At 46.4% G+C, this 72,089-nt stretch overlaps 3 protein-coding genes across 3 annotated transcripts; 2 read left to right on the top strand and 1 right to left on the bottom strand.

Moving 5' to 3' along the window:
* Nucleotides 1-1,598: 1,598 nt before the first annotated feature.
* On the top strand, nucleotides 1,599-3,253 carry LOC142775404 (uncharacterized). Its single transcript, XM_075876804.1, has 2 exons — nucleotides 1,599-2,842; nucleotides 3,020-3,253. Exons 1-2 carry the CDS (start codon nucleotides 1,652-1,654, stop codon nucleotides 3,251-3,253), a joined length of 1,425 nt encoding a protein of 474 aa, XP_075732919.1. The 5' UTR covers nucleotides 1,599-1,651.
* Nucleotides 3,254-13,999: 10,746 nt separating this feature from the next.
* Nucleotides 14,000-15,573, top strand: LOC119173376 (uncharacterized). The gene has a single exon (XM_037424218.2). It carries the CDS (start codon nucleotides 14,000-14,002, stop codon nucleotides 15,347-15,349), a length of 1,350 nt encoding a protein of 449 aa, XP_037280115.2. The 3' UTR covers nucleotides 15,350-15,573.
* Nucleotides 15,574-21,308: 5,735 nt separating this feature from the next.
* LOC142775403 (uncharacterized) lies at nucleotides 21,309-42,705 on the bottom strand. The gene is made up of 4 exons (XM_075876803.1): nucleotides 42,635-42,705; nucleotides 24,164-26,497; nucleotides 21,675-23,923; nucleotides 21,309-21,322 (listed from the first exon to the last, which is right to left on the bottom strand). The coding sequence occupies exons 1-4, from the start codon at nucleotides 42,703-42,705 to the stop codon at nucleotides 21,309-21,311; spliced, it is 4,668 nt and encodes a 1,555-aa protein (XP_075732918.1).
* Between the last annotated feature and the right edge of the window lie 29,384 nt (nucleotides 42,706-72,089).

The following is a 72,089-nucleotide window of genomic DNA, read 5'->3' as shown; positions in this document are numbered from 1 at the left end:
TGTCTGTCTGTCTGTCTGTCTGTCTGTCTGTCTGTCTGTCTGTCCATCGTAACGATACCCCAAACGGCACCAAACAATACCCTAAATGGCCAACCTCATCCGCAGCGCCCACCAATATTGCTCAAGTTTCAGCGTTCATACTTGCGCGATTGTCAATTAAAAAAACAATTATTGCACATATCTGAGGCACCATAACAACACAACAGCATTCGATATGTGTGTCTTAAGGGTCTTTACACAAGAGAAGGCATACCTAAGTAATTTGAAGTACAACAGCATTTATCGCGGTGCGCTGGCAATGCAACGACGATCTATGATTAAAAAGGCAAGTGTTTCCGACGCTTTGCTATGACGACACGGTGGCACGGTGGTGGCACCTGCCCATCCCTTTGCGTTCTACACCTTATCACCTCCGAGGCAAGTGCGCACACCTTCCTTTGTTCTGGAATATAACTGCCAGATAGCGTTCGTGTCTGACGCGCCTTGATGCGCTTGTTGGCCTTCGCTGCACGGATCGAGACTCTCTAACGCCGCACCTCCAGAGTACACTTCACCGCTTTTCTCGCGCAGAACATCAAATGAACGTTTTGTTCACTCTCTACAGACGCAAGACTACCGTCTTTCGACGACATTTGCAGTGAAACATGCAGATACGGGGCGAATTTTTTTCTTGTTTATATTTTGGGATGAGGGGGCTACGTCTAGCGCTGCACGAGTGGTGAGGCGGCGTGAGTCGGCGTCTCACCGGCGTCTCGAAATTGTGTAGGCACGCTGATGTAGAAGCTATTATAGTTAACTCTTGAAAGATATAATAATAAACAATTTCATTTTACTACCGACGCCACAGAGGTGCCAGCGCTAATGTACGTCCTTACCCGAAATCTGAGATATCACGCATCCACACACTTTATTTTAGTAGTGTCCGTTGCCATGACACTGTGAAATGAGAAGGGCTCCGCGGTTTGGTAACTCGTGTATTTTGTATGGTTCCCCAAAAAGCTGTAGTGAAAAATCACCCCGCGCGTGCCCTCACGTGAAGGTGCTCTTTCTCTATAACACATGCGTGTTAGGCACTTTTAGTTTACCATCCGCAGCTCTTCTGTGCACGCAAGCCATTTCAATGGCAAGCTGTGTCCACACGGATGTAGTGGACGCTCAACTAAAAGTGTCGACTACTGACGCAGTGAAACGCACACACAGCAATAGCAGTGGTAGCGTCGGCGCCATGAGGGAAAGATGCAGCAGCACTACTTGGATTTTACCCTCCCGTGGGTGCCACTAGGATGTTGGTTCAAATTAACCATAAGAACCTTATACGATGCCCACTTGAGCACCCTCATACCGCGTACTTCACGGTTGCTGAGCATGGCGCCACCCAGCAACTTGAATAACCAAAGCATAACTAGACAAACAACACAGCCCTAACAATAGTAGTAATAGTAGTAAAACAAGTAGTAAACAATAGTAATAAAAGCAACAACATGATGTCTGATGCATTATGGAGGTTTTCCCCGCTAGTGGTGGGCACATGTCACGGCTGAGGATCATCACCATCATTTATTGACAGTGGGCGAGCCTCAAACGCAGCAAGGAATCACTGTAGTTCAACGGCGAAAACGTAGTCCTTCTGCCGTTTTGTCTGCTACAGTTGATGCCTACAATGAAGCCTGCACTAGAAGAAGCCCGCCACCCACTCGACAGCAATGAGCGACCACTGTCCACTCCCGAGCAACCAGAAAAACCATTGCCTCACGGCATTCTCAAGTCTCCGACGGGATCAGCCGAACCCTTGAAGCAGCCATCCACGAAGACGCTGAGGTTTAAAATGGACAAGTCTACGGAGCCTGCGTCTCCACCATCTCCGACTGTACCCACATATGCCGCGCCTTCCACCACATCGGCTCCACCAGCGTTCGTGTCACGGACGACTGCAGTGCCAGCTAAGGCGGTGTCATCGAGGCAGGCGTTCAATCCGTTCAAGTATCAAGCGAAGAAAGAATTTATGAAGGACATTCTGGAGATATCGCCGTCTCAGTCTGAAAACAGCGACGAGACCTCTAGTGATGGCCCAAGTTCTTCGAGTAGCTCTTCCTCGTCACACAGCGGCGAAGAGTGGGACGTTCCCGAGAAGCATCCGGCAAAAAACAGCGCTACCATGACCATGGCTGATGCCGCGACAGCTACTCCGGTGGGGGTGACTTACGGACGGCTAGGCGACAATATTATCAAGCTGCCTTCATGGATCTCGGAGGACATGATGCGCTACTTCACGAGCTTCAACCACAAGGAAGGTACCAAGGCCCAGCACATGGCGTCTGCTGCTGCTGCTGTAGCAGACCAAGCAGCACAGGAGAGCGTGGACGCCGAGGTTGACGACGATGACACGTCGCCTTCGCCACCGATCAAAGGCTCCTGGCGAACGCCGCTCGCCCAATGCGCGTTGGTAACGCTGCTTGGAGGGCTTGCGATCATGTTCGTCGTAGCGGCCGTGACGCAGGCAAGCCGAAAGGGTGTCAGCCAAAACGCCGAGATGCTAGACTCGGACGTCATCGAAACCACTGTGAGTCCCGAAGGAAGCCAAGATTACGCACCTGTGAAGCAGGTGCCGTTGAATGACATCGACGAGCCTTCGCTTAGGGTGGGTGCCACAGTCAGGGCTAGTGGCGATTCAGAAGCAGGCGCACAATTTCTGCGCAGGGATAGTCAGAAGGAGGGCCATGCGATCGCCTCGATGAGCGAGACACCCATTGTTTTTTACACACCTGGCCAAACGCAACAGGAGATTATCGGCAAAGTGCGACTGCTCAAGGCTGACACCGTGCGACGTTTGCGAAAGGCAAAGGTGAGACAACCAGATGAATTCACGTTTGCGGTTCGCATACATAACAAGCACTTTATAGCCCCATGATATTCTTTTGATTACTTCACATTAGGATTCAAGATTTCGTTTCGATGCTTAATGAAAAAAAAGAGAGAAGGAAACTGAACCAAATGACAGCTAATTTTGATGTACTTGCAGGATACACGCGTCTGCGAACCTCCATCGTTCACTTGCTGTAATGCCTCAAGACCAGAATTTTACTACGACCATTCATCGAGGGATTGTGAGTCGGTATCACGTGATGTCCAGCTGTGTAACCATGGTCCGAACAGATTTCTCTCGAAGCACAGTTGTGATCGTAAATGTGTGAAGACCAACCGGCCACAAGACCGCTGCTCCCAAGTGGTCACCTTTGTTAAATGCAGAAGGTGAGGTGAAGAGCTTGCCCGATTGTTCATATCGCGTAATGCAACTATGTCGCGAAAGTTTGGATATTGGCCAATCAGCATATATACGTGCTTCACGGAACTGTATACAACGGCTTAAAAAACGGGTGGCATATGAAAACAAAAAAAGATTGCATCTCAATATATCTAAGATGCTGCTGTTTAAATGTTTCGTAATGATGAGAGATTGCTGTATTTGAACAACATAAGCAAAAACAGAATTTGTTCATCATATAGGTACAGCAATTTTCGGTTAGAAAAATGTTTTGAAGCTACACTTTAGGAGGTCACAACTTAACATTCCCCTGGCAGAGGCCCAATTGAAGCAAAAATTTAGATTAGATTTGTGAGGTTTAACGTCCCAAAACCACCATATGATTATGAGAGATGCCGTAGTGGAGGGCTCCGGAAATTTAGACCACCTGGGGTTCTTTAACGTGCACCCAAATCTGAGTACACGGGCCTACAAAAATTTGTGTCACACGATTTGTAAGTGTTCACATGTTTATTAGATGCGAAGCAGCTTTTTCTCGGGTCTGTGTCCATGCTTCTCTCACCCGTCGGCACTCCCACTTTGCAAGCGTCCTCCCTTCTTTCTCTCTTTCTCCTTTTATATGCTCCACCTCTGTCACTGGTCCCGCAATTAGGGAGGCAATCGCCGGGCTGATCCCAAGGGTGGATGTGTCAGCTCTCTGAAACGCACCACGAAAGCACCGACAATTAAGAATCGCTTCCTTTCAGTGTACCAACGAACGCCGGCTGTGGACCAAAAAACAAGGCAGAGCCGAGAGTTGATAACAAAAAATAAAAATATTGGCCCCGTATCTGCATGTTACACCGCAAATTTTGTCGAAAGACGATAGCCTTGCACCCGGAGAGAGTGAACAAAACGTTTATTTAATGTTCTGCGCAAGAAAATCGGTGAATGATATTCTGGAGGCGCTGCGTTAGAGTGCCTCGAGCGTGCAGCTGAGGTGAACGAGCGCATAAAGTCCCGTCACACGTGAGACATGAGTGTTATCTGGCAGTTATCCTGGAAAACGGGGCGTGCGCCGGTGCGCGCTTGTCTCTGAGGTGATAAAGTGTAGAACGCAAGGTGACGGGTAGGTGCCACCACGTGTCGTCTTAGCAAAGCGTTGGAAACACTTGCCGTTTCGTGGAAGCGTTGCATGGCCAGCGCAGTTTTATAAAGGCTTCGATCCTTAAAATTACTCATGTATGCCTTTTCTAGTATAAAATACACATAAATAATATAGACGTGTTGTTACGGGGCCTCAGATATGCGCAATAATTGCTTTTTAATTAACCATCGCAGTATGAACAATAACCTGGGGCAATATTGGTGGGCACTGCGGATGGGGTCAGCCGTTTGGAGTATTATTTGGTCACTTTGGTGCCGTTTAGAGTAACGTTTAGGGTAAACAGACAAATGTACAGGCAGACAGACAAATTTTTGCGTCGAAGGTTTCCAAGAAAGACTATTGTCTTAAAAAATATATACTGAGATAAGGCAGAACCAACAACAGACAAACATGACCACTCTGCAATAATCCAATATAACACGTCACCAATCACAAGAAACTCAAAACAACGGGCTACACAGTACAACAAAATACACTCTAGACAATGGGCTCAAACAACACGCGCTACAATGCAGTCTTATGCATTGCATTGTAATCTATCCGAGATACTTATACACTAAAATGTTCGTCGAACATAACCAGTCCAAACTTCTTTATTGATTGATTTGTGAGTTTTAACGTCCCAAAACCACCATATGAATATGAGAGACGCCGTAGTGGAGGGCTCCGGAAATTTCGACCACCTGGGGTTCTTCAACGTGCACCCACATCTGAGCACACGGACCTACAACATTTCCGCCTCCATCGAAAATGCAGCCGCCGCAGCCGGGATTCAATCCCGTGACCGGCCGGTCAGCAGCCGAGTACCTTAGCCACTAGACCACCGCGGCGGAGAGTCCAAACTTCTTGGAACAAAGCTTGAATGCTTCTCTTCAAGGGAGCCCTGCCGCGGTGGTCTAGTGGCTAAGGTACTCGGCTGCTGACCCGCAGGTCGCTGGTTCGTATCCCGGTTGCGGCAGCTGCATTTCTTATGGAGGCGGAAATGTTGTAGGCCCGTGTGCTCAGATTTGGGTGTACGTTAAAAACCTCAGGTGGTCGAAATTTCCGGAGCCCTCCACTACGGCATCTCTCATAACCATATTGTGGTTTTGGGACGTTAAACCCCACATATTAATCAAGAAATAGTTTGATATCCAATACGTTCACTTCACATGTCTTTTATTTCAAATATACTGAAAAAAAAAACGTGATACCATAGCGCTAAACTTTTAGGGCGCAAAAAAAAGTGGGAAAGTCGGCTTACTCTTTCCATTCCACTTTCGACCTACATTATCATGTCCTTAAATAAGTGCCAACTCGTACTAGCGAAACTAAGTGTGGAACGTAATGACGATAGAAAGGGAACTTGGACACAAATGAATCAGATTAAATCAAATAATGTTGGTTGTTTTGGTCACTATTGTTGACACAGCACTTCAATAAATGGGCTTCAGTTTGATTCAGGCCGATACAGCATTTGGCTCATTTTTGATTAGAAACTGCCTTTTCAAGTTCACGTTACAATCAGCAATTGTCTTATTCTAATTGTAAGTGTTCTAGAAATAAAAAAATGAGGCACACTTTACACTCGTAAAATTAAACTAAGTTCCGGTTTTAGCATATGTCGTTTTTTAAAAGACAACAACAACAACAACAACAAATTACTCGGCATATTTCGGAGCGGGTATTGGCCAATCTTTCTTAGAGTGTAGGACCTCACGCAGCCCAACATTTGCAAATTTACCCGCTGATCTTATGCATACGCAGGTACAAGGACGCAAGCTCACATATGCAAACATACTGCGTACAAAGACGTGGATATGTACGTACAGCTGCGAGAGAATGTTCAATGGGAATATTCAACAGTGACAGGGTCGTATCGCATACCTCTTGCGTTACACTATCGAAAGAAAGCGTGCGAAAAAGCGTGACGTTTTCATCCGTGTTGGGGGCGGGGAGAGATGAGCGCGATCGGCAGGGGTAATTTGGTACAGCGTCCGACTCCAATACGGGAGGCAACGGGTTCGATTTCCAGTATCGCCGGGCGCCAGGCGGCTATTTTACTCGTGGGAGAGGCACCCCCAACTGGCTCATGGAAGTGCAAGTACTACTCCCGACCAGGTAGCCTTTTTTAGGTGCGAATGGACTTCATAAGCGACCCTGAATCCGCCGTCTGCGGTGCACCTCCTCCTCTCCCCTAGCAACGGCACGAGGAGCGGAGAGGGGCGTGTGTAGCAACGGCGCAGCGACGTCACACACCACGTGATTGCACGCGCTCCACCCTCCGCTCCGTCGCTGCGTGCGCCCGCGCAGCCACGACTTGCTCGGGATCGGCAAGTTGTCAGAGGTATGGATCCATCGCAGGCATCAACCTCGACTGCGATTACTCCAACAACGTGTACAACGCAATCGAATGCGAGCATTGCACGCGTCGTTGAAGATGTCCCGCCGGTTGAAGACGAGGCCATGCGCGAAGGACCCGTGATGCCGAGCGCAAGCGGGCGAAGCGGGCCGCGGACATCATTATAGTGTGAATTTACTCTCACATATACGCGTAAACTCAACAAGGTTTCCCGAGTGGGTCTAATTGTTCCTGGGAATCGCAATGTGATCACACGGGGCAGTTTACGTTAACTCCCTGGCGAATGCCAACGGATTTTAACTTTGCTCCCCCTCATAGCATCACCCCGTGCATTTGCACTTAACCATGTTCACCCTCGGGGAAATGCTCGGGAGTTTTTTTCGATCTTTTTTACCACCGCCCTCCCTTCCCTCTCACTCCATGATGGTGCCGCGTGCCCTCCACATCATCATCATCATCATCATCATCATCAGGCTGACTACGTCCACTGAAGGACAAAGGCCTCTACCATGTTCCGCCAGTTAACCCGGTCCTGTGCTTGCTGCTGCCAATTTACACCCGCAAACTTCTTAATCTCAGCTGCCCACCTATCCCGCTTGCCTTCTCTGGGAATCCAGTTAGTTACCCTTAACGACCAGTGGTTATCCTGTCTACGCGCTACATGCCCGGCCCATGTCCATTTCTTCTTCTTGATTTCAGCTATGATATCCTTAACCCCCATTTGTTCCCTAATCCACTCTGCTCATTTCTTGTCTCTTAAGGTTACACCTACCATTTTTCTTTCCACTGCTCGCTGCGTCGCCCTCAATTTAAGCTGAACCCTCTTGGTAAGTCTCCAGGTTTCTGCTCCGTAGCTAAGTACCGGCAAGATACAGCTGTTATATACCTTCCTCTTGAGGAATAGTGGCAATCTACCTGTCATAATTTGAGAGTGCTTGCCAAATGTGCTCCACCCCATTCTTATTCTTCTAGTTACTTTAATCTCGTGGTTCGGCTCCACGGTTATAACCTGCCCTAAGTAAACATAGTCTTCTACAACTTGCGCTCCGTATATGTGTAGCGAAAATTAGTCATTGCTAACTCTAAATCATCTTTTCCCCCCTTTTTGATGGAGGCGATAATGCTGTAGGCCCGTGTGTTCAGATTTAGGTACACGTTAAAGAACACCAGGTGGTGAAAATTTCCGGAGCCCTCCACTACGGCGTCTCTCATAATCATATGGTGGTTTCGGGACGTCGAACCTCTCATATCATCATCTTTCTTTTCCCCACATACAGTGATGTTCTGTGCAGTGAGACCATTGCTACAGGGTGCGAATGTAAGAAACGGCGCGTTCGTGCCCTTTCAAGTAATTGGTGCTACCAAAAGCGGAGTGTGGTGACAGGGATGTTCGCGTCATGTAAATTACTCCGCTGGCATGTCCTGGATTTACACGCGCCTAACGTTGCAGCTCTCGTTATCTCAAAGATGCGAGACGCAAGTCCACACGTTTTCTCAACTCTCTTTCATCACTGTCAAATCCAGTGTTCACGGTCATCGAATGAGGCGTGTTCGTCTGTGGCCTGCAGAACTGTTTGTCTGTAATCTAGAAGGCGCATATGTCTTTCTTTTTTTCGTCTTCACATGTTCAGCAATCGTGTGTGATGTTTATTAAATTTGTGGGGCCCATAATGCTGTAAACTTTTGCATAGCTGTTACGTGAATTGCGACTACTGTGTATAGATTTTCTTGTGGAACTGTCTATTTATTTTCAAAGCAGTATACTGTTTAGGCTTGTAAAAACTCCGTTGTCGTCCCGCATTAACTGGTTGAGGGAAGAGGAGCGACGTTAAGAGAGGGGAAGCCCAGCCTGTCTACGTCAAGGCACGCAAAGCCATGAAGGGAGCAAAGTAAAGAGGAGTGAGGGGTATGGAGAGGAGAGGCTAAATCACAGCATAGCCTGGTGGGAAAGAGAAGTGAAGTGAGAGGTGGTGTGTGGGCAGGGAAAAGTGACAAGGGGGGAGAAGGTAAATAATAGCATAGCCTTGTATACTATGGTATAGGATAGCAAGGGTATGGAGAAGGTAGTGAGCGCGAGGAGGAATAAAACAAGGAGGGTAGAGGGTTAAGCATGGCATAACCGGATATTGTACGACATTACAAGGAGGTGGGAAAGGGAAGGGGTAAGCAATGATACGAGGGTGGGGGAGAGAGGGAAGCATAGCATAGTCTTGTATAGTATAGCATAGGATAGCAAGGATATGGAGAAGGAAGTGAGCGTGAGGAGGAATAAAAACAAGGAGGGGAGAGGGTTAAGCATGACATAAACACATATGGTACGGCATTTCAAAGAGGTGGAAAAGAGAAGGGGGTAAGTAGTGACAAAAGGTTGGGGGAGAGAGCGAAGCATAGAATAGCTTTGTATGGTAAAATATAGCGAGGGGTGGGAAAGGAAAGTGATCTTAAGAAGGGGATGGGGTCAAGTACGTGATATCCATGCATAGCGTAGTACAGCAAGGAGTGGGAAAGGGGAGCGAGGGAAAGGAAGGTACGGTAACCAGCTTCACTATTTTCTCAGTCTTTACAACGCTTAGTGCGTAGCTTCCCCGTTTCTATTATCACATTGACGACTCTCCAGATAACAGAAATATTCAGCAAACAGAATTCTATTCCTATAGCTTGACTTTTCTCTGTTGTGCAAAACATAGAAACAGGCAGACTGACAGCACCGTGTACACAGATAGAAGACGCTGAAATCCGTGTTACATTTCTTTATCGCCTGCAGGCCAGACTTCAAGGATGTCCCTCGCTGGTATTTCGATGGAAAACGATGTCGACGGTGGCACCGCTCTCGAGACGACCGCTGTCCGTCGGGCCAGACGTTCAGCACGGCTCTAGGTTGCAAGAGAAAATGCGCTGCAGGCAACGCTTCCGAGTGCCACATTTCAAAATTAACCTACTGCGGAGCTCCTCAGCGGATGAGCCCGTACTTCGCGTACCGTACAAGCCAGTCGGAACCGTTTCATTGCATCAGCGTTTCTTCGCTGAGGATGAGCCGCGATGGACTACGCGTGTGCCTCAATGGACCCAACCGGTTCCGTACCATAGAAGCCTGCAGAGAAGCCTGTACTCGTGGCGGAGAATGACGACTTTTTCTTCGGTTTTCTCATTTGTTTTGAATGGGTGCAAAAAAAAAAAAAACTCGCTCCTTGTGGGGACCCCAGCCTCATGAGTGTTGCGGCGACGGCAAGACGGCATGCCTGTGAGCATCAGCCTAGTGCCTTTAATTTCGACGAATATTCATTTACCATGCATGCCGAAGTTTGTAGCCGAGATTTACCGGTGAGCGCACTGCGTTTGATTGTTCAATAACATAAACGTCGGAGCAGATTAGAGCACTAAACACGTATTGCTTAGTAGTATTGTACGCAGCAGGCGATGTGTATGAGAAATTTATACGCTCGCAGTCTACGCGAATGATGAATGAGTGACGCTGAAATTGAGCACGTATTAAATCGTGGTTGCGAGGAGGGAAACTCGAGTCGCAGGCTAACTTAAACTTTAAAGTATTGCTCTTCAAAACTCAGATATGCTAATAAAGTGCCTCGTAGTAGATAACACCGCAGTATTTTTGACCACCTGGAGTTTTTTTTTAACATGCTCGCAAATCTTGGTATAAAAGTTTTCTTACCTTTATCATTTCAAAAGAAAAAAAGCAAAGGAAAAAATGACCCCCGTATCTGCATGTTTCACTGCAAATGTCGTCGAAATACGATAGTCTTGCATCTGGAGAGAGTGATCAAAACGTTTGTTCGATGTTCTGCACGAGAAAAACGGTAAATTGTGTTCTGGGGCGCTGCGTTAGAGAGTCTCGATCTGTGCAGCGAAGGCGAACGAGTGCATTGAGGCACGTTAGAAGCAAGCGCTATCTGGCAGTTATCTTCGAAAACGAAGGAAGGTGTGCGCGGCCGTCTTGGAGGCGATAAGGTGTTGAACGCAAAGTGACGGGCAGGTGCCACCACCGTGTCGTCTTAGCAAAGCGTTGAAAACACCTTTTTGAGCATAGCGTTGCATTGTCGGCGCAGCGTGATAAACGCAACGGTCCTTAGAAGTACTTATGTATACCTTCCCTAGTATAAAGACCCACATACAGAATTTCGACGTTTTGCTATAGTGACTCAGATATGTGCAGTAATTGCTTTTTAATTGACAATCACACAAGTGTGAACGCTTAAGCTTGAGCAATATAGGTGGGTGCTGCGGATAGGGTTGGCCCTTTGGGGTATCGTTTGGAGCCGTTTGAGGTGTCGTTATGGTGGACAAACAGGCGATTGTACAGACAGACAGACAAACAAACAAACAAACAGACAGGCAGACAGACACACACAGACACACAGGCAGACAGGCAGACAGACCATTTTTTTTTGCGTTGAAGTACTCCAAGAAAGACTATCATCTTTGAAAAACCGGCCGTAGTTCCCGGGAATGGGACGCGCAGCTTCGTGCACTTGAGCACAGCGTTCGGCACGAAGGTACAGGTTGAATATCCGGTACACGCAGCAGCACAATACAGCCGCAATAGCAGCTCGTCGTAAGCGCGTGTTTTCCTTGGCTCATATGTGAAAGCTGTTCGTGTCAATACACAGCTGTTGTTTGGTCGTTGGGTTTTGGTGTATTAACGCAATATCGTTAACGAGCCCATTTCCCGGAAATTATGGTGTCAGCGTAGGCGTCGTTCATTCCGAGAGAAAAATCGTCACCTTCGTGTTGCTGATAAATTGAGACAGATGTAAATAAAATAATAATGAGAAAGCCTCCAGGCCTGCGCGCAATGCTTAGAAGTCACAGCAAAAGCTGGAAGAGCGGCCTCTCTGGCTGTGTTCCAATACTCACTGTAGACGGCTAAATAGACAGGTAAATGGACGGCGGCCATCTTAAGTCCCATTCCAATTTTCATGTAGCCGGCAAAATAGACAGCTCCGGGAAGACCGCTTCGTAGACAAATACGATGCAGGCTACTTTGCTGTCTAAACAAGATGGCGGCTCAGCGAATCGCTCAGATAGATCAAATATCGCCGGAATGGTCGTCTGAACACATACAGAAGCTTTCCCGGACGCTGATTGTGAGTAACGTGTATTTGTGTTTTATTTCAACACGAAATAGGCCAGAAATTACAACTGTTACGTTTGTTTATTTTAGCTTTTTTTTCTCGACGCGAAGTGGTGCATTGTCGCGTAAAAGCCGTTTAAATGTGTTCCATTTCTCGGACTGCATGGGCTCGATGCTGTCTTCTAAGCAGTCTTCGTAGACTGTCTACGTGCTGTCTAAGAATTGGAACACAGCCTATTCAAGCATTTTGCCCGATTCGGCTCGGGGTGTCTTATACGAACCCCTTTGCTTGCCGCAGCGGATGAGCAGACAGTGCTGCGTGTGATCATTCTGGTGCTGACGAAACCATCGAACATATTTTGTGTCAGTGGCCTCAGTACAGCTCTCAGACGCAGTGCCTGTCGGCAGTGTTTGCCTGTCTCGACGACGAGCCGCTTTCCGAAAAACCAACTTTGTGAGTTTCTGCGAGCGATTCGCCTCGTAAAACGATTGTGAGATTACAGTGTGTATTTCGCTTCGTTGGCTCCTTCGCTCTTATTCCTCTGTTCCTTGCTTTGCTGTCTCCCCTCACCCTGTCCCGGGGTAAGGGTACTTTCTTTCCGGTTAGCCTCCCGGCCTTTCTTTATACCATCTCTCTCTAGATACTCTTGGGAAAACCACTACAAGCACACTTGCATGGTACCCCACACGACATAAATAACCATAATTTTTGTGGTGTGGGGTAGCGTCCCCTATGCCATTCTTGGTCATTCTTCGGCTGAGCTCAGTGGTAAAGTAGCGAGCTGCCATGCAATGGGCCCGGCCTTGATGCCCATTCTGTGTTAGGTATTTTTACTCACTTTCTTATTTTGAGTGATAGTGGTTACGGACACCAGCAGCGACGGACAAGTATATGGCGCCAGAATCTACCCTTGTGATCCCGTAATGATTTTCACTGTAAAACCCAGGTTCGAGCTAGGCTGAAATCCAAGATGTCTGCGTGGTAAGCAGGTGTGCTACCACAGAGCCATTCCATTGCTTAAAACTGTTTGAAAAAAGAAAACTATATTAATGTCACCTAGTGAAAGGGATGTCCTTAACGCGCGTAACATATACAAAGGCGTAGAATCACGCTAGGTGCTAAATTATGTGAATTGCGCGACAAGTGGGTGCTTTAAATGCCTACCCATTAGAAAGCGTTCGGACATACTTAGGCCTAATCATCAATACCGGCAAATTTTTGAACAAGGCGAGCAGCTGCGTATAGGTTCGCGTGTTGCCTCACGCTCGCGTAGCGGGCCTTTCGCCGACTCGCAAAAGGAAAAATCATGGCAAAGTGGGCACTCGGCAAATTTAATTACAGTAAACACCATAAGATGCATGCACAGCTATACGTTTGTTTTCTTACGACATTGTTGAAATATCTATCGAGAGCCGAAAGCAGGCTAGCGATTCAGAAGTGTCAGGGGCTCGCTTATGCTATCGCGTTGTGCTTTCATGGGTGAAGCTCACGCATCCTCATGTCCAGCTTTTCTGGACATATAGTTAAAAAAAAGCGGCTTATAGTTCGCGTGAACGACACCACGTGGCGTATCGACCTTAAAGAATTCAAAAGTTCCGCCATGACGTGTGCAGTGACCATACATTGAATAAAATATAACAAAAAATTGGCCCCGTATCTCCGTTTATTCTGCAAATATTGTCAAAAGACGATAGTCTTGCGTGTGGGGAGAGTGAAAAAAAAACATTTATTTGATGTTCTGCTTAAGGAAATCGGTGAATGGTATTCTGGAAGCGCTGCGTTAGAGTGCCTCGAGTGTGCAGTGGAGGCGAACGAGCGCATCAAGTCACGTCACACGTGAGACATGACCGCCATCTTGCAGCTTTTTCAAAAACAAAGCGCGTGGCTCTGAGACGGGTGTGCGCGCCCGCCTCAGAGGTGATAAGGTGTAGAACGCAAGGCGACGAGTAGGTACCACCACCGTCTCGTTTTAGCAAAGCGTTAGAAACACTCGCCTTTCCGTGCAAGCGTTGGGTGGTCAGCGCAGCGTGGCAAGTGCTACGGTCCTTAAAATTACTTCATCATCATCATCATCATCATCAGCCTGACTACGTCCACTGCAGGACAAAGGCCTCTCCCGGAGAAAGACGAAGACGACGTTCTGAACGGACGCGTTTTTCATGTTCTCCGCTTCGAAGGATTTATCGTCCATGGGCCGAGGTGCTGCTCAGGCTTCAGCCAGCGGCAATGACTACCGTGTTGTACTTCCTCGCCTTCCCACCAATAAGCTTGTTGTGGACTCTGTTTTTCTACATGCGGACTTAGCTGGTCGCCCCTACCAGGTTCAAGATTTTAGAGATGCTCTTCGGGACATCATTGACTTGAAGGAAATAAGCTCCATAGGTCAATTTCAAATGTCTCATGTTTGGATGGTCACATGCAAGTCAACGCTGACGAAAACAAAGTTGGTCACAAGAGGCGAATTTTTCGTCAAAAGTCGTCGATGCCTCGTTATAGACCCGGAGTCCACGGAAGTGAAGCTGAAGCTTATGTGGCTTCCTGAGCGCTTGGAGGACGCCTATGTGTGCGAGGCACTGCAAGCTTTTGGGAAGGTCAAGACAATATCACAAGAAAGCTGGAAAGTAGCGGACATGGAACAAATGCGGACGCTAAATAGGGATGTTGTTTTGTCCCTTGCTGATGCAGTTCGCATTGCGGATATTCCTCATATTCTTGTTGTCTGCGGAGTGCAAAGCCTCGTCCTGATACCTGGCCGCCCAGCACTTCGCCTTCGGTGCAGTAAGGTTGGACACATCCGTCGAAACTGCAGGACCCCTCGCTGTGACAACTGTCGACGCTTCGGTCATTCGGCCGAAGATTGTGTTATGACATACGCCAACAAGCTGCGACAGCACACAAAACAGCCAGATGATAACCTACAAGAGCATATTATGGATGCCACCGAGGTTCTGGACGCAACGGGAGACACTCCGTCAATGTCATATGCTGCAGGCTCTACCACAAGGAATCCAGAAGAGGAAAGAAAGTCACTCGCTGTTGGCACAGTTGAAACTTCTGCGTGCAAAGAGCCAAGTGAATCATGCAAGCAGCATACCCAAAACGACTCCACACAACCCATAGCACAAGTGGAAGTTCCTATGAAGAGTGCTGTTGCGCTGACCCATAAAGACGCCGAAGAACCACCAGTACAAGATAGAGACTCTGGGCTGGATGCCGCAGAAAGTTCAACACCTGCTTGCGCTGCAGCTCCGCAGCAGCTTTTTCATCATGGTGCAGCGTTGGAAGATGATACGCAGATCTCTACGGATACAGCAATACTGAAACGTCGCGCATCCTCCAGCTCGGATTCAAGCAAAGGGAGTGACCCAGCGTCAGTGACTAGGGAGTCACGCCGTCGCCGAAAGTCCATGCCAAAGGGGAAATGTCGCCGATCCCGATCTAGGAGGCCTGCTGGGGGCTCACGGGAAGCCTCAGCACCAACTCTTGGGACTGATCAAGAGGGACAATAAGCGAATTAGAAGGTAGTCACCATGGCGCAGTCTGAGCGACTCATATTTGCCACCTTGAACGTACGGGGCCTTAGGTCTTCGCAGAAACAAGCACAGCTCCGTAGACTTCTCAATCGGAAGTGTCTCGACTTTGTCGCCATCCAAGAGACAAAGATCGAGAGCGAGGAAGAGACCGAGAAGGCCCTGCGACCTTTTCTGTCTCAGTTTAATGTGTGTGTCTCACATGCTAAAGATTTATCTGCAGGCTGTTGGTTGTTTCTGAGAAAAAGCTTACCCTGTTCAGCATTCTGCACTAGTGTTGATGAAGAGGGCAGGTATATATGCTGTGATTTTTTGTTGCAAGGAGTGCCATGGAGAATTATCAATCTATATGCGTTTAATGATGTTCCGAAACGACTTGAGTTATTTGAAAAAGTGCGTAATTTAATTGACGTCGACAGATGCACGGTACTTATGGGAGATTTCAACTGCGTATGTGAAGCTATTGATCGTTATAATTCGTCTGGAAAAAGAGACAGGAGTGGTGAGCTTTTATCCGGTATTGTAGATAATGCAGGACTAATTGACATCGGGGTCTCGAATCGGGCAACAGCATATACAAGAGTACAAGGCAGCTCTCATGCTCGCCTTGACCGGATTTACGTGTCCTCATCACTCCTATCTCGTAGAATTTCCTGCAGCACCGAAGCTGTATCATTCTCAGACCATTGTATTGTCATAGCGCAAATTGGTGAAAATCGTCACAAACAATTCCGTCCCCAGTGGGCCCTTTGGAAAATGAATGCGAAGCTCCTCTGTGATCAGGGATTCATGAATCGCGTCCAGATGGCATTGAGGCAATCTTTTTCGATTGGTTTTCATATCTTCGCTGCTTGGGAGCTTTTTAAACAAGAAGTTCGTGCTATAGCTTTAGAAATTGGGGCTGTTAAGTCTTTCTATAGAAAGAATGATGAAAAGATACTTTTTAAAAGTCTTTGCAATCTTTATGAGATGGAATGCGAAATGCCGGGAAAGTACATCAAAGATATTGAGAATATTAAGGGCCAACTACAGAGATATGATGCTGCACGCTACCAAGGGGCACGTATTAGATCTCGGAACCAGCGCACTTTAAATTCTGAGCAACCGACGTGCCAAGCTTTACTTGATGAGCAACGCCACGCGATTTCTAAAGTTATTCCAGACTTGTACTTTAACGATGTGCTCATAAAAGATAACGGAGACATTACTTTGGCGTTCGAAACGTACTATAACAGCTTATTTAGCTCTTCCTCTGATGATCTTGACGCTCACCTCAAGGCTAGTTTTGTTTCTCTTGTGAACCCCTTGAAGGACGATGATTGTGCAGTCATTAATGGGCCCATTACTATACAGGAAATTGAGCAAGCAATCAACAACTTGCCTTTATTGAAAACACCGGGGCCTGATGGCATCTCAGGCGAATTTTACAAAGCTTTCAAGAAAACGCTTGCCCCTATATTGCTGAATATTTTTCAGATGAGTTATGACATGGATACACTCCCACAATCTTTTTGCAAAAGTCGCACTGTGTTAATACCGAAAACAACTGACAAGAAAAAACTTCGCTTCGTCGAGGGCTACAGACCAATATCGCTGTCAAATGTGGACTACAAAATTTTCGCAAAAGTATTAGCAAATAGGTTGCAATTTGCTATGTTGATCCTCATTGAGTCTCATCAGACATGTGGGATTAGAGGTCGATCCATACAAACCAATATACATGTCGCTCGAACAGTGCTTCAATACTGTCATGGTTCTCAAAAACATCTTGCAATGCTACAGGTAGACCTTGCAAAAGCTTTTGATCGTGTCCGTCATTCCTTCCTTTTTTCTCTTCTCGAACAAGCTAATGTTGGCAAAGTTTTTCTTAAAGGCGTTAAATTATGCTATAATGAATGCTCAACTCGTCTGATAGTTAATGGTCAACTCTCTAAGCCAGTTTCTATTCGCTCTTCTGTAAAACAGGGATGCCCGATGTCACCTCTTTTATTTGCACTTTATCTAGAACCACTGTGCTCAAGCATAATACAGTCGAGTTGCATTCGTGGCTTTAGAATATTAGGCAGTGAGGTTAAAGTATTGGCTTATGCAGACGACGTCGCATTCTTTTGCACAGATAAACCAAATGTCGAAAATGTGGTATATACTATTGAAAAGTTCGGCGTAGTATCAGGAGCTCGTTTAAATGCCTCTAAAAGTTTAGGACTGTGGTTTGGCTTGTGGGGTAGCACACCGAACCACTTTGCAGGGATTAATTGGACAAGAACTCCTCCAACATACCTCAGTGTACCATTGGATGCATATAGATTCAGTGCGCATTACTGGAAGGAACGCGTCCCTAAGCTGGAACGACAGGCCCAGACATTTGTGCCCTATCGACTTTCGATATTTGGGAGAGCTGAAGCTTGCAATACTTTCATAGCAACAAAACTTTACTATGTATTGCAACTTATTCATTGCGCAAGATTCAATATACAACGCTTTCATCGAATTTTCGCTACTTTCATATGGTCTTCGACTTTTGAGCCCATGCGTCGTGATAATATATTCAAGCCAGTTAGTGAGGGTGGGTTAGGACTAAAACACCTTTATCTATGGCAAATAGTGTCCCGATTCTTCTTTTTTCGAGACAATTCCCATCTTGTAATCCTTTCCTTCTTGCAGGTTACACTCGTTGATTGCTTACCAGATTTAATTGTTTCATCCAACTTTTCCGAACGCCCATGCTTGTGGGGATTCATGCAGGAGGTTTACCTCGCAGTTCAATTCCTTAAAGCTCGCTTCTCTGTAGAATACCTGTACACAGTATCGCGCAGGGCGCTGTATAAGGACCTACTGAGTACACTCTTCCCACCTCCATTGTACCGTTCACTCTACGCCAATCTTCCAGGTCACGATGTGTTGAAGCGAGTGCGCAAAATGTACATTCCACTGAATTCAAAAACATTCTTCTATAAACTCCACTCTGAAACATTGGCGGTAAACACATGGTTAGAAAGAAAAGGTATTTTCATTCCGTCTGTTAACTGCCGTCTATGTGATGTGCCGGAAACGATTGAACATTGCTTTGTTAGCTGCAATGATACCATACTGTTTTGGGATGTCCTTCAGCGAGCACTGAAAAAACGTTTTGTCATTAATTCTCACACAATACGTTATCTTCTGCCAGCAGCGCTTGATGAAGTACCATATGATATGTTTTTCCTCATGGGTATGCACAGCTTCTGGAAGACACGAATGCAAGACCGCAATGTAGAGCCCACCACCTCTTCAAGCGCGCACTTCATTCAAATGGCTATCCACCTGAAAAACATTTACGACGAGCTAGACTTTAGACCGGACTGGTACTCCGTTTTAGAGAACTGTTTGACCTCACCCCTTTTTTGTTTGTATAACACGATGTGAAGAACTCTCCATGTGAGGAACTCACGCTGTGTTAGCCATTTAGTGTTTATGAGTAACGCTTGAGCGCTTACTTTGGCGATTCGATTGTACTTTTGTTCGCTTGATTTTGTCTTTATTGCGCAAGTACTTCATTAAATACCATGAAAAAAAAGACAAACGCCTCTCCCATGTTCCGCCAGTTAACCCGGTTCTGTGCTTGCTGCTGCCAATTTATACCAGCAAACTTCTTAATCTCATCTGCCCACCTAACCTTCTGTCTCCCCCTAACCCGCTTGCCTTCTCTTGAAATCCAGTTAGTTACCCTTAACGACCAGTGGTTATCCTGTCTACTTGCTACATGCCCGGCCCATGTCAATTTCTTCTTCTTGATTTGAGCTATGATATCCTTAACCCCCGTTTGTTCCCTAATCAACTTTGCTCTCTTCTTGCCTCTTAAGGTTACACCTACCATTTTTCTTTCCATTGCTCGCTGCGTCGTCCTCAATTTAAGCTGAACCCTCTTTCTACGCCTCCAGGTTTCTGCTCCGTAGCTAAGTACCGGCAAAATACAGCTGTTATATACCTTCCTCTTGAGGGATAGTGGCAATCTACCTGTCATAATTTGAGAATGCTTGCCAAATGTGCTCCACCCCATTCTTATTCTTCTACTTACTTCAATCTCGTGGTTCGGCTCAGCGGTTATTACCTGCCCTAAGTAGACATAGTCTTTTACAACTTCAAGTGCACTATTACCTGTCTCGAAGCGCTCCTCCTTTCCGAGGTTGTTGTACATTACTTTCGTTTTCTGCAGATTAATTTTAAGACCCACCTTTCTGCTCTCCCTGTCTAACTCCGTAATCATGAGTTGCAATTCGTACCCTGAGTTACTCAGCAATGCAATGTCATCGGCGAAGCGCAGGTTACTAAGGTACTCTCCATTAACTCTTATCCCTAACTGTTCCCATTCTAGGCTTCTGAAAACCTCGTGTAAACACGCGGTAAATAGCATTGGGGAGATTGTGTGCCCCTGCCTTACACCCTTCTTGATTGGTATTCTGTTGCTTTCTTTATGAAGCACTATGGTAGCAGTTGATCCCCTGTATATTTCTTCCAGGATGTTTATATATACTTCATCGACGCCCTGATTCCGCAGTGTCTGCATGACGGCTGATATTTCTACTGAATCAAACGCCTTTTCGTAATCTATGAAGGCTATGTATAGTGGTTGGTTATATTCTGAGCATTTCTCTATTACCTGATTGATAGTATGAATGTGGTCGATTGTTGAGTAGCCTGTTCGAAAACCTGCTTGTTCCTTTGGTTGATTGAATTCTAATGTTTTCTTTACTCTGTTAGCAATTACCTTTGTAAATCGCTTGTATACTACAGAGAGCAAGCTAATCGGCCTGTAATTCTTCAAGTCCTTGTCATCTCCTTTCTTATGTATTAGGACGATGTTAGCGTTCTTCCAAGACTATGGTACCCTTCCCGTCAGAAGACACCTCGTAAACAGGGTGGCTAGTTTTTCTAACACAATTTGTCCTCCATCTTTCAGCAGATCTGATGTTACCTGATCCTCACCAGCAGCTTTGCCTCTTTGCATGCTCTACAAAGCTTTTCTGACTTCTTCTATCATTACTGGTGGGGTGTCATCTGGGTTACTGCTAGTTCTTATAGTAATAAAGTCGTAGTTGTCCCGGCTACTGTACAGACCTCTGTAAAACTCCTCCGCTATTTTAACTATCCTATCTATATTGGTAGTTATTTTGCCTTCTTTGTTCCTTAGTGCATACATCCGATTTTTGCCTATCCCAAGTTTTCTCTTCACTGCTTTGACGCGTCCTCCGTTTTTCAGAGCGTGTTCAATTCTTATGTATGCCTTTTCTAGTAAAAGACGGACATGCAGAATATATAAGTGTTGTTATGGTGCCTCAGATATGCGCAATAATTGCTTTTTAATTGACAATCGCACACGTACGAACGATGATCCTTGAGCAACATTGGTTGTCGTTGCGGATGGGGTCGGCCGTTTGGGGTATCAGCTGGTGCTGTTACGCGTACCCAATTCGCGGTAACGGTGAACAAACAGACAAATTTACAGTCAGACAGACCAAAGTTTTTGCGTCGAAGGTCTCCAAGAAAGACTATCATCGTTAAAAACACAAAAACTCCCAAGCATTTTCCCGAGGGTGAACAAGGTTAAGTGCAAATGCACGGGGTGATGCTATGAGGGGTATTTATTAATTCGCACTATTATATTTAATAATCACACTATGGTGCCTTTATGGTGTAATGGTTTCTGGGAATCGCAATTTTATCACACGGGGGAGTTTACGTTAACTCACTGGCGAATGCCAACGGATTTTAACTCTTTACTCCCCCTCATAGCATCACCCCGTGCATTCGCACTTAACCATGTTCACCCTTGGGGAAATGCTTGGGAGTTTTATTACTGATGATGATGATAAAAGTGTAATTAATGAATTTAAGTGTTGTTTGTCATGAAGCATTTGTACACAGATACATTATATACGAAGTATTATTTATTTACACTTCACGATTTTCGTACTATGCATAAAATGCACGCATCGCGAGCGCGTCACACACACACACACAAACTACACTACAGATTAGCACCTATTCGTGTTATCGTTGTAGCTCACGGTTAGTACCAGCGCTTTGTGATCCGAGAAATGTAGGGTGAGCGGATCCGGCAAGACGGAGCGGACCGCACAGTTCCTACTGAACGCCAAGTCTATGAAGCCACCGTTGATCGTGGTCGGAAACTCGAGAGACAGACACGTCATCGAGTAATTGTTCAGCATGTGGTCAACCAACCAGCCATTGTCCTTTCTAACGTCCACGTTAAAGTCACCCACCACCACAATCGGAACCGAGGGACGCGCGCGCACAGACTCACTCTCCAACGCCGCATCCATCTGCTCCAAGACGTCATCTCTCGAGAGGTTCGGGGCCAGGTAGACGGTCACAACCAGGACAGCATCGCCGGAGTAGGCACTGGTGTAGACGGAGGCGTACGGTGAGTCGTCTCTGAGCGGCGAAGTACACACGGCATGCGAGAGGACGTTGGCGTAGACGTGTCCAACCAAGCACACGCCGCAGTACTCGCCCCGGCTTCCACTCCGGGCGAAGGAGCACGGGTCGTCAGTGGGACACGTTCGCGGCGATGTATCAGGAGCGAGGTCGGCACGCTGTAAGACCAGGAGCTGGGTCCGGTCCTGCTGTCGCCTGAGCTCTTCAGTGAAGGGCCGGTAGCGCTTTAGGAAGACGTCCACTCCACCAGCCCTTCTCTCGGCGAGGGCCCGGGTCACGCGATCGTAGCCACTCAGGGAGACATCGGCAGCGCAGTCACCGGAGGAGCGATTCCAGGTCTCCGTGAGGCAGAGGAGATCAACTCTGGAGAGTACGGGGTCTTTGGCAACGTCCAGTGCATGAGCCGAGAGAGAGCGGACGTTTAGGAGCGCGAGCGTAAACTTCCTACAGCCACCCTCGCACACCCTGCGGAAATGCTGGTCCCTCAGAGCGGAGAGGTAGCGCTGCGTGACGGTGACGAGACGGTGATTCTCGAGCCTCCGAAACTCATCGAGCATGGGTTTGTCGGGGTTGCCTTGCTTGAGGTAGAAGGTGTGGTCTCTTTCAGCGTTGGTGAGGTATTGTCCGTTGAGGTTGGTACACCGAGAGAGCGCAACGTAGACGAGCTTCTGCGGGTGCGTCTTGGAGTAGTCGTACACGACCGAGGCGTAGGTTCCCCCCTGAGATTTGTGCACGGTGATGGCGCTGGCCTGGACAAGGGGGAACTGCGTCCGTTTACAAGCTATGCCGGCCTTTCGATCTACCGTGACGGTGGCCCACTGCATCTCGATGGGTATCCAGTTCTCGCTGGTCACGTCGTAGCCGTTGGAACGGGCCTCGTGAACGGCCCGAGCGGCGCGCGCACGCGTGAGCTTTCCGGCACCGGGCACGTCGAACTCAAGCCACAGTCGCCTCACGCGCGTCTCTTCATCCTCGTCTCCTTCTCCTTCTTCATTCACTTCATCTCCATCATCGGGCAACGAGCCGGCGAGCTCACACAGGCGCAAGACTCCAACCCCACCGTTGACCAGACCATCCACGAGATCGATGTTACGAGTCATCATGTAGGGCTTGTCAACCACGGCCATGACTTCCCCGGGCAGATTCGCAAACTCGCTGGGAACCATGCGGACAACCCTGCGCTTGACATTCTCGAGCAGATGCGGCGTCTTGCAGCCGAGGTACCGATCACGCGCGCGAAGCACCACGAAGTCGTCCTGCGAACGGGCCACGGTTTCGTTGAAACGCGTGACATCAGCGTTCGAGTAGAAGATGCGCACGGCCGAGGGCGCGCGCTCGGCGGCTTCCTCGACCATGACGAACCTGGATTCGAAAAGCTTTACTTCTTCGGGCTCAAGCGCACGGCCGTCCCCAATCTTGGTGAGGACCGCGGAGAAGGTGACTTCAGACTGGCGCACGACTCTCACGAGCGGGAAGTATTCGAGATGATGCCTGGTGACAGTGCTGAATCCGAAGAGACCATCAGCACTGCGGGGCCGCTTGAAGATCTCACTGGCACGCACGGGCGGCAACTGCCGCAGGTCCCCGCAGAGGATGACGTCCAGTCCACCGAAGGGTTCGGTGAGTCGCTGCGTGATCTGGCGCAGACGGCAATCAACCAGTTTGAGTTGGTTGGCGGACATCATACTGACTTCGTCTATGATGACGCACTTGACTCTGCGGAAGGCACACCGGAAGGTGTTCAGGTCACTAGGTCGGAATCCACCGTCACCCATGACTCCGAGGCGGGCGTCCTGTCGGTTTCCACGGGCAGCCCGCACGAGTTTGAAGGCACTGTGGACGGTGGTTCCACCCACAGCAACGGCGGCCTTTCCCGTACTGGCACAGATCACGTACGCGTTGTAGATGGAAGGGACGGATGAGGAGGAGCCGTCTTCCCAGCCAACGGCACCGCAGCAGTCCGCACAGCGGTTATACACGTCCATGGCGAGCTTGAGCACGAAGGTCTTGCCACAACCCGCGGGTCCCGTGAAGAAGACCCGCATCGGAGGCTTCCCTGGCGTGGTCTGGCTGTGCAGAATCTCGCGCAGCAACTCGTACTGCTCGGGGTTGGTGCTGCGCATCGTCGAGACGTACTCTTCTCGTTCCATGATTCCGCGCCGTTTGCGTACCGCAGCACACGGCGTACTGACCTCCTAGAGCAGTCGGAGCAGGCACTCGTTAGGCAGCACGTCCGCGTACACACTAGCATCCGCATCTCGTCGTTCGGGGATTTGTACCCGTGCGCACCCGTCATCTTCATTACATTCTTCTTCTTCTTGCATTGTTCTTTCTTCATCCTCCTCTCTCTCTCGCCTGAGCCGCAGCATGTCGGCGTAGTGGACCTCCACCATTTCTTGCACCAGTGCATCGTCATCCGCCGGGTTGTATTCTTTTCGTTTTACCTCGATCAACTGCTTGTTGTTCTCGTAGATGGACACATACCTATTACCATCCAACACATCAACAGTTTCGCTTCGGAACGGGACGTATAGAAGGACATTTTCCCGCATATACGACTCCACATCGTTACCGGGGTTGTATCCGCGGTAGCGTATCACAGCCGGCCGTACCCTGAGCACGTAACGGCAATCACCCTTCGCCGGCCGGTACTTGCTGGTGAAGTCGGCGAGGCATACGTCGTTGAGGGTAGGCGGCCTGGCCTCGTACTTTTGCACGAGGTTCGCTTTCCAGATGTCGGTGGAGCCCGGAGGGAGCGCCTCCAACTCGGCACGCGTTTTGCGTACGCGCACCCGTTCTTCGGGGTAGCACGTGGGGACGTACACCACCTCCCGGCTCTTGTGCGACATGTCCTGTTTGACCAGAAACCAGGCCGCCTCCTGTGCCGACATTTCAATTCCTTTAAGGATGTCCACACGAAGCTTGCGGATCACGGCTTCGATGTCGTCGTTGGGATTCCTTTTGAGGATCTCGGCAATGGTGCGTTTAAGGTTGGACATTCCGCGGTCGGACTTATTGACATAGTCCACCACGTAGGAAGCGCACGCGTAGTGATCGAGTATTATCTGCATATCCATATTCGAATCCAAGACCCGGCCTATCCACGCGTTGAATGCATTCACAAACTTCTCCGCCGGGGTCCTTCGATGGAGGACGCAGGGTCGCGAAAGGCCGGCGCGCAGGACATCCATATACTCCTTCTCGGAGTGCAGGCCGAAAGTGCGTAGGAACGAGGCGAAATCCTCAAAGTCGCCGGACTCGAGGCCCTCGTGCATTTCATCATACTTCTTGAGGGCCTTGAGACGCTGGCGTTCCCGCTCACTCTCCGCATTGTCTCCCTCCGGCGCAGGTGGAAACGGCACCACGATCCTCGTTTCATCACTGGGAATGAAGGGCGCCCCGAACCGGCACTTGGTGCGGCCGCGCTTGTAGCACGTGTGGGTGTGCTGATGCGTCTGCGTGCGCGGCCGCCTGAGGAGCGTAGTGTCGAGCGTGAGAAGTTGGGCCACCATCTCGAGGGTCTTGGGCATGGCACCTTCCTCACCGGTGAGCTCCTCGTCGGGCGCCTCTTCGAGCCACAGGATCACGTGCACGTGCGCGCTTCCTCTCTGCTGGAACTCCACCCGCTTGAAGTAATCGCGGATCACGTACGGGCGGAACGGCGAGCAGTTTCGGTCGGCGAGCACGTTCATGATGACGTCGAAGATCCTGTTGATGTACATCGCGCAGGCAACGGGGTCTTCGTTCATGAGCTCCACGCGCTCCCAGGCCATCATCTCGGACACGGGCCGAGGCGTGCCGTCGGGCCCAACCCGCAGCCGCTCCAGGGTCTCGAGCAGGCGCTCCCAGTGGACCTCGGACGCGGACATGGTCAGGAACGCGTGCGGCTTGCCCAACTGGCGGATCATTGCGAAGAGTTCACTCCTGTGATCCTGCCAGTACTGGACCGTATTTGGAACGCCCCGCATGAATGCGAAGTCGCGGTCCAGCTCCTCTTCCAGGAACTTCTTACCTCCACTCTCGAGCTGTTCGCGCGTGATGGAACCAGTGGTCTCGTTGGTGCGAAACATCATGTTGCTTTCCGCAACGTTGTACCGCATCACCTTCGCGGCCATGTACAAGACGTGCTCCGGCGTTGCTCCACGCCGGTCGGTGCGCCGTATCTCGCTGCTGGCCATGGCGAATGGCGTGGAACGCGGACCGATGACCTTGCGAGGCACGCCCATGTATATCGTGGGGAAGGCGAGCTCTTCTGCATACGCATCCATGAAGAGCGCCAGTGGGACGTAGTTCTCACCCGGAGCGAGGTGCAGGCTATGCGACTGATCGATCAGCTTGTCAGCGGCAGCGTCATCGTCCAGTTCACCGTTTCGCTCCCCATCATCTCTCATCAAGAGAGCGCGCGGTTGTTGCTCACCCTCCTTATTAAAGAAGATCGTCTTTGACATGGCATTGAGGGCAATGGCTAGTTGCACGGGGTCGTCCAAATCTATGTTCTCGGGGACAGTCTCGATGTCATCCGCGTCGTCTCCCCCGTGGACGCGTTCACCTTCACAAACGGCCGCATCATCGTCATCGAAGACACCCAGCCGACTCCAGTCGATGCGCACGCCGCTAGCGACATACAACGGCGCATGCTCCAGGTGCTTCAACCACGCCAAGATGTTACCGCGCTTCACCAGTCCATGCCTGTACGTAGCCGGACTCACCAGCCTCCGCTTCACGTGCACGTCTATCGCAACGTCCTCGGGAACCAGCCGCGGAAGACACTCCACCACGCTCGGAACGTCGATGGGCACGTTCACGATCTGTCCCTTAATGCCGTACTGACCGTTGCCCCGCGTGAGCCGCCTGATGCTCATAGAGGGGAGTCGAGGCGAGATGAGGCACTCTTCCACCGGGTTCAGATCGGGGAGGTCCGCGGGACGAGGCGGGTATGCGTAGCCGTGGCTCTTGCTTAACGGCGGAACCCGCCCGGCCAGCAGGGACTCTCGGCAAGACACACACACCCGGAACGCACCGAAGGGAGCCAGCCGCGGGTCTTGCACATCCATCTCGTCGCATCGGTGTTTGCCTGACCGTCTTCCGAACTCGTTACAAAGAACCCGCAACGCGTTCAACCTGTTGGTCTCGTTCCTCACGCCGGAAATGCAGCTCAGGTTGTTATCGAACCACAGCCGGTCACACATGGTGCAGCTGTGACCGAAGCTGCGATCCACAAAGTCGCGTTTGAAACGCGCGTCCAGACGAGCAAAGTCCAGGGCTCGCACCCTCTCCCGCGCGGCACGTTCACTGGCTCGAACGGCTTCGGGAACGTCCACTCGCCCTTGACGATTGCGAGCGGCGTCTTGACGCCGGCCTTCATCACCCTTCTCCGCCTGACGCTTGCGTTGTCGTTCCGCTTCTTGGGCCGCGTTCGCGGCTCAATGCTGACGCCTCATCTCGGCCTCGCGAGCGCGCAGTTCACCATCCGCTGCACGCTTCGCCCGCTTGTCCTCGGCCTCGCGAGCGCGCAGTTCACCATCCGCTGCACGCTTCGCCCGCTTTTCCTCGGCCTCGCGAGCGCGCAGTTCGGCATCCGCTGCACGCTTCGCCCGCTTGCACTCGGCCTCGCGAGCACGCAGTTCGGCATCCGCTGCACGCTTCGCCCGCTTACGTTCGGTCTCACGAGCCCTTCGCAGCGCCGCCTTGTCTTCCAACGTCGGCGAAACCACCGCGGTACCGTCACCTCCAACGACGGGTGCAGTGCTGGCATTCGGTTGTACTGCATTCGTTGTTGATGGTAGCGTTGCCTCCGGGACATCCATCGCACGACCCGCTCTCGACGGGAGACTGCGAGAGAAGGCGGGCACGCGAGAGAGAGGGGTGCGCGCGCAGCTGCAGCGAGCGAAGAGAGCGGAGGAGCGAGCGAAGGGGGAGGGGGACGCGCGTAGCGGCGTTAAAGATATAAGGCGCGTTACTGACACCGATATCAGCGTCGCGACCGTGGCTTATTCCGTAGAGCGTGGCGCTGCGGCCCGCCAAGTCCTCTTTCCTTTAAATATAGAGAGAAGACTGCGGACGCCGCCGACGGCGGTGGATGGTTTGGGGTCGCTTATAAAGTGTATTCACACTTAAAAAAGAAACGGTGCACACACCCTGGGACTGTCGCTTCACCTCAGTGCACAGATAAAAGAGTGCGTTAGTCGGCGTTATCTCGACGCTGACGATGGGCGTTGAATTGACAGTTTTTCTAGACATACCTGCCAGACAACTCGCAGCATTTCGCGCGAAAGGTCTGGCCGTCATAGATCAAAAAAGCGTATTTGTTTTTTGTTTGCTTGTTTTTAGTTTTTGTGCTGCCGTATCAGTGGGGATATTAGAGAAGCATGCTACTTTCAGGGTGTCGTTTTCACTAAGTGCCAAGCACTATGCTTGGTATGAACAGATTGTAAAATCATTTATTTTTGTGCGCTACCTAAGCTGGGCTCACTTCACCCCGCCGTGGTGGTCAGTGCTAAGGTACTCGGCTGCTGACCTGCAGGGCGCGGGTTCGAATCCCGGCTGCGGCGGCTGCATTTCCGATGGAGGCGGAAATGTTGCAGGCCCGTGTGCTCAGATTTGGGTGCAGGTTAAAGAACCCCAGGAGGTCTAAATCTCCGGAGCCCTCCACTACGGCGTCTCTCATAATCATATAGTGGTTTTGGGACGTTAAAGCCCACATATCAATCCATCAAGCTGTGCTCACTTGCTCCTTGCGTTACGTTGAAGTAAAACTAGATAACTTTGAGAACTCTACAAATTCGAGTATGAAAGTGAAAAACATGTATTTTTGTTTTCATTTAGTTCTTATCGAAATGACGCTGACAACTCCAGCTTGGCGCCGTCGAAGTGGCGGTGGCTCGAACTTACGTACGCAGTTAGGCTTGCTTTCACACCGCATCATGATCTCGGTGTCGCGCGGACATTTTCGCTCGCGATCAAGGCCGGTTTGGATTGAGTTCGGTTCAGAGGTTGGCCACTCAGCGATTGAAAGTAACCGTGCAACAACACCGCAGACTATGTCGTGATCAAACCTGCGATCAAGCGAACCCATGTCCACCTGTCGACGCTCTCCGGTCCGCGAGCTTCGCACACTGTAGTTCCTATACCCGTGCGAGAAAAAAAAAGAGAGAAAAAGCAGCAGTGATCTCCTCAGTTAAAAGCTTATGACAGAGTAGAACATAAAATGTTAATGAATCACTTAAAATTATGATAACTCTAATGATATGGTAAAATAGTTTAGGAATGTATTAACTAAGGAGGGAGTTTTGTTGTTTACTAATGTGTCATTCTTCAAATATACATTCCAGATTACGAGAAGTTCTTGAAGGAGCAGTCACATCGCTTTTTCTCGTAAATATATTGCATATTGCTAAGCGCTACTTCCAGTCATGATGAAGTATACACACATGTATATGCATACGATGTATCATTTATTTCGCTTCAAACAGTGATTTAAAATCTCTCTCTCTCTCTCTCTCTCTCTCTCTCTCTATATATATATATATATATATATAAGGGAAAGAAGTGTATACCTAAGGGCTCGTTTTTCCGTGTTTTAACACAATATGAATGAGATCTAACAGACAGTAATGCCAAGGAATGTACAGGGGTAGTTATTAGAACCAATTGAATGTACATAAGAAAGAAAAGTGGATGAAAACATAACCAGCCGTGCTCATGGCTGGTTATATATATATATATATATATATATATATATATATATATATATGAAATCTAACAGACAGTAATCCCAAGGAATGTACAGGGGAAGTTATTAGAACCAATGGAATGTAAATTAGAAGAAAGAAAAGTGGATGAAAAAATCACCAGCCGTGAGCAGGAATCGAACCTACGACCTTCGAATAACGCGTTTGATGCTCTAACCACTGAGCTACCCCAGCGGCCTTCCCTTCATCCACTTTTTTTGGGTTTATATGTGAATTTAGAAGTAAGAGTGACGGTCAGCGCCATCTATAAGCCAAACGACGAGTGTGAAAACACTCTTATGCGCATGTTTGGCGTCACGTAGCACGTGAGCTTATTAGGAGCGGGCAGCTGATTAATTGTCCCTCTTATACAACCTAAACACACCAAGTCTGCCAGTACGAGACCCTCGTTCAATGAAAATAAGGGAAAGAAGTGTATACCTAAGGGCTATTTTCCGTGTTTTAACACAATATTAATGAGATCTAACAGCCAGTAATGCCAAGGAATGTACAGGGGAAGTTATTAGAACCAATGGAATGTAAATAAGAAGAAAGAAAAGTGGATGAAAGAAAGTGGTTAGAGCATCCAACGCGTTATTCGAAGGTCGTAGGTTCGATTTCTGCTCACGGCTGGTGATTTTTTCATCTACTTTTCTTTCTTCTTATTTACATTCCATTGGTTATAATAACTTCCCCTGTACATTCCTTGGCATTACTGTCTGTTAGATCTCATTAATATTGTGTTAAAACAGGGAAAAACGATCCCTTAGGTATACACTTCTTTCCCTTATATATATATATATATATATATATATATATATATATATATATATATATATATATATATATATATATATATATATATATATATATATATATATATATATATATATATTCGCTTACAAACGTGCAAGTGAGCAATTAATAATCGGTTGCAGGCTATTCATTTAGGTATTCATGTTTCAAAGAACGCAATTACAATTTTACCTTAAGATAACCCCGTCACTCAGTTATCAAGAATTACTTGCAACCTGCGGAATATATCACAGTTGAACTCGGTAAAATATTAGGGAATATCTTATGATAACCACCTCCTTTGGCATACGACCAAGAAAGGAGTACGGGCACTGAGAGTGTTACGAAGGCTGTGCAGCATTTGATCAGGGATACGGAGAGCATCACTAATTACGTTTTACGTAATCTACACACATGCAGCTTTTCAGGACACCAGCAGTTTAGCCCCGTATGAGAATTTGGATGCGTTCTATATTCTCGTGCACCGGCTTTTAAATTGTGCACTCTTGGAAAGGAAGGCCCATATTTATTGCTTGGATTGGCGAAATTCATAGCCAGTAATATCCTCTACTTCGAAGCGGGGTTGTCTTCTCTTTTGTGCAGATTTAGGATACTAACTGTGCAACCACTCCTAAAGATTTATGAGGATTTTCTAAAACTAAAAAATATTTTCATGTATACATCAGCCACAGTTGTTTTTCCTATTTTATTTACTTCTGTTTCATGCAGCGTAGTTGGTCTTCGTAGAAGCACTTGTTGGACCACTAGATGTTAAACTGGCAGAAGTTCCTTGCATCAATAAGGAAAGAAACGTTTGTCACGATATATTCAAATTATACAAAACTTTCGCTTAACCATATAATAAACTAGCTTCTGCAGAGGCATTTAGAGCAGATAAACGTAAAAAAACTATCATAACTACAGATGCATCACACTCTGAAAAAAAAAAAACCTGGCATCAGTATTTTTTCCGAGACGTTCGATTGTTTATTCTCAATAAGACTTCCCAATTTCATATCAGTTTCTTTGGTGGAATAATATTATGAAAGCTGAGACCATCAATCTCAAGTGGGGACTTAGTTACATATACATTATATGTGTGTGTGGCACTCGCTAGAAATAGCCTTTCTCAATTATCAATTGGCTTTGGGACGTTATTATTATTATTCTCACTTATATCACTAACTTTTCGATTTCTGTTCCCTACCCACATAACTCTATTCAGGTTAATCTGGGTACCGGGCCTCAAAGGGACGAAAATGAACGAAAATGACGAAATAGTGGACGCTCCGGCGAAAGGTGCTCTCAGTGGTCTGGTATTCTTAAATATTCTGACAACAGTTCTCAGCATTCGTGACAGATTGGGAAGTCGAGCAGTAACTTGACCCTGTGAAGTCAGTTATCACTCCCCTAAACGAGTATTGACACCTCTTGTTTCCTTGGCGTAGCCATTTCTGTTCAGCACGAAAAGTAGTATTGTTACTTTTATAAAATTACACTCTAACGTTCCGAAATTGAATATAATATATACACACAGAGATGGTGTGGCTCCTTCCCCTCTTTCCTAGTGTTGCAACAAGGACGAAACAACTGAAAAATATTTTTTATCATGCATGCACTTCAATTTACCGAGGGGAAACAATGTCAAAACGGTGTTTTATCGAATCTGATTAAATTTTGTCATTTGAACTGAGACTTCCGTTCTACGGTGAAGGTTTTGAAAATAACCAGGGCGGTGCTCCTCCGAACTATGCAAGTTAGCGTCGTTAATTTAGGTTAACTATTATATAAATCATTAGTCATACGTTTTTTATGTCAACAGTTTCTTCATAAATGTATCGTTTCTTGGCCAGTTCCGAAAAGTAAGCGTGAGCCTTACATACAGGTAACCACAATCATCATCATCATCAAAAGGTGGAGCAGCTCCACGTGAAAAAAAAAACAAGTGATGACAAAGCAAAAATAAAAGTGGCTTCGTCCCGTATACTTTGGTGCACCTCCGGAAGAGGAGACCAGAAAAAGTATAAGCAGTGCTCGGCGCAGGCAGCACCAGAATGCTTGGCCATTTTTCGCGAATGTTATAAATTGTTCTAGATAAGATTACACGCAGGACACGAGTAGTACATATTGTTCTCGAACTTACGCGAGCACCAGAGAATACACTGGAATGTTTGATCACTGATGTATAGAGCATTTACAGAAACCAACAGTGCGCTTTGATACCGGTTCAATCACAATGCGCATGTGCTATCAATGATTCATTTACCGATACATAGACACGTTTCCAGCACCGGGCATAATTTCAAATTAAATTATTTAGGGCGACGGTATTACAAGTGAAATTTACTTCACAATATTAGTACGAACTGAACGAGTATAATTTTTTTTATTTCACAAGTTGAAACCGGCTTCTCGCAGCATCTCATTCGGCAGATGCATGGTTTCTCGTCCAACGAGATATATTTGTTTGTGACATTGCAATTCGAATTGCAGTGTTGCCCCGCCGCGGTGGTCTAGTGGCTAAGGTACTCGGCTGCGGACCCGCAGGTCGCGGGATCGAATCCCGGCTGCAGCGGCTGCATTTCTGATGGAGGCGAAAATGTTGTAGGCCCGTGTGCTCCGATTTGGGTGCACGTTAAAAAACCCTAGGTGGTCGAAATTTCCGGAGCCCTCCAGAACGGGCATCTCTCACAATCATTAGTGGTTTAGGGACGTTAAACCTCATATATCAATCAAATCAATCGAATTGCAGTGTCCACGACACGTCTATAACTTGTTTTCGATGCGCAGAGTCTGAGTGCGGTGCACTGCTCCCTATAGTTTACGTCTTCCTCAAGTAATGAAGAAGTAATGAAAAATTGTTTAGAGAACAACACGTCTCCAAATAGTGTAGTATGTTTCTGATTGATGATTGATTTGTGGGGTTTAACGTCCCAAAACCACCATATGATTATGAGAGACGCCGTAGTGGAGGACTCCGGAAATTTTGACCACCAGGGGTTCTTTAACGTGCACCCAAATCTGAGCACACGGGCCTACGACATTTCCGCCTCCATCGGAAATGCAGCCGCTGCAGCCGGGATTTGAACCCGCGACCTGCGGGTCAGCAGCCGAGTACCTTATCCACTAGACCACCGCGGCGGGGCTGTAGTATGTCTCTGCGTCATATAGAACATGTCAGAATATATTTTTTCCCAGTCTGTCAAGCTCGGCGATTCACACACACACAAAAAAAAAAGCTTAATGAACATTGTAACCGTGACTCTAAACAAAATTTTCAATCTGAAATTTGTAGTGCTTAAACAGAAAAAACAAAATTTTCATTCTGCGGTAAGACAGCTTCACTGCCTAATATTCGCGAGCCTCGTTGTAAAGTTAGCGAAATCAAAACCTATCATCACTGCCGCCTAACGTGCTGCGTTTTTAGTGTCCTCAAATTTAGGTTCAAGTAATTATCAAATACTGTTCACGAAAGAAGGTCGTTTGAACAGGCTATCGGTGACTAAGATGGACGTTAAAAAATGGCAGAATGGTACCAACATAAAAAATGACAAAAAACATCGACGAAGAAGCGGCCGCCACGTGCGCATGTGATACGAGACCACTGGCAGAATTAGACGCAGCGCCGGCATTTGTTTTTTATTTCCGGTGATGAGCGAGCAGTGGGACGTTGGTTGCAAACTTGAGGCAAACAAGCAATGCGTGCGTGACCTGTTCTTTAGTTGGTGAGCAAATATTGGGTTTTGCTCACGAACACTGTGCGGAGGGCAGTCTAGTGAGAATCGAACACTTGGCTCATTGAATCTATTGGCAGAACATTGTTGCGAAAAGTACTTGTTAACGTTGAGTTTTCTTTTTCGCTGTTTTCATTCACTCTGTTGCACAGTGCTGACATGGGTATCTGCTTCGGCTAAGTTAGCAATAAAGACGACATACATGTGGTTACGCCTGAAATTAGCCTTTTATTTGGAAATTACTCTGTATTTAACGGCGGAAAGTGGCATTGCGGCAACGAAACTAGTGCGTCATCGGCTAATATACCCGATGAAAATATGCTCACCAGGAGATCGCCGCATTGGAGCAGTGGTTATGGAGCTCAGCTTCTGACCCAGAGGTCGTGGTTTTGATCCCGGCTGGGGCGGTCGCATTTATATGGAGGCGAAATGGTAGCCGGTCGTGAACTGTGCAATGTGAGCTCTTGATAAGGTTATGCTGATCAAGAAAGCACAGTAGACTAAAAAAGAACGTGTTCAAAGAGTGTTGTTTCGCCTCACAAAAATAGTCCTTAAATATAGCATGCTTCTCGATTGCATTATCGACGCGCTTCCGCCACTTTCACTCAAGAATGGCAAGCATGTTATGAGCCCAAGAAAAAAAAATATTTTTAGTTTGATAGAAAAGTGACGAGCGCCGAGAATTCAAGGAACGGAACGCAAGCCAGCAGCAAAGAAGCCAATAGGGAAGACAGGCTCAAGTTTGCGCAGCGCCATTGGCCGCCCTAGCGGAGAGAGGGCAAAGCACTGGTCGCTCGGACGGGCCGCGCTTAATGGGTGTTCCCATTGTGCGCACGCAAGTCGGGTTGCTTTAAGCGCTTATTTCGCAATCCTGCATTTTGCAAGATATGGGCGCCGCTCTTTCGTCATCGCGAAAAGCCGGCGCGCACTAGTGCTGCATTATTAGCTGCTACAAAAGTTTAAACATGACGAACACCTAAAATCTGCCCGTTACGTTCTACCGCTTCCAATGCAAGCATGCAGTGCGAGAAACTAAGGCGTCAAGAGTGGATCAAGGCAGTTCGCCCATACTCCGCGGTCTCGTTGCTTTGAAGTATTTTAGTTGTGTGCAGTACTACGAAATATTACGTGAAAGACACGCGATGGCCGGACTCATACTAAAAGAAAGCGCATTTGTAAACTTAAACTGCAGCGAATAGGCAACCGCTGTACATTACGTGATTGGGCTCTGGCTTTCCGAGACAACCATTGGTAGTGCGAAAGCGGTGGAGCTTGCTAGCTTAATACACCACTGCTAGAATACCGTGCTGTGAGCCTTGCAAGTGCTCTATAAAGCTGATGGCTGTTGACATCTCGCCGCTGCTCAATGTAAACAGAGTTTTGTGGCAGGTTCGCGCTGAGCGTTTAACGTACATGTCTTGCAAGCAACACTCACCGATAAGTTAGCATGATGAGGTGTTGCGATGCTATCTATGATCGAAGTCATATGTTCGATTCCCGCATACGCCATTTGCATTTAAACGGGAGCAAAACGCAGCAACATTGCACTCAGGTTTTGGTGCAAAAATATGGGGCGTATTGGTGCTGCATATTTCACGTGTATGGAGGTATGACGCTCAATGTAAACAGAAGGGACACTTGGTGAGTGTGTATCGTCTGTATGTTGTCGTCGCGCCTTACAATTCAAATAGATTTAGGTGCACGTTTTAAAAAAAATTGAGGTGGCCGGAATCAATCTAGAGTCTCACACCACGGCGTGCCTCCTAACGATAGGATGGTTTTGGCGCGCAAAATATTATAACCTTGCATGCGCTCGAGCCGTGGCGGATATATAACTGCCGCTATGAAAACGAGTTGAAAAAAAGAACCAAGGCAGATATAAAATTTTCGATGGTTTCGCGAAATTTGACGGAGTTATCAGAGGCGAATCTCGGTGTAACTGAACACAGGCATGATCCTAGTTGGTATTGTATGATATGACGAAAACCCAGTGAGCTGTCAAAACAACCAAATCGACATTCGAATCCGTCAACATGCTGCGTGATCAGGCATGGATATTATCCGAAATGAAACTTGCGCTGCAAAAAACATGCTTTGTTGAAGTGGACATGAAATACTATTTTTGGGTGCGCATCTTTACACTTTCAAAAGAACTGCAAAAAAGTCCAAGGTGTGTTTGCACTTACGATACAACCTTGTTAACTTCCGATGAAAACCTCGGTAAAAGTGAAACTCTTATGAAACGGAACACTCCACATTGAAATGGTGCCAGGCACGACAGAGCAGAGGTAAGTTTAGTCTTTTCACGCTGACCTCCTCATCAAATTAGAGCCGCGTCACAAACTTGGCATTCAAGCAATCGAAACTCGAGCGCTATATACAAACGGATGCAAAAGCGTGGTGGTGGTTTGCCGACAGCTCCGAGAAGACACGAATGCCGCAGCAAATGCGCGTTTTTACCGGTAACACACATGTAAAATTCGTGCCGTCACTTCACTTTTAATGTCATAGAAAGGCGGCTGTTTACCATCGACGTGCACGTGGCACGAGCTTAAAGGCATCGGTTTGACTTGCTTGGTCCCGCAAATGTTGTCGATGAATCGCTCTCAGTTCTGATAAGATTCACACCGTGAGAACGTGTATACAATTTTTTTAAACCTTCGGAGCAAGTCAGAGGTGACGCTGCACGTGCAGGGTGACCAGACAACAGCGCGTGAAGAGCGCGTGAACGTGCTGAGACAGTGCAGGCAGAAGGCGGGAGCGGGGTACCGAGCGACCGTTTTTTCGCTAGAAAGGTGACCAAAACGCTGTTTCACATGCCGCGATTGCAGCGAAAAAAAATCGTTCTGTTCGCTCCAATCGCCCTGTTCGCAACCGCCGCTAATGGCGGTTTCGTTTCACATGAACCGCGAACGGTCCGCGATTTTCGCTCTACGACTGGAGTGGCAAGTTCTTGCCACCGCTCACTGTGACAGACACGAATGTAATGTATTAATATGTACGTTATGACATCATGAAGTTACCGTGAACGCTAACGAATGGCTCGCTTGTTTCGTCATTTAAGAACACTATCCAGTCTGAATTCATTTTAAAATGCACAGCATCGGCCATTACCAAAACAAACACGTCGACTCTATTTCGATGGCTTGGCTGGACCAGCCCTATTTCGACGGGTTCCGAGCAAAAATCACTCCCGCCACTGTGATCAGAGCGAAAATTTCCAACATGTTGGAAGCTCGCTGCGGACCGCTGCGGCGGGAGTGAACTGCCCCCCCCCCCTTTTTTTTTTTTGCTGCGAGCGAATTCGCAGCCTGAAAACCACCACTTTTTGTGTTATGTGAAACGGCCTAAACGCGAGTGGCGCAGCGCCCCCTGGCCGAGGTTGGGAGGCCCATGCAAGATATCTCTATCGTTACTATGGCAACTACGTGCAACCACGCTTTGTCGCGTTCCCGCGTCTGCTTCCCATAGAGTTTCTCAAAGTTAACTACAGGGCACTCTGGCGCTGCGATCGTTCAGCAACCATGGGAATGATGGGTAGTACACACATTTGCCTAGTCTTCGTACTTGCGGGTGGCTAATCGTACTTGCGGCTCTGTTTATTGCTGTGTTTCGGTATTGTTTTAAAAGAAAGATTGAATTCTTTTGAACTTCCTGAGCCAATTTGGAAATTAAGTCTAAAAAAATAAAATGGTGAAGCGCAACCGCTGAACATTTGCTAATACTTGTTTCGTAAGAAAACAGCTCCAAGCCACACGAACACACACGGAGCCAAAAGCAGGCCAGAAGTACTAATATTAGACAAATTTGTGTACTACCTATCATTCCCATGCTCGCTGAAGCACCGTGCGTTGTAGCTCCCATAGACACTAGCGCTAGAGTTCCCTCTAGTAAGTATTGTGGGAAACTCTATGCTGCTTCCCTACGGTTTCGCCGTCTGATCCGCGCACGTCGGTCCGCGCTGCCGTCGCAGCTGACCTCTGCCAGTCAGCGAGGAGAAGGGGGAGGGTATTTCCACTTACATTATTTGTGCTAGTGCGTTCATTTGTATATGTGTGTCTCTACACACACAAATCTTTAAGATTTTGAAAGGAGTGCAAACACCCCCTCCTCCGCCTATGCTAATGTTGTCTAGTGAGGAGTACATCACAGCAAAACACCATATCTGACGCCTCAAAGCGGCTAATCTACGTGTATGTACACCGTTACTGCCATCGTTCTCTAACAGTCGAAGTCGGCGTAGGTCATTCGTTTTTGCCAATATTGTTATATGTTTTCTGTCCTACGTTCACTGCCTTTTTCGGTACCCTCGCTGAGTACAGGAAAGGCGGAAGCGAAGTAAACCTGTATGCCACGGCATCCGGTATTACAGTGAACCTAAGCACCCCCGCTTCACACCATTATTCTAACAAATTATCCGTAATTGGGCTATACTTTGTATAAATGATGATTTTATGCCTGCAGGTAATCTTTTCCATTCCTTCATGGGTGTGGATACGGGGAAATAAAAATATTAGTGTAAGTTTTGCCAGAGTGATCGCAAGGGCGAGGAATTTTGGCAATGCATCAGTGGCGCCCGCTTTTAATCCCGCTTCTGCCGCGGTGTGACTAAATATGTTGACACTGTCCTGACACCATATCCAATCACACAACGCAGATCGCGGCTTAGACATTTATGAAATAAAAGTGTGACTTTCATTTAACGGTGCGCATTGGGGCTGGAATACCGAGAACAACAACAGCGTTCATTCTCGATGTGTCTTGTGTTATAATTAAGATTACATGCCATCGGATAAATAAAAAAATGAATAAACTCACGCCTGTAAATTGTTTCACCAGTCTGTCTTATCCATCAACTCTCATTTTAATGCAATAGTGTTAAAAAGCTCGTTTCACAGAAATTCTGGCAGTGGTCTCGGCTTCCGCGTCGCTGCACGGTTGTGAGCGAAAAATTATCATATGCGTCACCGAAATATCGATAATGATACAAATAGAATAAATAATGAAAGGCCTTGTTCAGAGAAGGAATCAAACACGGGTCGTTTGGGTCCGAGTGGAAATTGAACCTGCATCGTTTCAGTGTCAAGCGGTTATTCTACCGCACGGCCAAGCGTGTGCCAATGAATACATTACCTTCCTCTGCTCTGGAATGCAGTGAAAGAGACACATGCTTTACAAGCACACGCGTCCTGCATACATGCTTCACAATGCAACATGAAACATTGCAGTAATAATGCGTGGTAATACCATGGTAATGCCCATGGAAATCAGGCGTATGAACATGTGATTATCACATTGACTTCGTGGTTTAAAGCCGGTAACCCACTACAAAACGCACGCACGCTACTGCGCCTGTTCCTTTGTGTTATGTAAAGGGTTCATAGCTGGTTTGAAAAGATTTCATGCATTCAGTGTTTGAAGTACGCACTAAAAACAGAAGATCACTATCGTGTTGATCTCCTAAAGGCGTATAGCTCTAGGGTCCCCTAGTTTTTAATGACCATTACAACCTTGTTCCGCTTTTATCAAATGAGCATGATCTAAAAAAACCGTAGAAAGGGCAAGATGAGAGTTTGTGATGAAAGATCCGTAAACAGGGGTTGTGTCTTCCTCAAGGCTACAACAAAATTGTTTTCTTTAGCACTAGCCTGTGTACGCTTCGTACCCTCTCCTCAATACATAAATAACTATATGAAGATAATGCGAAAGACATCGCGTCGACAGACCCTTCTATGAAAAACTGCCCCATTTTCATTAACATCAATGAGTCGTCGGAACTTCGCGGATGACAGACAGTGACTTGCAACTATATGTGACGAGCAGACCCCTAGGCATAAGACCACCATGATATACTAACAAGTGGTTCATCAAGACAGAAAAATATTACTTGGTATGTTGATACACACCCCTTTTCAGAGCCCGGCAATCACCACTCGAAATGGGTGTGCTTCTATTATTGACAACCTCGTAAAATATTGGTGCATTGATTACAAGTATACATTTGCATATATTACCACAAGCTTTAGGATTGTTATACGGTATAAGTCCTGTATTGAAGTATTTCAAGTTAATTGTGCTTGTGTTTGCACACGCATTCCTGACAGTTAAATTATATTTCATGTATTCTGATTTTCTTGTCTTTAAATACAGCTGAATCTGATTTAAGGGGAATGTGGGAAAACTGAGAAAGCAGACACCAATTTACCACAGAATCGGGGAATAGTAATATGAAAACTGCGATAACGCGCATGTTTTCTCCGAAAAAGTAATAATAAACTCTGAAAAACACCATGTGAATTTTAAGAAATAACTAACTTAAAGAGCAGATATTAGGAAAAGATGCACCCCAAACAGCGATATTTTGATAGCCCTCATAAGAGTTCTTCTCGTTCATGAAAAGTCGTTAGTCCATTCGCGGTTGCCTCAATGCCGGGTACCTCGGAGCTGGAGCCGCTATCATCAGTATAACAGCCACCCAGTTGTAATATTGTATCTTTTTTTCTTCGACAGATGTTGATTATCTGATTTGTTGAGCTCGTTGCAAAGACATAGTCACTGTCCACTATACTGTCAGCAGTCACAAAAAATATGTGAAATGGTTTATTTGTCGTCACAGGTCACAGACTGCGGTATCGGCCATTTCAATGCGGAAAGCGTAGGACAACTGGCTATACTTTTGAGCGTAAATATATGTATATGAGCTTTTCACCAAGAAAGGAAAGACGTAATGGAGCAAATGGAACATACAGGAAAGGTGAAGAAAGAATCATACAAGTCTACGAAATTTTGAGACGTGATAAGAGTGCATGAGCGCAGGTACCCATGCTCTTTCTAGCCATGAAAAAAAGCAATCGTGATCGTAAAATATACGTTCTATTGATGACGGTTTGTTGTTTCTCGTGACAGCAGCAGTCTCAGGAACTTTCTGAAAGCTTTGATCCACATACGTTTTATCAGACAGACCTATCGGATGCGGCGCACAGAGCTTTTTGACTGTCAAGAAAGAAGGCATGCTGGTCGTTTTCTGTTCACGCAGCACTTTAGATATCACAAACTACGAAAAAGTATCCCAGTTTCACCGCAAGGGTGATGTAAATAGTGAGGTAACAACAAATTAAGTAAGGCTAAAATTTTTACATCCAGTGTTGCATAACTCTACAAAACGCTGCCGCAACAGAACACAGCCGCTCGAGCTAGGAAAAGGGAATCCACACAGTCGGTTTTCGTTGAGAGCGAAAAACTTAGAAAGGTATACAAGCCGTCCGCTGATGTCTGTCAATATAGGAGGTGGAGAAAAACTTTATTTATCCCAAGATAGAAAGGTGTGGTGGTGGAGTGTCAGAGGAGCCTACCCAGCTAAGGTCTCCGCTACTCTCTTCGCCCAATCCAGGATCTGGTCCTGAACCTCAGGTGTCGAGCTGCACTTAGCAGCCTCCCACTGCTCCCTACTATTAATATGTAAAAGATTAGGTGGTGGGTTCCAAGTACAACCCCACATAATATGGTCTAGGTGAGCTCTTTGTTGGCAGAAAATGCACAAAGAGAAGGGGTATATCGCAGTGTGTATAAGATGGTGAAAAGGTGGGGTAGGAAACAAACGGGTCTGTAACTGGCGCCATATAGTATTTCATGGTAGCGCGAAGCTCCATGGTGTAAGAAGGGGGGAGGGGGTACATAGTGCGTTGTAGGCGGTAGTGATTTGTTATAACGTGGCAGGTCAAAAGACGATCTCTCGCGCTGAAAAAGGCAGCGTATATAGTCCAAGGTGTCATCAGAGGCCTCCGCTCGGCCGGTAATTCCTCGATCACAGATATGAGCCGCCTCATTGCCACTCAACCCCACATGCGCAGGCGTCCATATGAGAGCAACGTCTTGCATGGGAGGATGCTTCTTAATAATTGAAAGGGCATTTGGTGAGATGCGACCTGCACTGAAGTTACTATGACGGTTTTGGAGTCTCTAGCAATTATAATGACATCGGGGATGGACAGACATAAAGCGATGGCAGCCTCCTCTGCCTCCTCCGAAGAGTTGACAATCATGAGTGCTGTTGTGAGCGCCTTGCCGTTATAATCGACAGCAGAGAGGGCATAGGATGAGGAGGATGGGTATTCTGCCGCACTGACATAGAGCCCATCATTGGCTACACGCAATTTTTTTCTGAAGAGCTTTTGCTCTTTGGATTCGATGCATGATATAGCCATGAAAGCAATGTCCCGGAGAAAGAGTTTTTTTCTTTTTCAACTACTGCTGGAGTTCTTTCTTTGTGAGATCATCTTGTTTGAAGCACTATTTTACGACTTTTTCTCGAAGAAGGCAGCCTTGAGGAAGAATGAGAGTCGAAGAGAGAAAGCTGCATCAGGTCGGTCACTGTAAGTCCGCGCCCCAAAGAGCGAGCCGCCGCTTTGGCCCTTCGGGGCGACAGGGGACCGAAATTTGAGCTCTTTATTGCGCGTCAGGGCTGCTTTAGAGAATGTATCTGTTTCTAAAATTGCTACAGTTTTGTTGCGAAGCAGGATTCACGCGATGATGTAAACTCGTCTTGGGATTGGTTCTCCTCGGCTTGCCTGATTGGTCCATATAAGCCGCTTCCCAATTGGTGCAGAACAGTGGTCTCCCGCACGGTCCGCGCCCCCATGGATGCTGGAAAACTATTTAAGCAGCGACCCGGGCTCTTTTTGGGGTGAGTGGACTCGGGGTGTACAACGCGTCTCACCACCGGAGACCAGTCATGAAAGCCGAGGGGTATGCCATCATTTTCTATGTTTTTGTATTTGTGACACAGTGCATTGTGCAAATTTAAGTTGTATTAGATAAATCAACCCCCAATGAGTGCTACCCGAAATAATCGTGTCGACTTGTCATCGCTTGCCTGTGCGAAATTGCTCCCACACTTCGTCTCTATAGTCATCCGATGCATCTAGCTTAAATAACTCCGAAGTTTCGCTACAATATGTTGGGTGCATGTTTTTAGGAAGGGGTGGTATGAGACGTTGTTTGTGTATGTGATGTGGAATGTTGTATTCATCATTGGTGTGCGAGGTGAAGCTAATTCGGGTAGACGATAAAATGTGGCGTCCTGCGCGCCAGCTGTAGCGAGCCTTGCGTATTGAGCTCTTAAATGGGCTTAACGGATTTCACATAGCATTCGCCTTACAGTCAAGGTTCACGCGTCCTTATAGTCGACGTTCACAGTCGCTGCTCGAACGCTCCTCCACCATCCTTACCTTCACATACGCGTCTTTTGATGCGCCTTCAAAGCAAACAGGACGTTTACGATTTGCTTCAGCAGCATTTGATGACAGGTTTTACCCGCGGGTTAATCTTATCGCATGCGCCCTCTGATGGACGGAGATAGGGCGACACGTTTGATTAGCCGTGTTCGTCCCCGCCCTTCACGCGCTTTTACCCGCGCTTTTACCCGTGCATAGATCATACGGTACACAGGGGAATGACGTCGGTGAGGGCTTTTTACGGAACATGATGCTCATGGCGATGTCGACGGCGAAAGCTTATCGAAGGTGTCCATTTAGTTAATGTCGCAATAACACACGGCCGAGATAAAACACGAAATTATATGTTTATTGGAATCCTATTAGCCTATCCGATTGCATACGCTCCAATCCCATAGACAAGAGGGACTTTTTGTCATTTTAAGTGGCAGATTCCATGTAACATGGGGATCAATGTATGCAAAGCATACTCAAGAAGTGTGACCTTGTACTTTTTAATAAAGCAAAGCATTACAATATCATGGTAAATACACGTACAAATTTTGTCGCTCCGACATATGTTGACCAGTCGCGTATACCCCATATAACCAGATGTTTACTGTTGTGCAACGATGCTAACAGCCACATGGTTATTTTATTACCAACACAGAATAGGTAAGCGGATATGTAGCACTTGTGCTTGCGAGGATGGTAACTCTGGTTAGTAGTGCGTAGACCAACTTCAGTGGATGTCAATGAAGTTTATAACTGACGCTAAGCCGACGTTAATTCTGTGTCATAGGAGTACATATGTGATGTTTATAAAATTGAATCGCCTGCAACACAACCACACTCGCCGTTTCACCAACAATAAGGTGTTTTTCCAAAGGACTTTTGAGATCTAACGTTACGCTGTGGTACTGTACTCTTTTGCCACGCAGAATGCTTTGTTTGAATTCCTGCTGGGATCCTAATAAGTACTTTTTGCATTCATAGGGTCAACGCTGCCGGTTTTAGTTTTGTTTTGGCTTCTTCGAACTTCAATTACAAATGTGTGTTCTCGCCGCTCCAAGGTCAACAAACTGTCAATCACCCATGTCGTATACCCGCATACCGCCATACGGAGAATGTGGGTATGTGCCACAAATGTGTGGAGGAAAAGGTTTGACGAAGAGGCTTTAGATGTTGCACCCCGTGACTGTGCGATTAACGCACTCGGCCAGGATTGCCGCCGTGCCCCAAGTGATAAGCAAGAGATTATGATATACCACAAGCATTTTAAGGACTGCGTTGCAAAAAACGTGTTAGGAAACAATGTTATGCCAGTAGCGGCACGTTGAGAATGACTTCAATCAAAAGCCGAGTGTCAGGACTACATATGGTGCACTGAACAATAATAGAGCCCACTTAGTTTTACTGCAGTGAACGTTTTTATCTCGCAAAGCAGGCCATTTTTTCGACGTTTCCACAGGCTCCCATTGTACGATCTTTAACTGCTCTGGGAACAGAATTGTAGCTTACCCCAACATGATCGCTGCAACCTTCTCGTCCGTTTAGGTTCCCAGACGCGCTCTGTTGTCTACTCTTATCAACATTCACCCTCTACAATTAATTATTCAAGAAAAACTCACTGATTTCATTGGAAACGCGCTAGCTTTGAGCCGGGACCGCCAGGGGCACTGGCTGTTGTGTCCAGAAAAGCTGGATATATATGCCACGTTTTCTTTTTATTCGGTATTCTTGGTGAGTAGTGGCAGTGTGTCATGAGTCCGAGCTCCAGGACATTACTACTCTACCTGTTTGGCGTATCATGCTGTCGTAGCCCAGTACTGTGACGACGAGTCACTCTGCTCGCCATATAGAATAAATGATTTGAGCTCGACCTCTGGCTTTTCGCCGTCGCAAAGGGGCCAGCTGCTTTCCAGTTACGCTACTCTGATGGCACGGGCTGTACTTGGGCCGTATTGAACAACGCATGAACAACGGAACCAAGATGGTCGAAATATTACTACTACGGCAAACTCCGAGAGCAGCTCGAGGAACTGCAAGCGGGCGAAGTAAACTTAAAAGAAAAAAAAATGGACAAGAAGCCAAACCCTCTAAGGTTTTCAATTTCTAAAACTCGGTTCAGACAGTTTTAACATTGTTAGTTCTTTAGGCATGCTCTTAACGAAGTTTGGTGTCGCACTATATTCTCCGTACTAAATGGCCTCCTTAAAAAAAAAAACGTTCCAGTCAGTCAAAAAACTTAAATTTTAGGCTGCACTAGTGTACAGTAAAAAAGCTTTACTGTGATTAACAATCATTCGCTTGAACGTGCAAACTAGCTGTTGCCATCCGCTTCGGGTAATGTATATTACTGCTGAACTTTAACGTTCGGGATCTAAAACTACACGGCAGTTCTACCGGTTTTTATAAGAAAGTAGACAGGATGTTTTTAAAATAATAATTGGTGACGAGATAAATATTGATATGCGGCAGATCTCAGGGCATTTTTTTATTACTTCCAAAGTGTTTTTTTTTTCTAAAAGCGATAATTATGCACCGGAGAGCACTGATTCATGTTTGATTGTTTGATTGATTGATTGATATTTGGAGTTTAACGTCCCAAAACCACCATATGATTATGAGAGATGCCGTAGTGGAGGGCTCCGGAAATTTGGACCATTTGGGGTTCCTTAACGTGCACCCAAATCTGAGCACACGGGCCTACAACATTTCCGCCTCCAGTGATTCATGTTTAGCTGATGATTTAAGAGTTACGGATGAAGGCGTGGAATCTATGATGATTAATGGTAATAAAAACATCAGGGTCGGATGATATCCCTAATGCTTTCTTACATAGGTATGCAGAAAAGGTGTGTCATTTTCTGACAGATTGCTCTAATTTGCTAATTACAAAAGGTGAAATTCCTTACGACTGGCGTTTAGCACGCATCACTCCCCTTCACAAGAAAGGCGATCGTTTATCTGTGAATAAATATCATCCCATATCTATTACAAGCACATGTAGTAAGTTGCTAGAGCATGTCATTTCAAAGTACCTTATCAATTTTCTTGAAAAGCACTATGCACTAGCGCCATTTCAGCACGGTTTTAGAAAGAACTTGTCTACAGTTACACAGCTTGTGTGAACTGTGGCTAACACGGCCCTTGTGACGGCCCCTGTGGCTAGCATTTTAGGATATCAAGGGATCGTACGATAGCGTTGTTCAAGAGGATTTGTGGGGAATACTGGACACACTAGGTGTGGAAGATGCAGTCACTAATCTTCTAAAGGATATCTATAAAAGTAACAAGGCAGTGATAGAGTGGGAAAAACAGGTATCCAAGCCCACAGAGGTAAAACGGGGGCTTAGGCAGGGGTGTCATCTGTCACCCTTGTTATTCATGATTGACCTACAAGGATTAGAGGCCAAATTAGAGGGAAGTGAACTTGGCTTCAACTTCTCTTTCGTCAAACAAGGAAAACTCATTGAACAGGCACTATCAGCATTGATGTACGCAGATGATGTACTGCTAATGGCCGACAACAAGGAAGATATGCAGTGATTGATGGACATCGGCGGTAATGAGGGAGATAGGTTAGATTTCAGATTCAGTAAGGAAAAATCAGAAGTCATGATTTTGAATGATAACGATTGTAGTGAGCTTAGAATACAGGAGTTCATGCTAGACATAACAGATAAATACAAATATCTGGACGCATGGATGAGCAATGGGACCGAGTACCTAAGGGAACACGAAACATACGTGACGACTAAAAGTAACACGAATGCAGCAGTGATGAAAAACAGGGCACTGTGGAATTACAACAGGTATGATGTTGTGAGAGGAATATGGAAAGAGTCATGGTTCCTGGTCTGACGTTCGGCAATGCGGTCTTGTGCCTGAGATCAGACGTTCAAGCAAGATTAGAAATTAAGCAACGTGGAATAGGTAGGCTTGCTTTGGGAGCTCAAGGGAATACGTACGCCAAATCAGGGAGTACAAGGTGATATGAGATGGACATCATTTTAGGGCAGGGAAGCTTGCAGCAAGATAAAATTTGAGAGGCCATTGAGAGAAATGGGGGAGGAGCGTCGAGCTAGGAAGGTTTTCAGCTACTTGTAAATGAAGAATGTCGATACAAAATGGAGGAAGCGAACCAGAAAATTGAAGGGTAAATACTTAGAGAACAGCAGGATGCCAAACTAAAAAGAACTATCGGTGAACGAAACGGAAGGCGGTGAACGAAACGGAGACTGACATGTGGAGAATCGGCATGATTAAGAAGTCTGCACTAGCGATCTGTCGAACTTTTAAGCAGGAAATTGCCTAGGAATGGATCTATGATAATGGTCGGGGTAGTTCTCTACTGTTGGAGGCCAGGAAAGGAGTATTGCGAACCAAGACATATCGTGCCAAATAAGAAGGGTGCATGCAGAGAGGAGGAGAAAACTGCCGAACACTTGATAATGTTCTGTAAAGGGCGGCACCCTATAGTTCAGGATGATGGCGCAGAGTTTATTAAAGCACTGGGGTTTAGGAACAGGAAGGGCAAAATAAGCTTTAAGCGGGTAGAATTAACTAGAAGGAGGTTATTTGATTGGTGGCCAAAGTGAAGACACGAGTGAAAATTAAGCCATTCACTGCAAAGTACCAGTCCTCAACTTCACCATTTAAAGAAAAAAAAGATAAATCTAGTTGTTGGTTCACTAAGTATTACGGCTAGGCGGCGTTAGCCGCCGCCCAATCTAAAGGATGCAGCCACATACATACATACATACATACATACATACATACATACATACATACATACATACATACATACATACATACATACATACATACTTACATACATACATACATACATACATACATACATACATACATACATACATACATACATACATACATACGTCCGTCCATCCGTCTACCCATCCATCCATCCATGCATGCATCCGTCCGTCCGTCCGTCCGTTCGTCCGTCCGTCCGTCCATCCATCCATCCATCCATCCATCCATCCATCTATCCATCCATCCATTCATCCATCCATCCATCCATCCATCCATCCATCCATCCATCCATCCATCCATCCATCCATCCATCCATCCATCCATCCATCCATCCATCCATCCATCCATCGGCAGTTGCACCCTGAGCATAACAGGCCACCGAACTTTTTTTACCGCACGAATAAAATATGGTTTACGCTATCTTGAACCCAAGACATTACAGTACTTAATTGTAAGAAGTCTTTTGAATATCACCAAGCTGATTTTCACAGTAGCGATTCAAATAAAAAAGATGGCCAGTTATTTCGAGTGCTTCCATAGGCGCCGTGTGTCTACATATCATGATTCGCGAACTCGCCGTATTGCGACCCGTCGAACGTAACTCTGCTGAAAGAAAGGTTTCTACATGAGCTGCTTATAAGCGAGAATGCTTTTCGAAAACGTGTAAGAAAGGGAAATATTGTTGTTCTGTTCTCCATTGCTGTAGAGTTACGAGAAGGGCCGCCAAAAACCGGCGAGAGGTGGCGCGACTCACACATATGCAGGAATCTTGGGGACGAATGCCTTTTCTGCGAAGCTGAAAAAGGGGGAGTATATTTGGGTAAAGCGTCAACTGGTTGTCTTAACACGGGCTCCTCAGACGCTCATGCTATGGCAGTGTTACCATGTCCGGTGAACAGCTAACACTACACCAACAAGCCGAGCTTGCTCTCGCAACTGGCCGGCATGCAGGCGCTGGATATATGTTGGCTGGCACCCACGAGCGTCCCTGCTAGGTGATATCGCCTGCGAGAAATGAATGGAAAACAAATTGGTTGCGTATCTGAGTGGTTCGCTGCAAATTTCATAGAAAGGCGATAGCCTTCAGTCTGAACATGCGGCATGAGAGTACTGTCGGGCAACGGAAGCTTGTGTAGAACGCATAACCAGTGGTAGGTGGCAGCAACGTATACTGACTTAGCGAGGCGTAAGAAACACGAGATTTTCGCGCATAGCGTCACATCGTCAGCGCCACGTAAGAAGCACTAGGGTCTTCGGAATTACGTATATATGCAATTTCTATAAATAAACACACCCCGTAATACTTACATATTGATGTTGTGTCTCGTTGCGTAGTATTTCCTTTTAGGCCGAAAATGTTCGAGAGTGTGTACACTGGCACCAGGCCAAGCTAAGTAAATGCTCAGACTAATGCTGGGTTGCTCAATCGTTTCGAGTAACAGACAGACAGACAGACAGACAGGCAGGCAGGCAGGCAGGCAGGCAGGCAGGCGGACGGACGGACGGACGGACGGACGGACAGACGGACGGACGGACAGACAGACAGGCAGGCAGCAGGCAGATCAAAATATATGCGTTCAAGTATAAAAAAACTATACTGCTTTTAAAAATGGCCGCAGGTCGCGGGTTCAAATCCCGACTGCGGAGGCTGCATTTCCGATGGAGGCGGAAATGTTGTAGGCCCGTGTACTCAGATTAGTTGCACGTTAAAGAACCCCAGGTGGTCAAAATTTCCGGAGCCCTCCACTACGGCGTCTCTCATAATCATATGGTGGTTTTGGGACGTTAAACCATACAAATCTAATGCTTTTAAAAATGGTTCGCGTGCGTTTCCAGGCTACGGCCCGAAGGATGCTCAGGAAAGCGCCCCCACGAGAGATGGCACGGTACTTTTCAAGAAAAAAAAATATCCAGCGTTTTTAATTTGGCACTGGCTACTATGGTCGGTATACGTTTTGCTCACGGATGTACCTAATACAAAACTTAAAAAAGTGAACGTGGATATCTTCCCGTCACATTGTTTAGCGATAGCACTGAGAGTAACAATATATATAACATAAGGTGTAGCTGCGTTGATGGCCATGCCAGCGGTATTAAAGAGTTCGCACGTGTTGTTTAAACCATGTCTATGGTGGAAAACGATTGCGCCATGGACATGTGGGGTCCACCGCAGCCTTGACAGAACGCTCAGTAAGTTAATTCAAAGAAGCCACATTTCCTTTCCGGATTCATTGGTGATCTGCGAAAACAGTGAAAGGCTTCGGAAAAGCGCGGCGAGTTTCTGAGCAGCATGTAGCACTCGGTCGCTTGATCTTGCACAGGCTTCGCGACATGACACATGAAATGGCACAGTATCAAGAAAAACACACCCTCTCCGAGTGAGAGCCAAAAGGAGTCATGCCAGTTCAAGGCGAAGTCGATCAGCACGCTTAGTGCACTGGGCACTACAAGCGGCCGCACCGGCCACGGCAGGTTGAGCCCAGAAAGAAATCCACGAAAAAGTTTGATGTCGGAAAGGTCAGCCGAACGATCTGTAACGTATTCCTCGAACAACGCCTGCGGATTCTTGGCCACTGGGCTGGTTCTCGCTGCCTGATATAAGAATATTGCGAAGGACCGTATCCACATGATCGCATTCTCGGCCATCGTTGTACTGGCGATCTGGCCGCAGCCGTATGTGGGACGCCACGAGGAACCGACGTGTGTGTAAAAGTCGTTCCAAGGGTCCACGGAACGATTGCGGTGGAACTGCAAAAATCTGTGAGACAGAGCAGTGCTTTCTCGCTGCCTACGTGTTATTTGACTCGCAAGAACCAGGATATGGTGAGCAGCAGGCAAATGACAATGAAGAACAGGAAAACCGGCTTCTTCTGCCTCAAGTTATTCCAGAAGGCGGAGTCTTTCTTAGAACATGGATAAAATTTGTCCACCTGCAGATATCAAAATTACTAGATGTTATTGAACGTAATTGTTAAAAGTAAACAATGCAGGGGATGTTATTTGGATTACTTGTAATGCAAATGTGAAGAAAGACAAGTGGACAAAAAATTAACTTGCCTCCGGCAAGGACTAAGCCGGCAACCTTCAAATAACGCGTCCGACGCTCTACCATTGAGCTTCGGGGGCCATTCCTCTGTCCACTTTTAAGGCCATATAAGTGCATTTAAACGTGGGAGCATCAGTAATGGTGATTACAAGTATAAAAATAGTATTCCAGAGGAGCTCCTTGCCATTGAGGCGATGCTCGCCAAATACACTGCTTCGGAGGGCGCTACTGCAACTTTTGCCAGTGATAGCTGCCTTTAGAAACCCACCTACACTTCCCTTAGCATCATTGTCTGTTAGTTCTCATTTCTATTACACAATAATGTTGAGCAGCATGTGATGCAACAGGGAGGTCCTTGAAAAATCACCATAATGTTGACAAGAGCGCAAGAGATACGATGCTGAATAGTCATTGGTTTCTATATTTAACGTGAGTTGCAATGTGCTTGTTGGTGACGCATTTGAAAGAGTTTGATGTAGAGTTGAAAAAAATCACGGAAGTTCATGTAAACCGAACGCTCATGACGACATAATGGCAGAAACGAGACGCATGGGCATAATTTTGTATTTTCATAAGTTGTCATAACCACAAGAAAGTTGAGTTTCGCTACAATGTTAGGGCGGTTATTTCAGAGCCTGATAAGCTTCGACAGTTGTGTTTCATGACAGATCCATCTTGTAGAGAAAAGGTCTTGTGCACAAAAAAAGCACACAATATGTCGGCTAAACCAGCAGGTGATCTGAATGAGCGACTGACAAAGCACAATTACAAGACGAATAAAGTTCCACTAAAAGGTTTTCTCGCTCTTCACGTTCACGCATGTGGTTGCCGGTCATTGTTCAAGAATACAGTCATTGTTGGTCGACATAATGATAAGATGACCTGTTTGAAAGTAGAAGCCGAATTCAGCGATGCACTCGCTGACGTTTGCATCAACAAGCTTTCAATAGCATTGTCACCCAAGGAACTCGGTTTCCTAGATACGCGGTGATACACAGTTTTATCTGTTACGATTTCTTTTAGGTAGATAATTTTGTGGCGCAACTGTCTCGATGATCACGCATGCTCACCTATGTGCCTGACGATTATGGCTTAAAAGCGGTGTAAGTGTGAAAATAAACATATGGCTAGTAGCACTCTGCCCTGTTCATTTGTCTTTTGGTTTCCGTGTTTCACTTCGTGCTACACGAAATTCTTTGTAGTTTATCTTTTAAGCACTTCAGCGAAAGTCAATTTTTTAGTGGCCCTGTCACTTCCTAGAGATGTCCGTATGCCTTCAATGCAATGAAAGCATGCACGCAGCGTGCAGTAACGGTACTGTTATTGGACGCTGACCAAACTGTGATACCAAAGCGTTTCTTGTCTCAACATTGGTTTAGACTGCACATTTCCCATAAATCAGAGCTGCGTGCTTACCCAGGCTCGCGGACTCATCGGCGGAGGGAAGTAAGCCCGGCCGCGTTCATGAGGCGCGCGTTGCCGCGGCGGTTACGCACGCCAGAAGTACGGCTTTGGAAGACGCTGGTCCAACTTTCGTCCAGGATCTCTGCCTTCAGATAGCCCCATGGAGTTCATCGTGTGCAAGTGGGACGGTCCTTCTTGTCGCGCAACAGAGACGATTCGACACACTCCGTGCTTGGTAGAGGCAATTGAAAGATTCGCTTCCTTTCCGAGCAGAAGAGTATAGCCAGAATGTCCTTTTTTCCCATTGCTCAGGAGTCCTTCTGACCTTCTGCGTATGAGGGACATCGGCGGATGAGTGTGAGCGGCCATCACACGACCACCACAAAGCACGGGATGTCGTTGAAAAATAACTGTTCGCAGCAAGTGATGAGTTTTCTTCCCTGTAGGATGGTGAGTTACAGGCCGTGTCACGAGCAGATATTATACTCCGTGTCACTGGGGCCTGTAAACTGCTTTTGATAGCTCGTGTCTTTTCGTCGATGGTGGTGTTCTCATCAATTCCTTCATGCACTGCATATTTAGGTCTTCCGGCAGCTGAGGCTCAATGATGGTATTCTTCGGAGAGCAGCTCGACGACGGTGACGTGGCTTCTCTTGATTGTGACTTGACGTGATTATGACTACGTTCCATGGAGTGAGACGTTAGTGTGTCAAGCATTTTGGAATCCAAACACCGTGGCTTCTGCCGTTATTTCTGGAACGAACCATCGGACGGTCCAGCAATAGCTCTATGGTATAGCTGTTTAGTTGTTCCCGGGCTAGGACAGGCGTGGCGGACGCTCAAATAGTCGTTCATCATCCTCGATGGGAAACACACTTTGCTACGTGAATCCCGCTTGCTGGTCTGCTGCAACGTTGTGGGCGTTTCCCTTGAAGTCGGCGGAGGTGCAGCATGTTTGCAGGAGTTGACGTGGCGTATGATGATGATGATGATGATGATGATGACCTCTTATGGGTGGCGCTCACCCACAGAGGGGTATGGGCCAAGAACCGGGCGGCAGGATACTTAAATGAAACTAAAATGAATATAAAGCCAATCTGAAAAAGAAGTTTAAAGTAATACTACCAAAAAAACAACAAAAATGTTTGCTGAGCAAGTGGTCAAACCATCTCTTGTGTTTGATAGACTTAACTACGAAATATAAACTAAAGATCTGAAAATGTTGGGGTTCACTAGCACGGTAAGCTTTTAGTTGCGTTGATGTAATCAAACACAGTGGAGCATACATCCCTGTGGCAGTAACCAAATGAAGTTGCACCAAGTGATAAAATTACTGGTAGATTTACTTGTATTCCTAGCTTTTGTAATGGGGCTGCTAAAAATCTTTTTCTCTGATAAGAATAACGATGGCAGAATAAAAAGAAATGTTCAATTGTTTCAATTTCGTTGCACCAAATGCATAGCGATGACGCCTTGAGTCGAGCTTTGTTAAGGTAATAATTTAGTTGTGGAACTGCACAGCGCAATCTGGTATAAGTGACCTCTAACTGGCGAGATACACACCACTGTTTATTCCAGCAATAACTCAAATGCTCAAAATCTTTGAATTTATCCAAATTACCTTTTCCCTATTGCAGGCAAGCATTTTGTAACCTTAGTGCTGTCACGTAAGCCGTATCTGGCAAAACTGGGATGGTGGGCCCACCCAGGGATACTGCTCCTAAAGAGTCCGCCATTTCATTCAAATATAATCCACGGTGGCCCGGTACCCATAGCAAATGCATTTTGTTTTACGTTTTTCGGTACTAAATGCCGAAACGTATTCATCAGCTCTGCATTTACTGCCACAGAAAGTGCATTACAAACTGATACCGAATCTGTAATGATAATTGCTAATGATTCGCTTGAGGGCAATTTGCGTAGGGCAAAAACAATGGCCAATAATTCTGCAATGAATACAGGTGTATAATATGGGAGTCGAATCGAAAAGGACCCGTCCAAAGAAGGAGAGAAGATTCCAACCCCAGCCTTTTCTTTGACACTGATGCATCAGTCGCAATGATATTGCTTATCTCTAGGTGAGCTAGACAATCTGCTAACTGGTCATTAAATACCTATGTGCCAATTGTTTCGCGTTATGAGGAAATATATCATCAAATTGTATGCTAAGCATTGACTTTAAGTCGTGTATTGGAACAATATGTTTTATTTTGACATTCAGTTGCTGTAGTAGCACTTGTGCAAATACTATTCGCGGGGTGTGTATTCGCGACCAATGGGTTTCGAAAAATAAAGCCGGTTCTTGAATGAAAGGATAAAATGAGAGTCTTTGGTGTGAACTGTATATCTTTAAGAATGCTTGCACAGTAAGAATTTTAAACCTATTTAGCAAAAAAGGTAGGCGAGCTTCCATATACAACACGTTATTTGCAACAAATTTCGGTAGACCCAGACACAAACGCAACGCTTCTCTTTCCAGCAGTATTAGGGGTCTCGTTTTATAAGCTGCACTGCCAGAAAATAATACACATCCGAATTCCATGATGGACCGCACATAAAGTTTATATATCATTATTAGCACATCTCTTCTTGAACCCGCTTTACGGTTTGCGAGCTTTTGTAGCCACCCCATGGCCCGTGTTGCCTTGGAGTACTCATCATCAATGTGACTTCTCCAATTTAATGTGTCATTATATAGGATGCCCAAATTTTTAAGGGAATTCGCCTGCGGAATGAGCTCATTACTGTACATCAACGAGATGTTGATAGGCTGCAGAAAAGAGAATGCAAGAACCACACTTTTCTTTACGTTCAAGGTCATATGAATATTTTTAAGCCATCTTTCTATGATATTGAGATAATTTTGTAGAGTCTGGTATAGGGATTGAAGGTCGGTATTACTTGCAAAGAAAGCAATATCGTCCGCGTACACATATAACTGAATATCCTTAGTTGATGGAATGGCGCTTAAGAAAATGTTAAATAAAACTGGCGACAGGACAGCCCCGTGTGGTACGCCACGTGTCTGCTTATATCTATTCGACGAGTACCCATCTTTAAAGCAGTAATATTCTCTCCCTCTTAAAAACTCCGACACCCACGAAGTGATGTAGTTGGGAAAGTGGTGATATTCCATCTGTTTTAATAAAATTGAATGCTCAACCCTATCGTACGCTTTAGCCAAATCTAGAGTAACTAAAGCACAGTATTGGCGCCGACGCCGAGCCAGTTGTATTCGGCTCTCTAAATCAATATGCGCACACCATATTGAGCAACCGGATCTAAAACAAATTTGACTGTAGTGTATCATTGCGTTATTATTATTATATTTCATTACCCGGGCATTCAAAACTCTTTCAATTAGCTTAACCAGATTTGACGTGAGTGATATCGGCCTTACATTGTCCAAGGCGAATCCTTTTTCCTGCTTTTTAAGAAGTGGAATCACTTTAGACAGCTTCCATTCCGCAGGTATCCAAGCTTTTGTCAAAGAAAAATTCACCAGATTAAGTACTTCAGTTGGAGAAATCTCGAATATTACTTTTATCATTCCATTTGTTACCCCGTCTGGTCCAGGTGCTGAAGGAGATAGATGCCTTATTATCTCTGCCAGCTCATCTAAAGTAACCTCCTCGAAATCCTCGCCTGCCATTGGGATCGCAATGTGCAGTGGTATAGTTGACATAAATCTATCTTGGAGCCCTTTCGCAATGTTTTCTACTAAATCAGGGAGCTCACGGGGGGAAAGAACAGAAGAGTCAACATTTTCAGCGGGTGGTAACATCTTTTGAGATCTTAAAAACCTGAAGAGCGCTTTTTTTTGTTTTTAGCTCTAGAAAGACAATCATGTCGTTTCATATTATAACCATCTTTTGCTGTACTTACTGCGCGTTTGAAGTCAGCTGCCGCTAATTTATAATCACACCCATTTTTTGTACATTGGTTGACCAGCAGTTGTTTCCATGCAGCTTTCCGTTTTCTATAGCTCCTCATGCACTTTTCAGTCCACCATGGACTAAAAGAACCTCTTGTTGCCGAGTCTAATTTAAAAGTTGCGTCTTTTACTGATCTTTTTAACACTGCACACAGACTCATAGCCCTAATGTCACCTTGTATGTCCTTGGGGCGATCGAAAGTAGCCTTCCAGTACTTTTCTAATTTTCTATAGTTGAGGAATGAGCGGGCCTTTTCGGCGACATGTATTCTTGGAAAGTTCAGTACAAAACTAATAGGCAAGTGGTCACTGTTAGTAGCACAGTCTAAAGTTTGCCACGAACATATATTTAGAGATGAGCTTGAAAATTTCAAGTCAATTACAGATTTAGAGAGACCTTGGACAAAAGTAGCAGACTGCGAATTTAAACAAGATGAATTCTTGTCAATAGCCCATTCCCACAAGCGTTTTCCGCTTAAATCTGTTTTAAAACTCCAAGCCACATGATGTGAATTGAAGTCTCCAGTGATTATTATATCTTTTCTGCAGGCAGAGAACATATCGTCTAGACTTCGTGTGTCTTGCACCCCGGTTGGGAAATACGCATTTACTAACGAAAAGGGAGAACCGTCGGGTAATATTATGTCTACTATCCAAATTTCCCAATCTGGAGTCACACAACGATAAGAGATCGTAGCTTTGTGACTAAACTTAGTTGATATCAACACAGCAAGCCCACCATCTCTGCTAGGTCGGTCCAATCGAAATAGCCGATAATTTTTTAGGTAAAACATTTGGCTGGTTGAAAGCCACGGTTTTCTTGCAGTGATATAATATCCGGGGAAAGTTGTGAAGAAAGGTATGATAGGTCTGTGGCTGCGGAAAATATAGATCTGCAATTCCACTGTAATATGGTTAGTGAACCTATTTTGACGACAGAACTGTCGCAGAATCTGCTTGGTCCAAAATGTCCTTTCGCAAAAACTCTGTCTTAGACATGTTCTCAAAGAGTTCTTTTTTGGATAGATGCTTTTTAGATTTCGAATTATGCGAAGAATTTTTTGATTGGGGAGATCGGGTTCGCTTCAGAGTTTTATGAGAGTCCATATCCATATCTGCACATGCTTCCGAATCATCTGTAGGATCACCGTCTTCCGTTGTTTAGGAAGTCCCTGCCTCAGGAGAAACCGCTCGCTGACGTGTTGTCGCCCTTTCTATTTCCGTACGCTGCAATACCAATGATGTCTGAGGATCCCAATCGTTCATAGATGCTACACCTAGAATTTGAGATAGTTGATTGGAAACCAATTTTGCCAAGCTTTCAAAAAGGTTGTTTGCGAGGCGTTCCATTGCTTTTTCTGTAGCCTTCTCTATGGCCTCTGCGATGGATGTTGCGAGAGATGCATCCATGGCGGTGGTATTACGTGCTGCAACACCTGCATATCCTTTGGATCTCTCCTGCATTTCTGCAACGGCTTCTCTCCGAGAGCACCGCTTGCGTTCTACAATATCCAATATGGCAAGCTCCCTTTCTTTTGCTGCACAGTCTGCGGAGTCTGCAGGGTGCGCCCCATTACATAAGCAGCACCTCCCTTTCTCAGAGCTGCACTTGCGGCTGTCATGATTTTCACCACACTGACGGCATCTAAGAACTGATCGGCACCCTCTGACGCTATGTCCATATCGCCAACATTTCAAACACTGCAGGGGTTTGGGGGAAAGTGGCTCTACCTTATAGATCAGTGGCCATGCCTTAATTTCGGAAGGTTGGACTGTTCCTAAAAAGGTCACTATCACCGATTCTGTTGGGGATTTTATGTTGTCAATTGCACGGGTGCACCTGTACACTGAAATTACACCTGCCACCGAAAACAAATCGAGCAATTCTGCAGGTGTCAGGCTTGTGTCCACACCGCGTACTAATCCTTTCGAGCATGCGAGGTGTGCCGGAATAAATGGGCTTACCGGATGCGCTGCGAATTCGGAACATTGCAGGAGCTCACGAATGCATTCCTGATCTGCGGAACAGCACAGGATGCTTCCGCGACCAAACTGGTGGACCTCAGTGATCTCCTGGAAATGCGAAGTGGCTTTTTGAAGCTCCACTTGAATCGACTTTGGATTCTTTATCGGAATACTGCCCCCATCTGTAGGTACCAGCGCAACAGGGACACTTCTCGCCCCACTGCGTAACAAATAGTCTATCGGCCAATCCTTGGCGGGAGTGGAAGCTAACCAAGGGGAGTGCCCTTGGCCTGGGGAAGAAAATGACATCAAAATAGAATTACTCGCTTCAGCTGAGAACGACCGACGCAGTTACCGGAAAATGGCGAACTCTCAAAGAACAATAAGGATACTGCCGCCCAATCCTGAGCCCAGGCAGCTTCTTCACAGTCGAGCTTCACAGCACAGGTCAGGCGTTGGCCGATTCTGCGTGCTCTCAATGCCACAGAAGTGCGAGAGACCGAGCAAGCAAGTGCACTAAACACTTCTTTTTTCTTCAACGTCTGAACTCGGTATGATAGGTCTATGATAGGTCACCCCGCCGCGTTGGTCTAGTGACTAAGATATCTCCTCGAAATTTATGCTGCTTCTCTTCTTCGTGTTCTTGTTCACCTTCAACTGTGGCTCACACCCACTGTGAGAGATCGTCCAAGAATTGAGTGTTCTTATGAAATCTTATGACTTTTTATTTGTTTTGGGGGTTTGACATTCAAACATTGTTATGCAATATTATAATTTCTTATTATAATATTAAAAAATTATATTATATTATCATCTTTCCTACTAGCATTCCTAATTGACTGCCAAAGAGTTCCGCTAAAGCGTCGACATATGGCGTTAACAGTAAATGATCAAATTCATTTACTTAGCATCCCAAAGCTAAGCACAATAAATATTAGCAACATGTCAAAAGTAACAGCTGGGTGACATTTCAGGGAGTTCTTCGTTCTATACAGTATCTTTGAAACAGAAAGCGGCTTTCAATTTCGTTCCTAATTTTTGGCTATTGGAAGGGCCTCGGATGCCGGAGTCGGTTTTACACAGTTGACATAACATGTTTCAAAGTTACGTCTCAAGAGGCAACACTTGCAAGGGGTGTCCGCCTCGTCCCCTCATTTTGAACACCAGGGAGTCAGAATACCTCTTATTTCCCACATTTACATGTTCGCAAGTGAAGTGGTGCACCCGCTACGAATAACGTGCTAAAATTGCAGGTACAGTGGCGAATACTGTAAGTTAACATTTTGACAACGATGATTTTAGGTGGACTAGTGAACGGTAAAATTTAGATGAATGCAGAGAAAACATTCACCCCGCCGCGTTGGTCTAGTGACTAAGATACTCTGCTGCTGACCCACAGGTCGCGGGATCGAATCCCGGATGCGGTGGGTGCATTTTCGATGTAGGCGAAAATGCTGTAGACCTGTGTGCTCAGATCTGGGTGCGCGAAATTTCAACCCCAGGTGGTCGACATTTACGGAGTCCTCCAATATGGCGTCTCTCATAATGATATTGTTGCACACATGCACGAAGACCAAGAAGCGTATACGGTGAACGCACTTGTCACCCAGAGCGAAAAAGAAAGAAGAGGACCACGAGGATCTTTAACGAATCCTTTCGACGCGGTTCGAACGTCCATGTTGACTGCGTTCGTGCCTGCGCCTGCGTTCCTGGTTCCATCCTCAGGGTTGCGTTCAAGTAGCCTGCTGTGTTGGGGCTGGCTGGTCCCGACGAAGAAGAAGAAGAAGAAGAAGAAGACGGCCGACGGAGACGTACGCGGCTGGCAGGGACACCGACGAGCCCGAACACGCGGGTTGGCGCGAAGCGCCGAAAGAAAAGCACAACAACCGCACTCCACGGTTACCTAACACACACTCTCTTTATTTTACAGTCGCCTTGAAATCCTAGATGCCAGAGAGGCGCCCCCTGGCATCCTCACATGTCAATCCGAAACCGAAACCCAGAATACAACAACCATCCCCTCCTCGAAAAAAGTTCACCTATACACTGTTTATATTTAAACATGATCGATACAAAAGTATATACAAGGTATGTACGTTAGAACACATGAATATTCAGAGCACGGCACACCGAACTCGCACACTACAAGTCCTGAAAATGCACCGACAAACAAGAAAAAAATGTACACAACTGTTCGGAACAAGAGTTCTACATCACGTAGTCTTCGAACCGACGCGGCTTCTGCCGCTTCCGCTTAGGGCGGGCCCTTTTGGGTGTAGAATCAGGTGTTTCTGCATTTTGAGTGGAAGATTGTGAAGGCTCTGAACGAGCGTTAAAATTTGGGGTCTCATCAGAGCTCGCAGCATGAGCTTTGGAAGAATTTTGCGGACCGGAGTCTGGTTCAACGGTCTCAGCCGTATCTGAAGGTTCGAAGTGAACCGTATGACTTGGTGTACTTGAACCAGCGACACCGACTGGTAACTCCTCCCCCTTTGAAGAAGAAATGCCTGTACATGGAGGCCACATGTAACAGTCTGATGCGTTGTTGAAAGGCGTGGACGAAACGTGATGGGAAAGACTTTTAGGTGTTGAAGGCGAATCCGTATGAAAAATAACAAGGCGTGAAGCATTCCAGATGTTACCATCACTTAAGCGAAAAGAAGTGGGGCTAACATGGCCCAAGACTTTGTAAGGACCCCGATACTTGGGGCGCTTGCCTGGCACACGAACCTTGACTTGATCGCCAGTGCGAACTTTTGACTGCTTTGCACCTCGACGGGTGTCGACATACCTTTTCATTGCTTGTTGATGAGAAAAAACCCTGGTACGAATTTGATTAGGAGAAGACACTGCTATGTTCCGAGCCAAAGAGACTATGTCGAGAGCAACTCGCGGTTGCCTACCGTGGAGAAGTTGAGCAGGAGACACTCCAGTGGTGCCTTGTGGTGTGAACCTGTACGAAGCTAAACATTCAGTCAAGACTTGCTTGAGGGGACGGTGCTCTAATTGGGCGATCTGGATATGTTCCTTCAGAACGCGATTAAAGCACTCGATTTGGCCATTTGATTGGGGATAGAAAACTGATCACCTCAAGTGCTGAATTCCTCGTTGTGAATGAAAAGCCTCGAAATGTTGGGATTGAAACTGTGGACCATTGTCCGTAACTATGGCATCAGGAAAACCTTCCCGGCTGAAGATCGAAGACAGAAATTCAATGATGACCTCAGAAGTAACCGTATGTGTGAAACAAATTTCTGGCCATTTGGAATGGTAGTCGATGAGAGAAACAATGAACCGGGCATTTTGCGGAACATTATGCAAAGGACCGATGATGTCCATGCCGAGTTTCTGCCAAGGCCGATCAGGCCACTGGACTGGGTGCAACGGAGAAAATGCAGGTTTGGCAGACTTGTCAGCTGCCTGACATATATGGCAGTTGTAAACTGCATGCTCGGCCTGCTTGTCTAAGGCTGGCCACCAGTACCTGTCTCGGAGATTCTGTTTGGTGCGGACAATGCCTGGATGGGTCTCATGGGCAAGCTGTATTAGCTTGTTACGGAAAGAAGCAGGGGGAATCACGCGTTCATCGCGGAAAAGCAAGTCCTCGACACAAGACAGTTCCTGTCGGACTGCGAAGTAAGGCAAGAATTCCGAAGCAAGAGCACCTTTGGAAGGCCATCCTTCACGTAAATATTTGAGAACTTGCGACAAACTGGAATCTGCAGCTGTAGCTGCCTGAAGCTCAGCTTTAGTAATGCAGGAAGTAACTAATGAAACAACTTCCTCATCCCGCTCTTCAGTAACCGGTATCTGAAGAGGAAGGCGCGACAATGTATCAGCAACCAAGTTATTAGCACCCTTACAATATTGAACACTGAAATTATAATACATCAGTTTGGCACACCAATGGGAAATGTGAATGGGGCGGCGGCCTTCGGATCCTGCAGAAAGAAGAGCAACTCGTGCTTGGTGATCTGTACGTAATGTGAAGTGCCGGCCCCACAAGTAAACATGCCATTTCTCACAGGCAAAAAGACAAGCGAGAGCTTCACGCTCTCCTACTGAATATCTGCGTTCAGCAGGGGTCAATGTACGAGATGCAAAAGCAATAGTGATCAGCTGATCATCTCCGAGTTGTTGAAACACTGCTCCCAGTCCAACATCGGACGCATCCGTCGTGATGATGATGGTAAGCTTCACATTGAAAATACTAACAGCTGGCTTTGAGGCCAGTATTGACTTAACTTGAATGAAGCTCTGCTCAGCTTCAGCTGACCAGTTAAAAGGCTGTGGTTGACGAAGTAGAGTACGCAGTGGTTCAACAACATCAGCATAGTGAGGAACAAACTTGACATAATAACCAACAAGACCTAAAAAAGATGGCAAGGTTTTAACATCAGTAGGCCTTGGGGTATTGAGAATGGCCTGAACTTTAGATTCAACAGGTGTCAAGCCGTAAGAACTGACATTATGTCATAGAAATTGTAACTCAGTCACAGAAAAAATGCGCTGGTTATTAAGTTTCATACCACATTCACTGATGCGGTTGAGAACAGTATGCAAGTTAGCATCGTGCTCTTCGCGAGTACGTCCCCACACCAAAATATCATCCAAGTAACAAAGGGCGCCATTACAACCCTTAAGGATAATTGACATCATTTTCTGAAACACTGCAGGGGCAGATGCAAGCCCGAAACACACGCGGCGAAACAGAAACAAGTCTTCGTGCGATACAAATGTGGTCAAGTCTCTACTGCACTCAGAAAGTTCAACTTGGTGATAAGCGGACGCGAGGTCTAGCTTGGAGAAACATACCGCTCCGGAGAGCTGATGAAGCAGTTTTTCAATGTGAGGAAGTGGAAACCCGTCTACGACGATCGCCTGGTTCGGTTCTCGTAAGTCGACGCATAGTCGAAGGGATCCAACTTTTTCTTGATGACGACCAGTGGAGAAACCCAGTCGGAAGCAGAGACAGGCTCGATGATTCCGCTGGCTTGAAGGCGAGACAGTTCCGCAGAGACTTGCTCACGGAGAAGAAGAAGAATGCGGCGCAGCTTGGCACGCACAGGGCACACACCTGGTCGACGCATCACTTTGTGCACAAAACCACGCACACAACCCAGTTCACGGGTAAAAAGGTGGTGGAATTCAGAAGGCGCAATGGACGGAAGATCATCTTAGACGTCGACTTGAGGACACGTCATAGACGCACCGACGATGTTGATGGACAAAGCCCTGATGGCATCACGTCCCAAAAGTGAACTGCCATTGGCTGTTACATAAAAAGTAATGGAAGCAGTGCGACTGCAATAGGAGACCTGAGCTGTAAATTGACCTAAATTATCAATCGTTCCCTTGGAATATGTTTGTAGAACGACGTGTGAAGGCAAAAGCCGAATGTTGGAAAAATGACTGTGAAAGTCAGCGGCACTGATTAAAGAGACTGAGGCACCAGTGTCCACGAGAAATGACAAGGGCACATGGCCCACTGAAACTACGATGCTGGGCTCGGACGTAGTGCGGAGGCCATCCACATTTAACACAGTGACCTTATTGGTTTGTGCAGTGCTCGAAGGAGCGGATGAAGAAACTGGTTCCGAAAGATTTGCTGGACGGAAATTGCATACGGACTGAAAATGTCCGATTTTTCCGCACGCAAGACAAGTGCGGTTTCTCGCGGGACACTGCGCAAAATTGGCTAAATGCCGAGCCAATCCACAACGAAAGCAATGCGCGGTTGCGCTTAGAGAAGAAAATTGCGAACGCGAATTAGGAGCTCGGTGCTGTTCCTGAAAACCAGAATTTGGCGGAATGGGGTCGCCATATTGTCGGCTTCCTCACACCCGTGACGCAGAGGGGTCGCCATGTTAGCCGCCACGCCGGGAAGAAGATGAAGGGCCGGCATGTTGACGCGTCCCGTGAAACGAAGAGCCGCCGCCTTGGCCCCCCGGAGTAGAAAGTTGCTGCGCTGAATGCGGAGCGAATTGCTCCAACTGAGAGCGAATAAACTCGTCCTCTCGCGCAATCGAGAGGGCTTCGAATAATGAAATCGAGGAGCCCTTTTGAAGCATGTGGCAGCGGACGTTTTGCGAGGTTACCCCGGTGAAAAGCTGATGGCGGATCATATCGTCCTCGAGCGCGCCGAAGCCGCACGACGCGGCGAGCGTTTGAAGAGAAAGCCCAGCAGAAGTCTTGGACATCTTTTCCCGAGCAGGTGTCATTTTTGTTTACCGCTGTACCAAACAGGAAAACAAACAGAAAGTTCCCACTGAAACTGTAATTGCCACATTCGCTGGAACAGATGAACTTGGCGACTGGCTCACCAGGCAATTGTCGCCTTTCTTGGAATTTCATGCGTGCGAGTTAATCGCGCGAAACATCTTTAAAATGCTCATCGAAAAGAGCAACAGCATTCTTGAAGGCATCGCCCGACGCTGGCGTCGGTGACGCGTTGGTGGCTTCCAAAGTATAGAAGAGCTTTAACCCGGCAGGGCTCAACGCGTTGGGCGGCAGGGCCTTGCGACGCTCGGGCTTGCTGGCGTCCTCCCCGACCGCGTCTGCGTAGGCCTGAAACACCAATTTCCAGTCCGCCCACGGAAGTGGCGGGTCTCCGGGCGAATGAAGAAATAGGGGAGGTGAAATAGGAGACGCCATTTCAAGCAAGAAGAATGGAGAGGTGTAGACGAGAAGAAAATGACGCCAGTTCACTGTTTGAAGAAGACGACAGAGGCGGCGTAGCTGAATGAAGAAGGAATGAAGCGACGCAGCACGCAGGAGCCACCTTGCTGGGAACAAAGAGCGTCTAGGGTTATCAGAGTAGGTCCGTTAGAAGCACGAAACAGACGAACACGGAAAACGAAATGGATTCTTACAGGTCCTCGTCACCATTGCTGTGTTGGGGCTGGCTGGTCCCGACAAAGCAGAAGAAGAAGAAGAAGACGGCCGACGGAGACGTACGTGGCCGGCGGGGACACCGACCAGCCCGAACACGCGGGTTGGCGTGAAGCGCCGAAAGAAAAGCACAACAACCGCACTCCACGGTTACCTAACACACACTCTCTTTATTTTACAGTCGCCTTGAAATCCTAGATGCCAAAGCGGCGCCCCTGGCATCCTCACACGTCAATCCGAAACCAAAACCCAGAACACAACATAGCCAGCAGTTACTTTTATATTATTAGATCTACCTCTTGTTCCGCAACTGTTTTAGTGCATTCATAAGTGTAACTTCTTCTTATTTCATGTCTGTTTCTTCTCCAGACCAGAGGCCTGCCCTCTGGTCAGCCTCTGTTCCCCCTGAAGATCTTCCCCTGGAGTTGTTTCTCCACAATGGAACCCGTAGCGTTCCTGTCGCTTTGGTGCCGACCACCGGTGGGTTCATCCGCATGAAAAATCCCAAGACAATCCAAACGGAACTTCGTGCGATCACTCCCCACTGTCTACTGATAACAGAGGTTCGTCAGTTTGGACGCGGGGGGATACTATGCTGCTCACCAGACCAGGCTTGCATCCAAGACTTTATGAAGTGCACTACTTTTGCATCAAATCCGGTGAGCTCTTTTATCCCACCCCATCTAGCTTGCTGCAAAGGATTGGTTCGGGGGGTAGACGCAAGTCTAAGCCCAGCAGAAGTTTTGGACATCTTTTCCCGAGCAGGTGTCATTTCTGTTTACCGCTGTACCAAACAGGAAAGCAGACAGAAAGTTCCCACTGAAACTGTAATTGCCACATTCGCTGGAACAGATCGCCCTTCGGAGATCAAGGCATGGCCGCTTATCTAGAAGGTCAAAGCTTTGGCTCCCCGTTCGCTGCAATGTGCTAAATGTTGGCGCTTTGGGCACAGTACAAAAGGTTGTCGATCGGAGACTCGATGCCGCATATGCGGGGCCATATACGGGGCTGGTCATAGTACTGCTGAGTGTCAATCAGACAATAAGACATGCTGTTTGTGCAAGGCAAATCACGCTGCAGACGATCCTAACTGCCCTGCAAGATCAAAGGAACTTCAGGTGATTGAAATCATTGAAAGGAGACGATGCTCTCGTAGAGAAGCAATTGCAGAAATTCAAAGCAGGAATCAGGGTTATGCTGGCATAGCAGCTCGTCCACCTCTTTCTATGGATGCATCACTTTCTCAGTCTATTTCGGCTATGGTAGAAAAGGCCGCAGAAAAAGTATTATAAAAATTTTTGCTCAATCTGTCCGACTCACTCAATAATATTATCAATTCACAGATGTCGGGCGCATCTGATCGAATAACTAAGCGTATCCAACCTCCTAGTGCCTCCATTAATAAACCTGCCGAACATCACTAAGATGTCTCTATCGATAATGAGGCAATGCCTTCCAGATCTAACACAAATGAGCAGGAAGGTATATCTGATTCAGAATCATTAAGTTATCGGGATGTAGATATGGATGCTCGCCTTTTGAAACGCACCAGATCACCCACTAGCAAACTTAATAATTCTTCTCATCCAAAAACAATAAAGAGTGTGAAGGAACCTAGGACTAAAGCGGACTTCTTAAAAGACAGTGTCTTAGATCAAGCAGTTGCTACTGCTTGCTTATCATCATAGGGTGCCTTAGAGTACTTCAGTGAAACTGCCATTCAATTCTCTCTGCAACTACAGACTTATTATACCCAATTTCTCTACAATCTCCAGACGTCATAATTTTACAAGAAACTTGGCTGTCTGCCGATCAAAACTTCTATCTGAAAAACTATCAGTGCTTTCGACTGGAACGAGACTCATGTGGTGGAGGATTAATGTTTTTCATTTCATCCAAAATTTGTCATATAGCACACTTAGTTTACCAACAAATATCACACGATTATGAAGTATTGGTTCTGGAAATTCACTTTCCCGGATGTGCACCACTATCTATAGTCAACAACTACTTTCCGGCTGGAATACAAGATGAAAGAGCCCTCGACGTGACTGTGAGTTTTTGCAGAAACAGTATGCTATTTGCGGGAGACTTCAATTCCCATCACGTGTCATGGGGATTCCGCACTGATTCATCAGGAAAACGGTTGTGGGACTGGACTAATCGGAATAACCTTATTTGTTGGAACTCCAGAGTTCCGATATTCGTTCGATGTAATTCGAGGTCCGTCTTGGATTTGAAATTTGCTAGCTCAGGTGTGACAATATCGTCTTGGACTGTTCTTGATACCGCTACAAGTAGTGATCACTGCCCCCTGGTATTTGAAGTCAGCATTCCTTTAGTGACGGTAGATCGCCAGGTGCAAAGTTTTGTAAACTACTCTAAATTTAAAAAGAATTTACAGTCAACGCTGTCTTCCTTGCCAATTATGGAAGCAAATATGAAAGCTATGAGCCTTTGTTCAACCCTAAAGTGTACAATTCAAAAATCCCAGTTCACTATATCTTCAACAAAGGGAAAATTCATATCTGCCTGGTGGAATGTGGATTGCGCCAGAGATTATAGACGCCGCAACGCTGCATGGAAAAAACTCCTCACCAACCAATGTCCGACTAATTGGAGAAATTATTTATTTGCTAAAGCTACCTTTAAGAAAACAGTTTCATTAGCGAAAGACGATTATGAAGAAAAACGGTACAGCTATCTATCAAAGAGCGGCAACAAGAAAGCTCTATTCAGGTTTCTCCGTAATCGTAAAGCTATTACAGCACACGTAAATATTTACTCAATAATTTTTTCTCCAAGTGAGTTGGAAGATACATTAACTGAAATTGCATTAGGATTGGAGAAGAAATTTACGTCACAAATCAAAATAAAGTGTGCAAAACCATCATCCGGAAATGATTTTATTGAAGTAAGTAGGGATGAACTTGCGCACGTCGTTCGTATTCTGCGAAACACAGATCCTGGACTAGATTGCGTCACTTCAGAAATGTTAAAAATATTATTCGACATCTCTCCTGAAGACCTCCTTAACGTTGTCAAATATTCACTTGAAAATAGTTGTATACCTCCTGACTGGAGACTTGCAGAAATAATACCGCTTCTTAAAAAACAGGGACAAGGCATGCAGACAGATAAAATTAGGCCAATCGCTTTAACATCGCACGTAGTTAAGTTAATAGAAAAAATACTTTACATTAGAGTTACGAAGTTCATTACAGATAATGTGATACTCAGTGCGTACCAGATTGGATTTAGACCAGGTTACTCTATATGGTGGGCGCATGTTGATTTAGAGGCTCGTATAAAGCTTGCTCGGCACAGACGACAATATGCGGCCCTAGTAACCCTTGATTTAGCCAAGGCATATGACAGTGTTGAACATCAATGCCCTAAAAGAGCTTACGTTCCCGCAGTACATAACAAATTGGATATACGAATTTTAAAAGACAGAAAGTTTATTGCTTCCAACGAGGTGTTTCCACGCCGAAGTATAGCCAAACGAGAGGTGTTCCTAGAGGCTCTGTTCTATCGCCTGTGCTATTTAACATTTTGTTAAGTTCAATACCACTGAGTGCTAAGGTACAAGTATATGTATATGCAGATGATATCGCGTTCTTTGCATCTGCCAGCGATATTCATTTACTACAATCGACTTTACATTGTTATTTGGCAACATTGGAAACCTGGTTTCAGAAAATTCATATGAACCTGAACGTAACTAAAAGCGCTATAATAGTTTTTCCATTGGACGCACCAGTTACTATTTCTCTTCAGTACCATCAAGAAATAATTCCACAGGTTAACTGTATTAAATATCTGGGTGTACTGTACGATCAAAAACTGAGCTGGCGTGACCACATTGAATATATTAAAATTAAGGCTACACGCGCTGTTGGAATGATAGGTAGGCTTGGCCGCCTCTGTTCCGGTCTTCGCAGAAATACGCTGATCATGATTTATCGCATGTACGTTCGTCCGATTCTTGAATTCGAATGTGTACTATTCTCTGGTGGACCAGCATACACAATAAACCCCCTGATTCTCTTAGAGCGGGAAGCTCTACGTAGTTGTTTAGGTGTGCCAAAATTCACAGCTAACAATGTTTTGTATCAAGAAGCTCGGATACCCACCCTTGCTTGCAGATTTTGTATTTAAACAGTAAAAACCTATTTAAAATTTTCTGAATCCACTTTAAGAAGGCGACAGTTTGTATTCTTGGCCGAGCCTGGTGTCTTTTTCAATGAGCATTGGTCCCGTGTATATAAACCCCAAGTGTTATTTGTTCAAACACTTCTAGATATGCTTTAAATGTTAATATATTCGAGATCACACCATCTGTCTAACCAATAGGCCAAATGAAAATAAAATTTGACGATATCTTCCCAATAAACGCTAAACACTTGCCCTCTAAATATTTGATTGGTTTATTACAACAACACCTGTCTCAATTAGGTACTAATATAGTAATTGCAACGGATGCATCTATGAGTGGCGAGAAGGCAGGTGTGGGTATTTTTTCTCTCTCATTATTCTGGTCGTTTTCATTATGCCTCCCAGATTATACACCAATATTTGAAGCGGAATTAATGGCCGTTATACTAGCTATTCGTAAACTTCGTGAGAATCATTCGACAGCTGTGATAGTGTCTGACTCGTATTCCGTGTGTTCATTTTTATCATCGTCGTCGACATCTGCAGTACTAGAAACTTTTAAATCATTAATCCCAGCAAACATTCGTCTAGTGCGAATAATATGGGTGCCAGGCCATCGTAGTATATTTATAAACGAGATGGCTGACACACTTGCGCGAACATCTTTTGATCTTCCGATTGGGCCAATCATGCCTCCTACAGCTTATGTAACAGCAGCGAGGTTTAGAAAACTTTCCCTTCTTGAAGACTCATCAAAAATCATGATACCGAATCCAGATTTCTCGCACCTGCACTTAACATAGAATAATAAATGGTGTCCCACGCGTAAATTGGAAGTCTTCATAACAAAATTACGTTGCCGTGTACGACCTCTTAATTTCTACTTAAACAGGTCTGGTCTGGTGCCATCCCCTCTGTGCTCAAGCTGTAACGAACCTGAACATATCAACCATTTTCTTATCACATGTCACCGTTTCAAAGATCAAAGAAAAAATTGCTTCGAAATTTTATTCAGAAAACTAGGAATATCCTTAATACTCCCAATATTTTGTCTTTTGGGGCCACTTCATTGGGACACAGCGACATGAACATCTGCGCGGCTCTTTGCGAATTCATATATAACACAAGAAGATTACCTTGCTGAGTCAGCGATCAGCTCTCGAAATTTATTAGCCACACTACCACTTATTATTTAGCTGATACACTGCAATAATTCAACTTTCAGGAGAATATCATGTAACGATTCCACCTCAGATATTCAACAAATTCTATTATTTCTCTCCCCCCTTTTCTTTTTTTTACATTGCGCCAAATTAATTTCACAATCAAAACACAGTAGTCATATTTCGCTAGTCTAGAAAACCTACAGGTATTGACTTGCATTAGCCACTGGCTTCTTGGCCAATCCCCCTTAGTGGGTGAGAGCCACAAAAGAAAGGAACAAGCAAGCAAGCAAGCAATCGGCCGCTTCTGAGCTGCCCCTCACGACCTAATAAACGGCCCCTTTCAACGTCTACCAGTCTCTTTCAAACGTAACAGAGTGGTGGAGGAGCTGGGTAAGTGCTTCAACTACGGAACGATCACTACCACAGCTTCGACGAAGCCGTCGACTTGCCGGTCTCCCACCATCTGCCGTGAGTGACTTCGACATGCCCGAAGAAGCAGGAGTTTCCAGGACGGCACCGTCTGCCCCGCTTCCGTACTACCGAGTTTCACCACCCTTCGGAGGAAATGCCGAAGAAGATGTCGACACCTGGCTCACCAAGTACAAACGTGTGGGCAAGTCCAATGGTTGGGATGCAGCCGCTATGCTAGCCAACGTAGTGTTCTCCCTGACCGACACCGCACTGGTATGGTACGAGAACCACGAGGATGCACTCACGACGTGAGATCTTTTTGTTGAAGAGCTCAGGACGTGTTTCGGCGACTCGGTTGCTAGAAAGAAGCGGGCTGAGCAAACACTGTCGCAGCGGGCACAGCTACCATGTGAGACATGCACCACTTACATAGAAGAAGTGTTAAGGCTGTGCAAGGTGGTCTGTGCTACCATGTCGGAAGAGGACTAAGTTGGGCATCTGTTCAAAGGGATTGTTGAGGACGTGTATAATTTTCCAATTGGAAAAGAAAGCCTCAGTTCTGTGTCCGACGTCATTCAGCATTGCCGAACGTTTGAAACGCTCAAGATGCGTCGAATTGCGCCCAAGTTTGGTCGGCTGGCTAACGTTACAACTGTTGCCAGTGTGGACACGAATCCTGGCCTCGACCTTTTTTCTACCATTCGACAGATTGTTCGTGAGGAACTGTCCCACCGAGAACTGTCGTGTTCGGCAGTTGACCATCGCGAGTTGTGTCTGCCACGTGAGGTTATAGATGTGCCTCCTTTGACCCCTTGGCAACCGATCATGAGCGTGGCAACTGTGGAGTACAGCCCAGCCCCACAGTCAAGAATGACAACCAGATTTCCCGCGTCGCGGTATGACCGACGCTCTCAGCGCATGCCTCCTCAACACCCAACGTCTCGGTACGACGTACCCGACCAGTACATCCATCACACAAGAGCAAATGATGACGCTCTATTCATCGACGAGCGACCAACGTTTCGACCTTGGCCAGTGTGCTATTCCTGCGGTGTG

The sequence above is a fragment of the Rhipicephalus microplus genome, chromosome X (assembly GCF_043290135.1).
Source record: "Rhipicephalus microplus isolate Deutch F79 chromosome X, USDA_Rmic, whole genome shotgun sequence".
Classification (NCBI taxonomy): Eukaryota; Metazoa; Arthropoda; class Arachnida; order Ixodida; family Ixodidae; genus Rhipicephalus; species Rhipicephalus microplus.
This window is presented reverse-complemented; position numbering and strand designations above follow the sequence as displayed.

Excerpts from the sequence above, each read along its gene's own strand:
- LOC142775404 (XM_075876804.1), top strand. The coding sequence starts at position 1,652 with ATGCCTACAATGAAGCCTGCACTAGAAGAAGCCCGCCACCCACTCGAC. Across the intron at positions 2,843-3,019 it reads GACGTTTGCGAAAGGCAAAG|GATACACGCGTCTGCGAACC; the intron begins GTGAGACAACCA and ends ATGTACTTGCAG.
- LOC119173376 (XM_037424218.2), top strand. The coding sequence starts at position 14,000 with ATGTTCTCCGCTTCGAAGGATTTATCGTCCATGGGCCGAGGTGCTGCT.
- LOC142775403 (XM_075876803.1), bottom strand. The coding sequence starts at position 42,705 with ATGGGGGCGCGGACCGTGCGGGAGACCACTGTTCTGCACCAATTGGGA. Across the intron at positions 26,498-42,634 it reads GGCTTATATGGACCAATCAG|GCATGGACTGGTGAAGCGCG; the intron begins GCAAGCCGAGGA and ends GGCTACGTACAG. Across the intron at positions 23,924-24,163 it reads GCCGACATGCTGCGGCTCAG|CACCAACCCCGAGCAGTACG; the intron begins GCGAGAGAGAGA and ends GACGATGCGCAG.